A 72,089-nucleotide genomic window follows, 5' to 3' on the forward strand; every position below is an offset into this window, starting at 1 on the left:
ATATTTTATTTTAGTGTTTGGCTTGATAAAATTCCATTCGTCGCGTAATTTGGATGGTTTTTAGCGTCCGTCCGTGTTTCGTCGTAATTAGCCGAACAACGGGACCGTACGACCAAACGAACCGACATCCGGCATATTTTTGAGCATGTTTCATGTTCCCTATGCTTAGGCATCATTGTAGAGCCTTAAAAATGGTTTAACGGGCCTTAAACGTATCAGAAATGACATTTGGGAGTGCAGGGGCCAAAACTGTCAATTAATGAAAGTTCCCATGTGCAGGCCAGGTCCTTACAGACCGTATGCAGGACCTTACAGTCCGTATGCCAATGCCCAGCACCAGAATTTTGAAAACCAGCTTTGGTTTTGCTTCCACACTCTCATATTTGAATCTAGGGGCTGCCCATTGTTTTGTAAACCATGGGTAAGAGGTGTATGGCTCAGATTTGATCACGGTTTACGAGAAACGATCCTAACGGTTCTCAAAATCCTATAAATACCCACCTTAATCTTGCTCACATTTCACACCTTGATCTAATTGTTCTAAGTTGGGGCCTTTGTGCTTCATACCTGAACATCCAAGATCAATTCCCTCTTTGCTTGGACCTTTTGTAAGTGTCCTTTCGTGCTTAGTTTAATTTTAGCGGTTATAACCGAAAAGTCAAGCGTCTTCGATAAACGCTTTGACTTTTAAACGGTTGAGCCATGGTTCGCAACAAACATGGCTACGTGACCGTAATTAGGTAGGTGTTAAACTCTAAAAAGGGCACCTCCTAATTACCACGTTTACATAAGTTAATTGTCGGGTCAAACTAATTAAAATAAAAGTCAAACAGGTTGTTTTTAAATAAAATTAATAACTAATAATGAAGAATCTATAAAATCAGTTTTTTCACTTTAATAACTTGGTAAATATTAGTTGAACATGTTTAAGCATGTTCAACCCGACAATTCTAAGTATAGGCTCGGTTCACAACCGAAAGTCGTAAAGTTTGACCTTTGCTTTGACTTTCAGTTCTGACCCGAATTAGCTTGAGTTTATTTATGCCTTAGGGTCCCTTGTGACCATGTTATATGTTAGTATAACCTCCTAAAGTTATACTACTTGGCTCTTTAGAATTAAAGATCATTGCATGTTTCCATAATGCCTAAATGTGACCATAATGCCCTTTGATGTTAAAACAAGATTTTTGAAGATGTGAAAGGACTAAAACCTTCATTACTGATTTATAAACATGTCCATAAAATTTCACATCAGTTTGAGGTCTAGATTACGAGTTATGCTCATTAGCGTAATTAAGAAGCTTTTTAGTAAATAAACCGCATAATTAGCATATAGCCTATCTAAACCCAATTTTTGATACCAAACTTTTTGCCCACTGATGTAATATAATATTTTGGGATTTTTGGAGATTTTTATTTATTTTTAGGCTGAGCATAACTTAGAGTTCTAAGCTTGACTCGGTAATTGTCGGTTTTGCCCTTTTGGGCTATAAAATGGGTTTTACAAATTCTTTTGACCCCAAACCTTTTTCTACTGGTTTAATATGATAAATAAATTATTTTGAGCCTTCTGGAATTATAAAAATATCAGCTTTTCTTTAAAAACCCGGAATGGCTCCAAATCGTCTTTTTAAGCGTTTTTAACGCATAATATATATTAAAACCATTTTAGATATATAAGACTTGATACCTACTGATGTTTTAAGTAAACTTTCATACTTTAGCAGTAAGCAAAAGTCTTAAACTCAGAATTCCAGTTTTGACTTTTTTAAGCCTATGTGAAATTACCAAAATGCCCTTAAGATGCATAGTTTGGTTATAAGTGATAAATTTCACATATAAGCTATACCCTACTGATGTAACTTAGTAAATTAAGTATTTTTACTGATTTAATCAGACCTATAACTCAGATCACTATTTAACCTCTTTTATAACCTTTAAAATGACCAAAATACCCCTACGGGGCATAAGTTGGTTTTAAACTCATTTTGGGCATAATGGAAGATATCATACTGATATCACAACATATCAAAGGCATATTAACTTATGGAACATGTTCATGACTCTTATGGTTACCCGTTACGCATATTCCGCGTTCGGATCGGTCTATGTAACTAGTTTGCATATAATAGCCGAAACGGGTCAAACCATATCGTTTCTGTCTCAAAATCCAGAATGTGTTTAAGTTACCCATATTAAAAAGCATACAAGCTTGTCGGGTCAAAACCACATTCTAAACCGGTCTTCGCTTTATCATGCGTTTGAACCGTGTCTTCCTTTTGAAAACTAAGCGGTCTAAGTCTAAGCTTAATTAAAGACCCGTTAGGGTTCTAATAGGTTATTAAAAACCTTCGTTCCAGATTAGGAGCCCAGTAAAAGCTACGTGCACTTGATGTATTTGATTTATACTTTGCTCAGGTAAATACTCTTAACTTATTTTCCCTATACGGGCTTGGGATACGGTACTATAAAAGTACCGCTTAGTCGTGTGTATGTAGTCATTTAAATCGTATTGTGATTGATGTATTTACATAACCTGTTTGATATGTATTATTTGGTGTATGGCCCTTGGGGGTTAAATGACCATGTCCCGGATATCCTTGCATCATTCATGAAATGGCCACGACCTAAGCACGGGGTGTAGGCGTACACCTGACAGATGCATTATGTAAAAACTGGTATCCCACGTAAAGGAATCAACCTTGTGGGCATTATACCTGTGGCGTGTCAGTTAACTTAAGTCCGGCCTTGCAACCGGCCCTAATGGACGACAAATGAGTAAAACTGTATACAAGATTATTTTGAATAATTGTCCCAAGTTATAAAAATATTTTTTCCGAAGTGCATTCAAATCAATTTTTAAACTCTTTTCAAAATGAGTCAGTTAAGTTGTATTTACAAGTGTAAACTGACGTATTTTCCAAAAAAGTTAAGTGCAGGTACTATACGAAATAGGCTGGCTACTCCAGGCATCATTACTCAAGTCTCGCAAGCTTTAGATGTCAAAGTCTGTTGAACAGTTTTCCTTTTTATTTGATCCGCCTGTGGATCTATTTCGACTGTTTTGTGATACTTAAACATTACAATTTATTCAGTTGAAATAAATCTATCTTATGCTTCCGCTGTGCATTTAATTGTTGTGTTCTTTGACTATGATGATATCAATTACGTCACGATACTCCCCACCGGGCCCACCGGTGACACGTGGAAAATAGGGGTGTGACATGTTGGTTTGTTAAGATTGACGGTAGTGAGGTAGTGGGCTGTGGTGGTTGAGGTGGTGGGTTGTGGTGGTTGACGGTGGCGGCTGTGGTGGTGTTGTGTTGTAGGTGGTAGCCTGTGGTGTTTGTGGGTGGTGGGATGTGTTGTTAGTTTGTTAAGGTTGACGGTGGTGAGGTGGTGGGTTGTAGTGGTTGAGGTGGTGGGTTGTGGTGGTTGACGGTGGTGAGGTGGTGTGGTGTTGTGGGTGGTAGGTTGTGGTGGTTGTTGAGGTGGTTGAGGGTGGTAGGTTGTGGTGGTGGTGGTGTGTTGTGGTAGTTGGGATGGTGGTTTTGGTGGTGGTTAGGTTGTGGGTGGAAGGTGGTGGGCGGCCGACTGGTGGTGGTGGTCGGCTGTGGTGGTAGTGGGTGGTCGACTATGGTGGTGGTGGGTGGTCGGCTGTGGTGGTGGTGTTTGTGGTGGTGTTGGTGGTGGTATTGTTTATTTATTATATTTTCAATATAATTTCTAATATCGAGTCTAACACTATAATTCTATGTTTTTTTAACAGGATATCGAAAGTCGGTGTTTTGACGGTGGTGGAAACGTAATTCTTATGGAGAAGTGCACTGCGTTCATATTTCAGATTCAAACGAGTACCTGAGCTCATATTTCAGATTCATGTACCGGGACGTCGGTCTAGGGTGAGGTGCTTGGAGGTGGGGGATGCATCATCCAACATCAATAGCCAAGTCACCTGGAACTCCGACATTGTCAAATGTTACCGTGCAAATAGCACGGAACTCTCATATTGTCGATTCTGGTGCACTCTTGATAGCATCTACCGACGCGCGGTAGTTCCGTCACCGGCATCTACCGACGCCCGATAGTTCCGTGACCACCATATACCATCACGCGTCTGAACCGGCTTTTAAACCGGGCGGAATCTACGAAGAAACTGTTCGATTTCACGGTTTGTTTGAGAACCTGATTCAGATACACAACGGTCTCTTTGCTTCGTCCACTAGAACTATTTGTGTATGCATTCTTTTGGTAGTTAACAACGCTTTGAAGTCAAACTGAGAAAAAACAGCTTCGGAGAAACAGGACCGGCTTTGAAACAAGCATGTGAATCTAAGTAATAATATATAATAGTTAGCGATTTAGTTTGTAGGGTTTAGGGTTTAGGGTTTCGGCTATGTATTGTATTACATTTTGTATGAAAGTATTGTGTTTTTTGTTATTTTATCAAACAATGTTCACTTACATTTTGTATTTACGTTTCTTCTTGCGCTATGGATTATAGAGAATTTGACATTTTATAATAACACTTGATAAAAAAATGTAGAAGTTTTATAATACTAATTAAAAAAAATGTTGACGTTTTATACTAACACTTGATAAAAAAATGTAGAAGTTTTATAATACTAATTAAAAAAAATGTTGACGTTTTATAATACTAATTAAAAAAAATGTTGACATTTTATATTAACACGTGATAAAAAATTAGAAGTTTTATAATACTAATTAAAAAAAATGTTGACGTTTTATAATAATAATTAATTAATAAAAATGTTGCCATTTTTCTAAATATATTAAATAAAAAATGACATTTATATACCTTCCTTTTATAACAATAAATAATAATAAATATAAATGTTTATATTTTTTTATTTTAACAACAATTTAAAAAAATATATATATAAAGTTGTTTTTAAATAATATTTCACCCACTTGAAAACCCTCCATACCCTTCAAATTTATTCCACACAAAAGAGCCAATGATTGGGCAATCATTGGGTGACATCCAATCATTAACAATTAATAGGATGTGTGAAAAAGTAACCAAAAAGTAAACGTATAAGGCAATGAGGGGCTTATCAGGTGGGTCCATTTTCAGACGTATAGGGCAATGAGGGATGTATAGGGTTATGGGATGTGTGGATAAATTGAGGGGGATGTGTGGATAACCAAAGCCTTAATTAATCCTGCCTTGGTCTTTTCGCCCTAGGCCGGAGTGTGACATTAGTAGTAGTTATAATTTTTTTGCCTTGCATTTAAAAAAAGATTCACAATGAGGTTGCATGATGTAGGATAAAGCTTCTAGGGGTTTTATCACCCCACATCAATGCCATGTTTTAGCCACGTAAGTAATGCACTTTATTGTTAATTTCTATGTTAATTTTCAAGGTGTGAAATAAAGCTCCTTATATAAAGAAAATAAAAAGGAAATCTTATTGGATACGCAAGTGAGCCCCCCAAATCATCCCTTTATAGCGCTTGCTATGCCTCTGGCGAAACTAACCATAGCGCCGAGGCACCGGTGTGCGGGGACGCTATGGAGGTGATGCGGTATAGGACACGATTCCACATTGTGTGACCTTACAAAATTGTTGTCAGGGCCATTTCCAGAAGATCCAACCATTGGTGATTGGTTTACAATGAATTCAAGAGACTAGTACTGATACTTTTAATGCAAAAGTTTCAACTTATGTTATAAAACATAAAAGTTTATAAAAACAAAAATTAACTGTTAGGGAAATGGAGCAGTATACGAGAGGGAGAGGGAGAGATGCCACCGGTCAAAATCTGGCGATGTACCAAGATATGTAGAGGAGGAAAGAAGAGGAGCAACGTAGACTGGGTCAAGGATACAGACATCAAGGAGACAGATGGATACTATTGTGAACAAAAAGGAGGCCAGAAGAGAGAAGAAGTTCCAAAGCAGAGAAGAGGGATTACATAATGCAACAACTTTTTTCGTATCCAATCTCCCACACGGATGCACTAAGGAAAAACTATGGGCGGCGTTTCAGCACTTCGCTAATCTCAAAGACGCTTTCGTTCCAAGAAGAAAGACGGAGCTGGGAAGCGATTTGGATTCCTCTCCGACATCAGCAGACTGGAGGAGTGGGTCGAGAGGCTAAGCAATGTTAGTATTAAGGGGGTCATAGTATGAGTTAACCTTGCTAAGTTCAATAGAGATTGTAGTAAAGTGGTACAGCGAGCGGCTACAGAGAACAAATCTGTGTTTAATGGATTGTCATGAGCCGGGGTCCAAAACAAGCCTCAGAGGGAAGTCAGTTATACCAAAGGTCATATGCCGACTAGGCCAGCTTCTGGGACGTACTCTGATTTAGTGATTGGAGGCGATCCTCGTTACTTGGATTACAACTCCGTTATACTTCCGCCATTAAGAAATTGGATTTTCAGAACTTTAATTGGGGAGGTTTAGGAGATGGAGTTTATAGAAAGGTTGAATAAATTTGTGGAAGTTGCTGAGTTAGATAGTGTCAAGTTCAGGTTAAGGAGATGTAGTTTATCGAAAGGTTAAATTGGATTTTCATTAACTTTAAGGGGATGGGGGTGGTCACTAGTGATCATTTTTCCATCACTTACAATATCCAATTATGTTTCGTCATGTCAGCAATCATTTTTCCATCACTCACAACCTTTTTTAGTGGGGGTGGTCATCACTCACCACTAGACCTGGCAAACGGGTCGGGTCGGGTCATGGGTCAAAACGGGTCAATTAAAAAAAAGGTTGTTTCGGTTTGGGTTGGAATGGGTTCGGGTCGGAACGGGTTCGGGTCAGAACGGGTTTCGAGTCGGGTCGGGTTGGTTAAAAAATGTATGACAGGGTGAAGAGGTAGATTATAGAGGTGTACTCCACCGTGACGGTTCTGTTCTCATGTCTATTTCCCTTTATCAACTCAAGGTTTATTAAATTTTAAACTCTCAGTTCTGGTTCTGTAATGGATGTTATAACCAGCAAGCTCCTGGTTAAACTTTAATGATGTTATTGTTTACTAAGGTACACTTCATTTGTATGATTATAACCAGTAGTAATCAACTCATGTCTTTAACATCCATTACGTATCTGCTATAAACTTTTGCGTTCTCTTTTTCCAGACACCTGAACTCTTCTATAGCTCACTAGCGGCAAATCTTTTGCTTGGTATGCCATTTAAGGTCAGGGCTCTTATGAAACGGTTCGCGTCGAAACGGTACGCGTCGAAACGGTACGGGTCAAAACGATTCGATTCAAAACGATACCGGTCGAAACGGTACACGTCGAAACAGTACGGGTCGAAACGGTACGAAACTCGTCCCCGACCCGAAACTCGTTTCGTGCGGAAACTCGTGCCGGCCCAAAACCCGTTGCGATCCCACCATATATCTCTAGGTTGCTGATAAAAAGGATGTCCCAGCATATATCTCTAGGTTGCATCATCGTCATATAACAGCCATATTTGAGGCTTCATGAATTGCTTTATGTAAATAACATTTCAAGTCACATCAACAGAAATATTATTATCAATTCCTGTAATGTATGACAAGATATCAGTGTTTAGGTTTGCGTATTACGGTATTACCTTTTTATTTGCGTATTTGGTCAGAATTCATGTTTAGTTTCGCATCGAAACGGTACGGGTCGAAACGGTACTCGTCGAAACGGTTTGGGTCGAAATGGTTTGGTTCGAAACGGTAGTGTTCGAAACGGTACGGGTCAAAACGGTTCAATTCGAAACGGTTCGGGTCGAAATGGTTCGGTTCGAAACGGTACTGGTCGAAACGGTACGGGTCGAAACGGTTCAATTCGAAACGGTACTGGTCGAAACGGTTCGCGTCAAAACGGTTCGATTCGAAACGGTACTGATCGAAACGGTACGGGTCGAAACGGTACGAAACTCGTCTCGACCTGAAACTCCTCTGTGCGGAAACTCAATTTGATCTGAACCCGTTCCGATCCAAAACCCGTTTCGTGCCGTAACCCGTCTCGTGCGGATACTTGTGCCGGCTCGAACCCCATTCCGACCCGAAACCTGCCTTGTTTCTTTAAGACACCAACCCACATCGACCCATTTCTTTAATGTTGTCGACCCGTTTTGACCCGAAAATAACAAGATGGAATTTCAAGTGACCCATTTTGACCCATTTAGTTAAAATATCTTACCCAAACCAACCTATATAATTTTAAAAGCAACCCAAATTGACCCACTTAGAAGGGTTTGGGTCAAGATTGCCCCCTCTACTCACCACCACACCCAACAATTTCCACCCAACCAACAATTACACTCACAAAACAAAACCATCACGCGTTGAAAAATTAACGAAAATTGCTTTCCGTGATAATATAACGCGTTATACTTTGTTGTGGGGGTGGGAAAAATAAAATATCACGCGTTATACTTTGCCATCACTCGTTATATGAAGACCGCCCCGTGTGGCCTAATTGGGAGGTTTTGTGAAGGAACCTTAGACCATTTGTAGTGGTTTACCCAAATAATGCCCCCACCATGGGGCGTTTTGTGACACGTGGCAGTCCAGTCAGCATGGGGGTTTATTGCAAAAGTGTCGTAGTGGGAATAATGTCCAATAACGCCCCTTCATTGATTACCCAATTATTTAAAAAAATAAAAATAAAATAAATAATATTTGTTGGAATGTTTTTATTGGACAAACAAGAATGGAATTGATTTACCCTATGCACAATTCAGCGTTATAATTAAAACGCCAAATCACTTTTTTTTTTCAAAAAAACTGCCAAATAACGTCCTATGTAATGGGGGGGGGGGTTGGGCGTTATTTTTGAATTTTTCAATAAACAAACGCCCCACTACACATGGTCTTATAAACAAATTTATAAACTAGTCTTCTGGTAAGTGTGCATGCTTGTTAAGGGTGATGAGGTCCCGAGTTCGAGTCTGGTTTAACCTTTTTTTCCTTTTTTTTTTGGGTAAATTACTTTTTGAGTCCTTGTGTTTTGAGTGTTTTAGCCACTTGAGTCCAAAATCAAAATATTTAATGCCCTGAGTCCCTATATCCATTTTTCGTAACCATTTGAGTCCAAATTACTAACTCAGTTAGATTTTCTCAGTTAACTTTCTTAAAATGACCAAAACCCCCCTTTTATGTTAAAAAAAAAGGGTAAATTACATTTTTCGTCCTTTATGTTTGTATCAGATTGCAATGGATTTTAACTTTAATAATTACAGTCACAGTCCTTTATTTGAAAAACCCATTACACGATAGGTCCTTTATCACTAACCAAGTTAATTTTTTTGTTAAGTTTGACATGTGCTTGGCATGTAAGGGCAATAAAGTCTTTTACCCCCACCTTCATCTTCATCTAATATAATAATACTGATTATGATCATACTTATTCAAAACCCTCACAAGATTCTATCACAAACACTGTATCATCATCACCCCTCATATTCTCCTCTTTTTTCCACCACAATTTTATATAATTCTTTCTTTTCTCCCACAAGCTTTGCAGAAGCTTTAATCCTAAACACAATATGCTTCAACTCTGTCTTCTCCGGCAACATCACCGGAGCTGGAACTGAAACGGTGACGTTTGCAACTGGGTTGAAAACATCAGATCATGTTGTTCTTGTTCAGTACAGGGGGGATTAGGGGTGTTTAAGAGCTTAAGAGTGTAGATAAAAATGGGAGGTGGGTTTTATCTCATTTGATCCCATATGATTTTATCTGAATCTTTTAGACCCAATTTCATACTGGTTGATCCAGATTCAATCCAGATCTGTTATGCGATGAAAGTATGAAAGTGGAATAAAAAAAGTTGTTGAAGAAAGTGAAACAGAGGGGTTTGAATGGGTTGGAGAGCATGCAATGGTGGTGCCAGCTTGCACACTCCCTTGAGTGGATGGATCTTGGGGAACTCCGGCAGTAACCCAGAGGAGGTTGAATATGATGGGATCGGGGGTTTGATTGAAAATGAAAGAGTGAGAGAGAAGAGTAGAGGGATAGGGGTTTTGTATTTATGTTTTTTTAGTTTTAAAATTTTGTATTAAATGAGTAAAATTACAAAAGTACCCTCATGTGCCTTGCATTGCACATGCCATACTTAACTAAAAATTTTAACTAGGTTATGGTCAAATGACGTAGACTGTAATGAGTTTTACAAATAAAGGAATGTGACTGTAATTATTGAAGTTAAAGGTCATCCATTGCAATCCGATATAAACATAAAGGACGAAAAGTGTAATTTACCCTAAAAAAAACTTATTAACTCTTATTATTATAATTACATTACATATACATATACATACAAACACAGAACAATCTGTATCTCTCTTCCTCAAAAAGTAATTTACTCTGATAGAATCAAAGTGTATATCCAATTCCTGACTCTGAGCGAGTAGAAATTGTGTCTCTCTCCCCTTTTTTCGATCATCAACAAACAAAACAAAATGGATCATACCATAACCTAATTTTAGAAACATTTTTCATAAATCCTCTTCTTTCTATTTTCTTTCCAATTTAACAACCTTAGATCTGTAACCAAATGAAGAAATCTGTTAATCTCAAACCGTAACACATTCCGATTTTCTCTAATTAATCACCTTCATCTTCATCAGATCGATGAAACTGCAAAATCTCACTGTAACAACAACAATGTCATCGAATTCGGACCACCAGACTCATCACCACCGCTCCTTTGCATCTAATCAACAACCAATATCAACGGCCGTCATTCTTCGGCAGCCCTGCATCCACTTGACGAAGTTTAAAGCCGATACAGGTACGACATCGTTCACAAACTTGTTACAACGCGTTCGAGTGAAGCCGTTGTAACTCGCTTCACGCGCCACCCCTGGAGAGTTTAAGGAAACGTTGTTCTTCAGATCAGATCTACGGTCGTCTGTGGCAGAGATATTGATCGGAGGTGAGCAAAAGGATAAGGTTTCTTCTTTCTCTCTCTTCTGATGAGCCATGGCTGATTGGGATGAGAGAGAGAGAGGTTTAGAGAGAGAGTGGGGGGGGGTTAGAGAGGGAAGGAGTTGGGGATGGGATGAGTTTAAAGGTTTGAAGAAAGTGTTTATTGTGATGATATGACGGTATCAAAAGTAAACTGCCATTTTGGTCCCTGACGTTTGGTCAGTTTTGCCACTTTAGTCCAAATTTCAAACCTTTTGCTATTTTGGTCCCTGTGGTTTTGTTTTGTTTTTTTTTTTTTTTGCCATTTTGGTCCAAATTTCAAATTTGGCCAAATTCCCTAACTTAAAACCTTCTAGTTTGTCTTTATCCTCAAGGGCATTTTGATCATTTTAGAATTATTATAACTAATTTTATATATATATATATATATATATATATATATATATATATAATACCCTAAAATACACACACATACAGACACCACACCACACCACCCTATTCTCACTGCCAATTACAGGGGATATCGCTGTCTTGAGGTGTCCACCGGGAAAATTATTTTCTCTCGCCATGTCACGTTTGCTGAGACAGTTTTCCCGTTCACAAACTCCTCGGACCCAAACTATCCCCCACCTTTTGTGACGACACAGCCGCCCCTTTTTCGTTTCCTACATCCTTCGGCCCACATAACACCTTCGGCCCTATACCTAACACCGACCCATCATCATCTTCGCCTGTCCCCACTTTACCGACCCCATTGGCCCAACATCCCTCTCAGCCATCCATCTTAGGCCCTCATCCTTCCACCACTTTGGCCCAAACTCAATCCAGCCCACCTCCTCCTCATTCGGCCCATTCCCTTGGACCATCACACGACCACACACCTATACCACCCACACCACCACCGCCTCCCTCTCCCGGACCACCCGGCCCTTCTCACCCAATGACCACGCGCTCACGCGCCGGTATTGTCAAGCCTCGTGTTCCCTTTAACCTTTCAACTGTCACTCCTTCTGTCTCACCCTTACCCAAATCTCACCTTGCCGCTCTAAAGGATCCAAACTGGTACGATGCTATGACTACTAAATACAAAGCTTTATTGGAGAACCATACGTGGGATCTAGTACCGAGACCCACCTCCGCCCCGATCATTCGGTGCATGTGGCTTTTTAAGCATAAGTATCTTGCATCAGGTCTGTTGGAACGCTACAAAGCTCGGCTCGTGGTGAATGGTAAGAGCAAAACTGTTGGCATTGAATGTGATGAGACCTTCAGCCCCGTGATTAAACCAACCATTATTCGTACGGTCTTAAGTCTTGTTGTTTCTCGCTCATGGCCTATTCATCAACTTGATGTGAAAAACGCCTTTTTACATGGGACTTTGCAAGAAACAGTGTACATGCATCAACCCCCAGGTTTTGTTGATAAGAATAACCCAGGCTTTGTTTGCAGGTTAAATAAATCATTATATAGGTTAAAACAGGCTCCTCGCGCATGGTATCAACGGTTCTCTAACTTTATTCTTCAAAGTGGATTCAAGAGCAGTATTTGTGACACTTCTTTATTTGTCTACAAGCATGGGGACCAAACAGCTTATCTTCTCTTATATGTCGACGACATTATTTTAACTGCATCTAACCCCACTTTGTCACAACACCTAATTGCCATGTTAAAAGCTGAATTTGCTATGACTGATCTTGGGGTTCTACATCATTTTTTGGGGATTAAAGTGGATTACAAGCACGGGGGTCTATTTCTGTCCCAGTCCACATACGCTGGTGACATTCTTCACAGGGCAAACATGACTAATTGCAAGCCTTGTAACACTCCGGTAGACGTTGGTTCGAAACTGAGCGCCAAATCTGGCACTCCAGTTGTGGATGGTACTCTTTATCGCAGCCTTGCTGACGCCCTACAGTACCTTACCATCACCCGTCCCGATATTGCATATGCAGTCCAGCAGGTTTGTTTATTTATGCATGACCCTCGGGAACCTCATCTGTACTTTCTGAAGCGTATTTTGCTTTACATTCAGGGGACACTTGATTTTGGCTTACAGCTCAACCCCTCTCGGTCCGTATCTTTGACTGCTTATTCGGATGCTGATTGGGGTGGGTGTCCTGACTCTCGTCGATCCACCTCTGGGTACTGTATTTACTTGGGCGATAACTTGGTCTCGTGGAGCTCCAAGCGTCAACCAACTATTTCTCGTTCCAGTGCCGAGGCTGAGTATCGTGGCGTTGCTAATGCTGTGGCTGAGGCTAGTTGGATACAAAATCTTCTTTTGGAACTTGGCGTATCAGTCAAGCAAGCTACTATTGTTTACTGTGACAATGTGTTGCAGTTTATCTTACTCAGAATCCGATGCAACATCAGCGAACAAAACATGTTGAACTTGATATTCATTTTGAGGAAGCTTACCACTAGAAGAAATTAATTTATTCTCGCACCTTTAGTCCTTAGGATTTATGGATTTTATTTTTAAAACGTTCGTTGTCTTCAACTTAGCATCACGTTTTTTCTGTTTTCAAGATAATTCCGTTTAAAGAATACGTAGAGTTAGTAAATTGACAAACCCAAAAAATCATAAATTGTATGTGTAGTATATGAATTTGGTGTAATTTAGTTTCTGGTAATCAGTTGTTGATTTTAACATTCAACTTGATGAAGTTTGCAAGTTGTTATCTGACCCGAACCATCGAATCGACCAGAACTATCGAACAGAACTGTATTTTTTATGTCTGGACATACCATATTGGAACATTTTAAAAAGTGAAATCCTTAGAAAAAATTCTTGAATCCGCCACTGAAGACTATCAGCGTGAGAGATAATCCCACAACATGGGGATGAGGTGGCGCGAGGCAATGACATGAAACACCCTAGAGGGGCCGTGGACACGGCATGAACCATGCAGCTGCTTGGATACTTCCATGGGCGGTGGAAAGTGTGCCATTTGATGCCCTTAAAAAAATACAAACTTTGAATTTTCAGAGTTGACATTAAGAAATACTTTTTTACCCATTAACTCAATGACCTCGATATACATATTTTAAAAAGAAAAAAATAATCAACCATCTCAAACCCATTCAAGGCCATTAATAACCGACGTGGTAACACTTTTCGGTTTCGAAACCGCCTCCAGTGGTCGAACCGGCCAACATTCTGGTGGTCGAAGTGGACAACACTCTGGTGGTCGAAGCGGACAAAGCTTTCGTTGTAGAAAATGGTCAAGCCGAAGACGAGGAGGATTGCATAACACATTTTGATTTACTTGATATGACACATTCGGATATACCCAGTATTATAATAAATACGATCATGCGTGATTTCCATATGAAGACAGCTTGTTGCTCGTCTAGCTACCATTAGTTTGTAATCGTATTGATATTCATTTTTTAATAAATAACTTTTATTAACAATCTTAATTGTTGAAACCTAAAAGTAATTAAAAAGTAAAAAAGATGTGGTGGTGCGATTTGCGATTGAGTAACCATAAGCAATATGAGATCTGGTATCCGCAATTTTATGACTTCATTTTGCAATTTGCGATAACCGATTGATAATTTTTTCGGTTCAAGTCTCACAAGCGCCCTAACTTTATAGTTTGTTTAGGGTCTCCAAAAACATTGGACCGGTCCTTTTAGCCTACCACCAACCTTAAAGACAATTATGCTATAAATAAGCCTTATAAGGCCAAATGGTTTAACAACAAAAAATGGAGATAACTAAGGATGTCTCAAAGTTTGTGAAACCATTAACACCAACTTCTTCCACCCTTCGTAAGTATACCATCTCTTTTTTCGATGATATACAACCAAATATGAACGTGCCTTTAATTCTCTACTACTCTACACCATATAAGGAACAAAATGATGTACAAACCAACATCCTTAATCACTTAGAAATCTCATTATCAAAAACCTTAGTTGAGTTTTACCCATTGGCCGGGAGATACATGGGTTCATTTATTGATTGTAGTGATCAAGGTGCTCTATACATCCAAGCCAAAGCAAAATTCCAACTCTCGGAATTTCTAGACCTCGCGTCGGAGTTAAAACTAAGCATGCTACATGATTTTCTCCCGTGTGACCCCGGTAAGCCTGGTGAAGTTGACGACCCCTTGTTATTCGTTAAAGTCACGACTTTCGAATGCGGTGGAGTTGCCATAGGTATGTGCATTTCACATAAATTTGCGGATATGGCCACTTTTTGCACATTCGTCGATAATTGGGCTACCAAAAGCCGAAAAATAGATAAGGATGAGTCAAACTCAAAAAAATATTCTCCTGTTTTTAGCTCAACTCATTACCTCCCAACACTTAATCTACTTAATGATGAAGTTGTTGTTGACTCAAATGAAGTGATGAATAATTGTGTTTTGCGAGTGTTTTCGTTTAAAGGGTCTACGATAACAAAACTAAGAGAAAAAATCATGTCGAAGGATAATATTAATATTGTAACGCATAGGCCTTCGAAAGTACAACTTATTGTGGCATTGTTATGGAAGGCCCTTGTGGACATGGATAAAGCGAATGGAAAATCAAAGGCGTCGTTCGTTATGCAAGCAGTTAACTTGAGGGATAAAATCGTCCCTATGGCGCCTGATAACTTTTGTGGTAATTTTATTACTTATGCTAATGCGCGCATTGAGCTTAGCGAGTCTGACCAAATTGACCTTCAGGTTTTAGTTAAGCTCTTGCATGACTCAACTAACAAAATAAGAAGTAACTATGCTAAAGCATTAACACATATAGTTGAGAAAGATTATGATGTTTTATCAAGGCCCATTTTGGAGATGTGTCAAAGTATAACCGATCCTGATGTAACCTGCTACGCGTTCAGTTCTTGGTGCAAATTCTCATTCTACACTGCTGATTTTGGCTGGGGTATACCGGCGTGGAGAAGCACGACAAGAGTTGGTTTCCCACACCGTGTGGTCATGATGGATGATGAAGAAGGTGATGGCGTGGACGCGTGGGTTCAATTAGACAGAAAACAAATGTGTGAGTTAGAAAAAGATCCCAACATACAAGCCTACAAGGTTTAGGGTCATTTATGGTGTGTGTTAGCTCCCAGTTAGTTTGTCCGGATTAATGCAATGAAAGTATGTCTACCGTTGTCCAATAATTAATGAAATATGTACCAAAAGTGTTTGTAGCTCAATGATATCAAGATGTTGGACTTGATCATTTTGTTTAGCTTTTTCTCTGTTACCGTCACCAACTTCAACTTCCTTTGCAGGAGGGTTCATATTACTTGGTATTAGAATAGTTTGGGGTTGGGTTGGAGAAGACAATCATGATTTCTAATTTAAGGGTTTGGGGTTAAATGTGAAATTAATTGGGTTTAAAATGGGTAGATATTTTGATGTGGGTGAAAAGATATAAATGCCCCTCATGTGAGGATAGGGCTGTTCAAAAAGCTTGTGGCTCGGAGCTCGCTCGAAACTCACTCGGATTTAGCTCGGAAAAAGCTCGCTCAATATGGCTCGGTTAGAAAGTGAGCCTAGCTCGGCTCGGCTCGTGACGAGTCAAATTGGCTCGGTTTGGCTCGCTTGGTAGCTCGGCTCGGCTTAGCTCGAATTATTTTACTTATAATATATTTGATTTTTATATATATAATATATTACAAATATTATTTACATATATTTAGGCTTGTAGTTTGATATCTATAACATATTTAAAGGTTGATTAACATGCTAATAAGCAAATATTGTATTTACTTGAAATATAAAACTTATTTTGCGTTGTGAACAGCCGTATGTGAGGGACACATGACCAACATTTGATCAACTAATTAGATGATGTTAGTGATGAGGGCCAAAATTGTTAGAAAAAAATAATGTTAGGTACACAGATGTTAAAAGATTTTTTTTTAGCTAATAGGGTAAAAGTGATATAACCACAGGGGTCAAAATCATAATTTACTCTAATATAAAAAAGAGTACACTGCTAATAGGTTTGGTTACTTTTGACACTTTAATCCAAAACTCAAACCTTTTGAATCTTTGTCCATGTGGTTTTAATTTTCTTGTTATTTTCATCCAAAATCAAAACCTGGTCAGATTTTTCAGTTAACATCCAACTTTTTGTTCTTTTCTCCTTTTTAATGAAAGGCAAAATGTTTTTTTAACGTTTTACTATAACAATTTAAAAAAAAATGTGACCAGATTTGATTTTAACTGAAAAAGTTGGATGTTAATCGAAACAAAAGAAGATCCAAATAAAGAATTAAGTGTTTGTTAACATAATTATAGAGAATTCAATATAATTAATATTATTTAAATTATTATTTTACCATTTATCAATAATTTATTGGATGTAAGATATAAAATATAAAAATATAGTTTATATTTGATTCTAATCCTTACATACAACTAGGGAGAAAGCCCGTGCGATGCACGGCATGCATAATAGCTATTGTTTGTTCGTGGTAAGACGTCTGACACGGCCGGTGCATAACATGTAAGACAATACGCCTACAAAGGGGCGTGCTTAAACTTTATTAAACCATGGACCATAAGTTGTTTCCTTGGCAAAACTTGCCGGCCAAAAAGATGTCTTCCAAGGAAAAAAAAACATGAAACAGAAAAAGGAAAAACGCATAAACTCTCGCACGCCTTCCTATCTTATTGGATAACACATACCAAACTTTAGCTAACGCATGCCACCGTCATCCCCAATCCCATCACCAGCCAACTGACTGCAGTGAAATAACGAAAAGAAAACTATTAAAAAATAGGCAAATTGGAAAATAATAATCCCACCATTGTGAAATTGGCCAATAATAATCCCAAGTCAGGAATTAGCCAATAATAATCCCACCTCGTCCATTTTTGGAAAATAATACTCCAAATGCTGACGTGGCACTTTTGTCGTTTAGTGACTGTGGATTATTATTTTCCAAAAATGGACGAGGTGGGATTATTATTGGCTAATTCCTGACTTGGGATTATTATTGGCTAGTTTCACAATGGTGGGATTATTATTTTCCAGTTTGCCAAAAATAAGCTTGTGCCTTCATATAACAATCAACTCATACATGCATATGAAAATTGTATGATCATATGTAATAACAATCAACCTGTCACGAAGTCATTTCTTGATTTATAATAATACCATAAAAGGATGAATGTATATATATACTGAACATATGGTTCTTTTTGAGTCTTAACTAATAAAAAACATTCATATTTATTTAGTGGCATTCTTGCTGTCTAACCCAAAATGTATGATAGAAAATCTAGAACCAAGATCCCACTAAATGCGTTTTTGGTTATTGGGTTACCTTTGTAAATAATCCTTCAAGTATCCTTTTAACACAATTAAATTAATTAACTTAAAATCAAAATAAAAAATATATAAACTCATTTGGGTAATCATATTATAATTATCCATAATTAAATATTTAGCATATATAGTTAAGTTAATGTTAAATTTAAAAGTATATATTTCTTTAACATTATAATTTTATAAAAGAGACGATCGAGATAACAAATTACGAAGGTTGGAATCGTGTCATGCGTCCTCGATAATATTATGTGTAGAGATAGAGATATATTGTCCTTTACTCTTCGATTTTGTAGGATCAAAACGAGCTAGAAATCTGATTTTGTACAAGAATCAAAGATGAACACACCAAAAAATATAGCAATAAAACCCTTCAAAAGATTTGCAAAGTATGAATACAATTTAGCCCCTCAAATCTCTCTCTAAGTGTGTTTTCTTTCTTTTTTTTTTTTTTGAACAATAGAGAAAGTTTCATTGATACGAATAAAAACATACAAGATAATATTCCACCCCGGGTGAGCTCCCCCGGGGTGGTGGCTCACAAATGCACACCTCACAAATGAGGTCTATTACTCTATTTATAGCCCCTTGAGCCTTGTCCTCCAAGCAAGCTGCCTCTTGCTTGGAGAACCAATAAAAATGCTAAACATCCGACTAAAATAACTAAAAACGTCAACATTTACAAAACAATAAACACACTAAATAACGTCGGCGTAATTGATAACATCATTCTCCATTTTGACCCAACAGATTTCGATAAAGATACATAATCTAAAATGAATATTCTATATATACAATGTAGTTTGTAGGGGGCATACCATGTGATGCTTGTTTCTTCTACCGTGGGTCAAGATGGCTTCTACTGTGGTCCATTTTTCTGAATACCCAGCAACAGAATCGTTCCTTGCCATGGCCACACATGTAGACAGAGCGGTTATAGGTTGTTGGGGAGAAGGTGGGCATGGGCTGCAATATGGAAAAAGATTTATAAAGCCATTAGATGGTCTTTTGGAATGGACAACATTAATTAACACAAAATTAAATGATGATTGTTATGGGGAAATGATAAGTCACTTACTTTTATTAGAGTGAAACCGAGAAGTTAGGGGTTTGCATACAAAGGGACATAACAATTATAGCCACATTAATATAATAAAGTAGAATTAAAAACATCATTAAATCTGTATTTATGAAGGTAAATATGTAGTTAGGGTCTGGAATCAATGTCCTTTAATTGATGTATGATTAGAATATAATTTAATGTCATGTTAAATTAGAAACCATACATACTGTAAGGAACATGTATAACAATATATCACTAAGTAACATTAACTATTGAGTATTTTTAAAATATGGTTAAGAACACATAGTAAATTAGGTGACATATACAATTATTATGATTGTCTCTTATGTTATAATTATTAACAGTATTATTATTGTTATTATTTTTATTAGATGACATGGATAAGTCAAAAGGCATAATGTAAACCTATGTGCTATTTGAGTAAATGTTTATCAATGATTCATATGATAGTAAGATGGTGTAACCTAAGCGAAGCTCCTCTATCATGATACTTAAGATGCTTAGATGGTTATGAATAATTCATAAGACGATATATATGATAATATAACCTTTATGTAGACGCATTCTCTCATGTTATTCCTTTTTACTTAAAAATTTTGCAATTATTAAACATTATGATGCATTTTTTAAATAAAAAATATTAGAGTATTATAAAGGTTATGTTCATACAAAAATCAGGGGGGATTGCTTCTTGTCATACAATAACAAAAAAATGATTTTGACCATTTTGCCCTTACTACTTTCTCATGTTGACATGATTCTTCAAGATTTGGATTTGAAAATGAAAGTGATAGTGTATTAGGGGGTGTTCGGCCGAGATTGTTTAAGGGAGAGAGAGTGTGATTTTTGAAATGGGTTTTCTTGAAAATGTGAAGTTTATGGAAGCATGCTCAAGGGTTAATCATTGATCTTAAACCTACACTCATTTTATATTCAGCGTCATCATGTTCTCTGAATTTTGAATATGCTCGTTTAAAATCTTACATGGTTACAACCTGAAATTCTTATTACCTAAAATATGATATCAAATTCACATTAAAAAACATATATGTTTGATTTATCATATACTGATCAATTACACTTTGAATAATTCAAAGTTTTTAATGACTTTAAGTTTCTAATAATTTTAAGTTAAATAATATTCACTCTATTTTTATGATCTTATACTGTAATAATATTTTTGGTTTCAAGGTATTAAATCGGTTCCCATTTGTATCCGATTATTGTTTTTGTTTTTGAACGGGAGTATTTATGATGAATTTTCAGTTTTGTGTTTTTTGTCATCTGAAAGTTTATATTTTTTGTTCTTTATTATTTCTCATCTGAAAGTTCATATTTTTTTTGTTCTTTATTATTATTTAGATGATGAATTTTACCTTTAAGATTTTCTTTTTATTTTCTATTTCGAGATTGTCTTTTTTATATATCTCATCATCTATAAAGTAACAGATGAAATGATCTTAATTTAAAATCATATAATGCACTAACTGTATGAAATACTCAAAGTTGGATTCATCTATAAAAGAAAATAAAGGAACTGAAGTTGGTGACTTACCTCTGTCGCGTATGAAAAAGTGACGGCCGTGTTGTTGAATTAGGTTACGGTTGGTGGGTGGTGGTGCACAACTGTATGAAACACTCAAAGTTCGATTCATGATAACAAAAGACGTGTTGCCGCCGTACGATGACAATGGTGTTGTTGAATCCGGGTACGGTATGCGGGAAGAGAGAGTGCGAGAGGGAGAAATGAAGTAGTGATCCAGCATTTGTGGCTCATTTCAGGTCTTTAAGAAATGTTTAGTTGGCTAATCCAATCATGGCCATTGAAGTTTCTTCAATAAATGGTAACGGTTTCATGCGATGATGACTGTTCGGAGTATCTGAATTAATGTGGTTTAAATATTGGTGAGTTGTTCCTTTATCTAATTAAAACATATTGGTTACTTGCAGTAAGAATTCAAATAGAAGGAAGACTTTATATTCATTCACTAATAAAACATATTGGTTAGTTGTAGTAAGAATTCAAATGGACGGATCACTGTATATTGGATATTCACTAATTTAATTAAATGCTTTAATGTAATTTAAAATCATTTATGTTCTTTATTAGTTGGGTTTACGGTCCTTGAATGAGAAACACGATTAATAAATCATTTTCTTTTTTCTTTATTAATTGGAGAAGGACAATTATGCCCCCTTATCAAGGTAATCAAGTGTTGTACTCTAAGCACTATAAATTGTAATTACTTACTTTTTGCAGGTATCCTTATGAAATGCTTTATAAAGACACAAATGTATTTAAGAGACTTATAATGAAGGTTGTAAAAAAGTTGATATAACTAAATTTTTAAGTATATATAGATATCTCAAACATTTAAGAGAAAAATGCCCGGATAGTCCCTGTGGTTTCACCTTTTTTCACCTATAGTCCCTATCTTTCTAAAACTACTTGAATAGTCCCCGAGTTTTGACATTTTGTTCTCGGATAGTCCCTGGGTCTAACTTCAGTTTGTTTTCTCTGTTAAAATGATGTGAAATGACAAAAATACCCTTTCCTTAAAAGGCCAAACCACAGGGACTATCCGGGCATCTTCTTCATCTTCTTCAAAACCCTAGCCCCCATTAGTTTTATCTCACAATATACACACACATAACCTGCATAACCAAGAGAGGGAGTGAGATTCGACCGAGAGAGAGAGAGAGAGAGAGAGAGAGAGAGAACCGAGGGAGAGAGAGAGGAGATCGAGACGGGTGGTCTCCGGCCACCTGGTCACGACGGCAGGGACTGGTTTCTCACCTTGGGGATTCGACATTGACATTACGTAAGTAGAATCTGGAATCTGTTGTTGTTGCATCTGAATTCTAATGTTCTGATCAGAAACATTATTACTCAGATCAGAAGCACGATTGTTGTTCGAAGATTGGATATTTAACAACTGGTCCTGATAAACCATAGCCGGTTTTTGTCTACCATCACTGCAATCCACACATAGTTAAACACTTAATTCACATCAAAATTCAAAATCACACATCATATTCACTTAGGCATTTCTACAAACGCTGAACATGCATCCTAACCAATCGAATTACAATATAAAACGTACCTCGAAACCGAATCCGTGGAAGCCAAATCAAAACCAGCAGATTGCTTCTGCTGCTGGTTCAAATACTCGGCCGCCGCCGGCGCATTACTAGCAGGCACACCGCTAACAACAACCACCGGAGCAGGAACAACAATATAATCCCCAACCTCCTGAACCTTCTAGTGCTGTTGCTGCACACTCATCTGAGCAAATTGCTCCTCAATTCCTCCAACCTTATGACTATCATCAACATGCACTCTAATCGGCGGTAAACTAGCCAGCGACGGAGACGAAGAAGCCGATCCAAACGAAGAAGTTCGTTCCAAATCCGGTACCGAATGAACATCCTGAGCAGAAGTATTACCTTTCGGATTCTTACCTATCACACCTTTATGCTCCACATCTTTCTTCTCTGGCACCGAAAAGTCTTCGTCTAAACCTAACAAACAATTCACCGACGACGTATCGGAAAATCCAGACGTCGTTCCGTTCAACGCGTTGAGAAACCAATCCTCTGATTTCGTACTGTTTTCCAGCAAACATATAAATATAAATGAAGAAGATGCCCGGATAGTCCTTGTGGTTTGGCCTTTTAAGGAAAGGGTATTTTTGTCATTTCACATCATTTTAACAGAGAAAACAAACTGAAGTTAGACCCAGGGACTATCCGAGAACAAAACGTGAAAACTTGGGGACTATTCAAGTAGTTTTAGAAAGATAAGGACTATAGGTGAAAAAAAGTGAAACCATAGGGACTATCCGGGCATTTTACTCAACATTTAATTAGGACATACTTCATGAGTCATCCTCAGCAATAGTAAAACAAATGGCAATATGGCAAATAACACCAAACCAAGGGTCAAACACCTCCACATAAAAAAGGAAATCACTGGACACCAAATATCCCTACACCACCAAAAAACCGCTGGCCATCTCTCTCTTTCTCCACCCTGCAAACAAAACACCATTTCATAACCTTCAAATTTTGTTTCCGAAAAAAAAAAACAAAATTAAATTAAAAAAATTTCCACACAAACATCCAAATTCATACCAAATCAACCATCAAAAAACCCTAACTTCCACATTTAATCCTCCAATCATTCTGCCGTTAGGGTTTACAGATCGAACAACAATGACGTCATCATTCCGACGTTAAAACTTTCATATTTTTCTAGATTCTTCTTCAGCTTAACCAGAGGTATGTTTAATGCTTACTGAATCACTCTTCTCAAGCATTTGAACGTTTATTTTGAACTTTTTGATGATTTAATATTTGTTATGTTATTGTGATTTTGATTTTTGTTGATATGAGCTTCGTGTATGATTTGATACGAGTTTTTGAGTGAAATGTGATGTGAATTTGTGTTTGATTGGTGAAATTAGGTTTTTGTGGTTTGAAGTTTCAGATCTGTAGGTTAGAACACGTTTTCTGTGCTGATTTGTTGTGATATTGTGTTTTAATTGTTTTTATTTTTAGATTTGTGTAATTTTGACGGCTGTGAACTTTTCTTTTGGAGTTTTTTGTGTACAAATTGAGTATTTTTTCTATTTTTTCTGTTAGATTTGTAAAATTTTGACGACTGTAAATTTCTGTTTTGGAGTTTTTTTGTGTACGATTGATTCGATTGTAAAATTTGAGAACTGGCTGCTTTTCTGTAAAATTTTTCTTTTAGATATGTGAAATTTTGGCGACTGCTAGCTTTCGTTTTGTAGTTTTTTGTGTACGAATAATTCGATTGTAGAATTTGAAAACTGATTATTTTTTCGTTAGATTTGTGAAATGTTGGTGTATACGATTAATTCGATTGTAAAATTTGAAAACTGATTATTTTTCTGTTAGATTTGTGAAATTTTGCGACTGAAAGTTTTCGTTTTGTAGTTCATTTCTTTTGTACGATTAGTTCGATTGTAAAATTTGAAAACAGATTATTTTTCTGTTAGATTTGTGTAATTTTGACGGGTGTAAACTTTTCTTTTGGAGTTTTTTGTGTACAAATTGAGTATTTTTTCTGTTAGATTTGTAAATTTTGACGTCTGTAAATTTCTGTTTTGTAGTTTTTTGTGTACGAATTGATTCGATTGTAAAATGTGAGAACTGGCTATTTTTCTGTAAAATTTTTCTTTTAGATATATAAAATTTTGACGGCTGTAAACTTTCGTTTTGTAGCTTTCTTTTGTGTACCATGTATGTGATATTTTTGCGACTGTTAGCTTTCGTTTTGTAGTTTTTTGTGTACGATTAATTCGATTGTAAAATTTGAAAACTGATTATTTTTCTGTTAGATTTGTGAAATTTTGACGACTAAAAATTTTCGTTTTGTAGTTCATTTTTTTTGTACGATTATTTCGATTGTAAAATTTGAAAACTGATTATTGAGTTATGTTTATGGTTCTCGAGTGAAACATGTAAAAGGTGGAAAATGACTCATGCTTTTTGTGTGTGGTGTAGGTTGAATTTGTGTATAAGACATGATTGATAATAACATTATGAAAATTTTTATACTTTGGAAATTGCTTTTGTTATACAGGGATATACGTTGTTCATTCATTAGCTCTGTGTGAGTGTGAGTAATTATTCGACTATCGCGAGCCTGTTTAAAGATTTGAATTTGCGGAAGTTACGTTCAAAACATTAGAATCTCGTCATCATGGTTGCTACTGCCGCCACTGCTTCACTATTTCCAATTTCATCTCCGCAACCCGATTCTGGCGCGAAAAATCCCGGTAAGCACGGAGGCTGTTTGGGTAATGTAGACGTGCGTGGAATCAAGTCAAAGTCAACTTCCTCCAACGGTCTGCAAGTCAAGACCAACGCGCAGGCACCTGCGAAGGTGAACGGTACACGCATAGGTGTTATGGACGGCCTCAAAACCGATGATATTTCAACATCGAGTGCCCCGCGAACTTTTATTAATCAGTTGCCTGATTGGAGCATGCTTCTTGCTGCGATTACTACTATTTTCTTGGCTGCTGAAAAGCAATGGATGATGCTGGATTGGAAAACGAAGCGTCCGGATATGCTTGTTGATCTGGATCCGTTCGGTTTCGGGAGGATTGTTGAAGACGGGTTTGTGTTTCGACAAAATTTTTCGATTAGATCGTATGAAATTGGGGCGGATCGGACTGCGTCGGTGGAAACATTAATGAATCATTTACAGGTATGGTTGGTTTTTAGAGGTGCGAAAATGGGTGGGTGAGATGCCGAACGTTTAGCAAACAGTTCGTGAACTGTTCGGCGGGAAGTTTGTTCGTTTAATAAATGAACGAACGTGAACAAGAAATTTTGTTTGTTTACTTAATTGAACGAACATGAATAGAGGCCGCGTTCTGCGTTCGTTCATCTATGTCCGTGAACGTTCGGTAATGTGTTCGTTTATGTTCGATAGTTCATTAGTGGTTTTTATCTTTATATTTTATTTAAATACTTCAAAATTCTGAAAACTTAAATATATAATAACTAATAAGTATTATATCTTTTGTTCATGAACGCTTGTTTGTGTTCGTTTGTTTTCATTTGTGTTCAAGAATGTTCGTTTGTATTCGTTACCTAAAATTAACAAACGAACATGTTCATTTTCTTAACCAACGAACACGAACAAGAAATTTCGTTTGGTAAGTGTTCATAAACAGTTCATGAACACATATATTTCCTTAACAAACGAACACGGTGTTCGTTCGGTTCGTTTGCAGCCCTAGCCGGGTCAAGCATGCAGTTCTTTGGTACGGGTTGAAACGTGCAGGATGAACAATATAATATATATTACTATAGATACTAATATGCACTAAAAATAGGCTTTGTGATTGTACTTGGTGATGCATATAATTTATTTTGATTTTTTTTTATTTTATTTTAAATCAGAAGTTAAGGGGGTGTTTGGGATTGATTATTAAAACAACTTATCTACTTAATAATAATTTAATTATTATTTAAATAAGCTTGTGATTGTTTGGCAGGAAACAGCCCTTAATCACGTAAAAAACGCTGGACTCCTTGGTGATGGATTCGGTTCAACACCCGAAATGTGCAAACGCAATTTATTTTGGGCGGTCACAAAGATGCAAGTGCTAGTAGACCGTTATCCAACATGGTAATCCAAAATGTTTTATTTTAATTACTATTTTGTTGAGTGTTTACACTTCTTAGAATATATTAGTTGTATGTTGATTGATATATTTAGTATCTAAATATATTTAAAAATTATTTCAGGGGTGACGTGGTACAAGTTGATACTTGGGTAGCCGCTTCTGGGAAAAACTGTATGCGTCGTGATTGGTTGATTCGCGATTGCAAAACGGGCGAGATACTCACACGAGCTTCTAGGTTCAAACTTTTTATCAGAAATATTCATATATTTTGTTGTTCAACATGTTATCTTATTTATTGTGTTTTTTTTTGTTTTTTTTGTTTTTTTTGTTTTTTTTTTTTTTTGCAGTAACTGGGTGATGATGAATAAAGTTACAAGGAGGTTATCGAAAATTCCGGATGAAGTCCGAACTGAAATTGAGCAGTATTTTGTTGACACGCCTCCTGTTATTGACGATGACAGCATAAAATTACCAAAACTTGATGAAAACACTGCTGATCATGTTCGTAGCGGTTTAACTGTGAGTAAATTTCAATCTTTTTCAATAAAAAAAATATCCGCCTTTTTGAAGAATAATAATTAATATGTTTTTTTATTTATTTATTTATTGTTTTGACAAATGTTAAGCCAAAGTGGAGTGATTTGGATGTCAACCAGCATGTCAACAATGTGAAGTATGTTGGCTGGATTCTTGAGGTAACTCTTAATCAGTATAGGATTTAAATTACAGACAACAATCAACCCGACTCGTTTCCGAACTAAATTTACGTTGAAACGTAGAGTAATCTGTATTATACTTGACCTGACTTGTTTCCAAACAAAATTTACGTTCAAGCGTAGACCAACTCAAAACGTACATAAAATAAACACGTGTGTTGGTGTCGTACGCGACGTGATAAAATATAGACTACAATGGACCCGACTTGTTTCCGAACTTAATTTACGTCGAAACGTATAGTAACTCAAATCTATACAGTCGAATGAAAACATATAATATTTCATCCGATTTGTTTCCAAACAAAATTTACGTCAAAACGCAGTTCATCTCAAAACGTACATAAAAATAAAACATTATATAATTCACTTGACTCGTTTCCAAACAAAAGTTACGTTAAAGCGTAGACTAACTCAAATTTATACCGACATGTACAAAAAAATAAAAACGCAAGAAATTAGTTTTAGCGTAAACTCAAAACTTGAAGGGGTCAAAGTGACATTTACAAAGTTAGAGGGGTTAGTTTTGACATTCTCACAAAGTTCAAGGGTAGAAAGGTCGGTGGCAAAAGCAACCAACCTTTCTTTCTAATGTATTATAAATTTTTGATTCGTTTTGTTTGGTAATGAACACGTCAATCTGGGTTATGTTTTATCTCTAACGTGTCAAATGGGTAAAATATAAAGTCAACGTGTGCCAACGCTTTTCTTTATTATCATTTCAGAGTGCACCGCAGCCTGTTGTGGAGAACTATGAGCTTGCAAGCATCACTCTGGAGTACCGTCGGGAGTGTATGAAAGACAGTGTTTTGCAGTCACTCACCGCCTTACTGGGCGGTGAAGGGGCGGTGGATTCTGGCGGCGTTGACTGTCAACACTTGCTTCGCCTAGAAGGCGGTGGTGGTGAGATTGTGAAGGGAAGGACCAAATGGAGGCCCAAATTTGTGAACAGATTTAAAAACATCAATCAGTTCCCTTCTGAAAGTGGCTAATGGTAGTTTTCTTTGTTTTGATACTAGTGGTTCTTGCAATGTTTTGACCTCTCTCTCTCTCTCTCTCTCTCTCTCTCTATATATATATATATAGATATATATCTATATATATTGTATGTTTGTTTTTTTATTTTTTTGTTTTATTCTTATTTTTAGTTTGAGAAAGGAGAGAAGTGTAAGCCTATTGTAAGTAATCCCTTTTGTGAAAAAGAAATCTACTCTATTTCTCTCCTTTTCCCTAACAGAATCTGCTTATATCCAATGTGGCAATTCTTTATTATTTATAATTATAATGATATATTCATTTTTATCTTTTAAATCTAATGTTAAATCCTCTTATGAGTTATGACTGATTGTATTAGAACTTTTCAATTAGGGATAACTGTATGATTCTTTTGACTTAGCTTCCGCTATTCTAATCGCGACAACATAAGGGCTTGCGTAATGTTGGGTCCTATTGCCAAAAAATCGGCTAGCCAACCGACCGAACAATCTAAGCTGAAGCTAGTTGGTTTGTTGGCTAGTTTGGTATCCAAACACTTATGGTTTCACAATATGACGGTTTAATGGAACCAAAATTTTGTTTTGATGTATTCGAATGACTAACATCCTAATACAGTAACCATAAAAAGCATTGGATCAACTCAATGTGATATATATAATACTTCAATTATTTATCAAGTGCATTTATTGCATTGGATCAACTCAATGTGATATATATAATACTTCAATTATTTATCAAGTACATTTATTGTAGCCAAATGATTCCTAAAAAATGATTTTATAGACTAGTAATGTGTAATTTATGTGAGAGTTAATAGCTTTTATTTGAGGTGGTTGAGAACTTGAGATTGGAAACAAAGGGGCAACCTACTCATATCTTTTTTCAACTACAAAAACTATTATGTGATCCATATTGGCCTTTTTTTAAGTTATGTTGATAGCTTACCAACACCACCTATATCCCAACCACAAAAAAGTCAAAATTGGAAAAAGTTAAGTGAATTTCTTATAAATGTTTCACTTTAAGTACTTTTTTGTACAATAAAAAGTGAATTTCTTGTAAATGATTCAGTTTAAGTACTTTTCTTATACAATAAACTTAATATATGTCAACATGGGCGGTCCTAGGGGTGGGCAGGGAGGACCACCGGCTAGGGCCCGATATCTCGGAGGGGACAATATTATATGTAAAAAAATATTTTTAATAGGGTATACCTATACAAACACCAACATAGGCCCACTTACAAAACTATTCTTATGGTTTAGATTAGTTATTAGACCATTGACATTAGGTTTAGACCTTTAGTGAGCCTAATACCCAATTTCGTTAAAGCCTAAGGGCACATTTTTTCGAGCTCGAACATGGTACAAGAATTCTCAGGGCCGACTTGTATGTCGAATGATATAATGACTTAAAAGTAACACAGTGTAATCATGTGCATACAACACTCTAAATTACTTTATTATGGAGTATTAGATTATTATTTTAATTAATAGTATGTTAGCTATTTATTTAATTTAAAAACAGATAAAAAAAAGTGTTTTTAACGATTCAAACTAGGAAATAGGTTTTGATTTGCCTCCTAACTTGTTTGATTTGGATTTACATATTTGCCAACTCTAATTTATATATGTGGTTATCCAATTTCAATGGCAAGAGAATTTGCATAATAGATATACATGCTTCTCAATCTTGTAATTGAAAGAATACAATAGCTTTACAAACACACTACATATTGAGTGCATATTTCAAAGTGTATGGATGTTGATAGTCTTCAATTAAAGAAAATAAAAGAAGACTAACATTTATAGTTTTATTTTGTTATGACAAATATAATGGCGTATTTATAAATGTGTTCCCTTTAAAGATTAAGAGTAGGCATGGTCACGACTACCATCCGTATAAATCTGATCTAACCCTAGAGTCAAGTCACCCAAGCCAGACTCACCGTGCCTTCAAGACCAACAATGGCCTTGACGAAACCCATACAATGGCGACCAACACTCATCTGGTTGACACTTATTCTATCATCCGGACCAAGGATGGTAGAGAAGGAGAACCTATTCTATAATTGGGATCAACACTTACTCAAACAAGGGTTGATCTCGACCATACATGATGCACACCTTAATTAATCTGACATCTCCAACTAAATTATAATGATACCCGTACTTTCTATAATAGTTGTCACCCCACAACTTTCGCAACCAACTTCATAAGAAAAACACATGCCTTTCTAGATCTATCCATACTATCCCAATTTTCACTAGCTACATTTGTAGTAACACATAACCAAGCACATATGTTTATGCAATTTCCACCAACCCATCGGTAACAACAAAATTCGTACAAGTAATAACAAACTTCTAATCCCCATCATAAACTCGAATGCCATAAAATGTCTAAGATGACATATGTGGGTGAGATTAACCGCATTTGTGTCGTACTAGGAACAACAAAGCTAGACAGATGGTTTATGACTGTTTGGTGAATCATTTAAAAACGGTCATGTTCCTCATTGACGTTTCGATCTTGTCGCCAGTTTGCTTCCCGGCTCTAACTCCATCCATATTGTATGTTAACTGAAAGAGTATTTTTGAAATTCCAAGTTAACATACAGATCCGAGTACCCTTATGTTATACTTGAACTTACCAAAATACCCTTCCAGTTAACATACACTATGGATGGAGTTAGAGCCGGAGAGCAAACTGGCAACAAGATCGAAACATCAAGGAGAAAAATGGCTGTTTTTAAATGATTGAGGTAAAACCGTTAAATTGATCAAAACACAGGGAGCAAAACGGAAGTTAACTCCTAATTTTGTTTTATTTTATAATACGATAATTTTACGTATTGTAAAGAGCATACATGAGATTTCTACATAAAACTTTTTTTTTCTTTTATGATGAAGTGATGAACCTTGAATGGTAAATTATAGTAATCAACTAATGGGCCCAAGTTTCTTCATTAGAACACAACAAAAGCCCAATTTAGCCACTAACAGATTCTTTTGAATTTTGAGCCCAAACTCCAAACAAGTATCTTGATTTGGACGGCTCTTGCGTGACGTGAAATAACTTGTCATGTATTACTCATGTCAAGGAGCTTAACAAACACAGGGTGTTAAAAACTAGTCATGTTCATAGTTATTAAAGGCGTTAGGCGCACTCCAAGCGCATAGGCCTCGCTTAGAGTCTAGACGTAAGACGCAAAAAAGACGAGGTCCTAAGAAAAGAAAAAGAGCACAATGAAAAATATTAAAAATATATATTATGTTTTAGAAAAATCATTATATTCTTCAAATAAAATAAACAAAATTTATTATATAACATTTAACATCATTTCTTCAAATAAAATAAACAAAATTTATTATATAACATTTAACATCATCTAATTAGTAAGAAAAATTTTAAAATAAAAAGTAGAAATCTGGCTGAAATCTTGACAGAATTTAAAGAATTTCGCCAGAAACTCTCCGGAATCTAGGAATTTACGCCTGAACCATCACCGGTAGAATTAAAGCGCAATTGACTCGTCTCGCCTGAAAAATGGGCCTAGGCGTAAAAGACGATGACTTTTAACAACTATGGTTATGTTTGGGTTGACTCATTTAATACAAACAAGTTATATTAGTCGACCAAAAACCTAATTTCTTGGGTATCATACTCGTGTCAGAAATTGTTGCCGCTAAGCGAGACATGACGAGTTTCGCAAGCAACTTTTGGAATCTGTAAGTTGTAACAGGCTTCCAATTATACACAACAAATTTCAAAATGTCACACACTTTAAAATTCCTCACCAAGATCCATACAAATGGAACTTAAGAAAACAAAAATACAACATTTGAAGTTAATTCGGTGCTAGGAGCACCAACCTGTTCTTTTTAGATTACTAGAATATTTAGGAGCTCTTTCTTTTACTTTATGACATCAAGCAAGGGTGGATGTACATATAAAGTTACTAGTTCACGCAAACCTACTAAGGGGTTTTTTTTTTTTTTTTTTTTTTTTTTTTTTTTTTTTTTTTGTAGAAGTAGACATAAAAAGTTGGGTTATAAAACGTTGAGCACTTTTAAAGTGAACCTCTTGGAAAAAAAATTTCTGGATTCGCCACTAAATATCAAGTGCAACAACTTTATATGGAATTGGGACGTTATAAAGCATTTGAACACTTTTAAAATTAGTACATCTATGTTTATTGTGTTAGAAAATCCATTGGTTAGTTTGGCTCTTTTTTTCTTGTCTAGAAATATATTAACATAAAAATACATAACCAACAATTAAACATTTATATCTATAAAATAGAAATTTTCAACCTAATATACATAGTATTAGTAACAACTTGAAACTTAAGCTAAAAGAAAGTAACGACATATAATACAAAAATTTTGGTCGGTCAACGTGTGAAGGTACCCACAAAACTTCTAAGAAAATCCATGAAGATCTAGTAATAATGTAATATCAAATGGATATTCATGAAACCATTGGCAGACTTACTTATGGGTTGACAGTGCGGCCCGCCCCTCATAAAAATAGTTTATTTTATAGGTAAAAATTTCTGATCGCTCTTCTTAAATGTTTGGTTAAGCACTTCGTTTGCCCTCAGAAAATAAGTCCTGAGTCCGCAACTGCATAGTCGCTAACCATAAGGTGATACCAAAGTCTCGGTATACACGACCCAAAAATGCCAATCCGTACTACATTTCTTGAATCTTTTATAAGTATTTTCTTTTATATTAAATCTCACCAGGTCCCATGAATCCAAATCAATCACAACATCATCTCCATGTGTAAAACACACCGGCATCATTCCATAATCACATGGAAATCTAATCCAATCTAGTTTAATCACCTTACTCCATGACCTTTTAACACCATATTCTTTCATCACCCACACATCCATATCTACACCATCTCCACCATAAACTACATATAAACAACCTTTCAAATCTCCCACACTCCAAAATCCACTTTGCTCATTTTCGAATTCGCCACTATTTGGTAAGCGAATTTCAAGAAAACGCTCGCCCTTTACGTTGAACGAAAGAATAGTTTCACTATTGTTCAAACCGCCATTATGCCTTACTATCCAATGAATTGCGCCGTTGGAAAACGACCCAATTTCATCAGGATCGTTGATGTTCATGTGGGCGGTTTGGATCGTTCTCCACGATCCGGTTTTAAGACTGAAAACTTGAGAAGTGATAGTATCGCTAGAAATGGAGCGCGACGCTCTAACCATCTTGTAATCGTCGATGGAAAAATCATACCCGAGCCCATAAAAGCGAGTGGCGTTGGAGAATGGTGTTATTGGGTCCGGTATTAAACGAGTCTTTTGAGTAGTTGGGTTCCACAAGAGGATAACATCATTATAACAAACAAAGAAAACCAAACCATAGCAAGAGCCTAATGCCTTTTCACCAACTGATTCTTTTTCTAAAGGATCTTTTAAACTGATCATGGCATTTGAATTATTATTATTATTATCATCGTCGTCGTCAATGCCTTCATAACATGATGGTGATTCATAGTTGACCGAGTGCAACGAATGAGTTGACATGATTAACACTCGCGAATGATTAGTGTTGGTATCCGAGAGGGCACGACGATGATGTAGTTTGATAAAACTCGGAGATGATATTAAAGAGGACCAATGCTTGGATACTGATTTGAACTGGCCTAAAGACTTTGCAGGTAATCTTGAAAGAATGTCGATTAAGATATCATGAGGAAGATTAGACATTGCTTTTAGTTTTCTTAATCAGATGAACCAACATACCTTTTTTGATTCATATAGAACTCACACCCCCCCCCCTTTAAATTGGTCATAGTCAATTGTCTTGGTCAAGATCATTGAATGTTTCAAGTCAAAAGTCTTGCATGCATCCCCCCCCCCCCCCTTTACTAAATAGACTGAATCAAAAAGAGTGACTCACCACATATAATATAGTCTAAAACCGGGTCAAAATGACCTATTTTAACTCTATACGTTATTTTATATGTATATTTAACAACAACAACTATACCTAGTAAATCCCACTAATAGCAAAGCTATTTATAGGGTCTGGAGAGGGTGGGATATAGACAGACCTTGCCTCTATCCCTAGGAATAGAGAAATTGCTTCCAGAAGAGACCCTCAGCTCCAAAACGAGCAGCATGCCAGCACATCAAGTCAAAGAATATAGAAATATAGAATATAGAAAAAAGAAATCACTTATACCAAGAAAGTGATCAGACTGACACAGTATAATATAAATCATGTATAATAGCATACAACATCATTTGAGCATAAACACAAGAAGTCAATCACCGGTAAAGTCATTTAACGAATAAGAAAAACCTATGTCCCTAAAATTCACCTAAGACCTTACTGCAATATCCTCTAGAAGTCCTTTACTCTAATCTTACGTCTCCACGAACTCCTATCTTGGACCACGTCGTCAGAAAGATGCAACTCTAGTAAATCATGCCTATATGTATATTTAACAAAACCCTAAAATCCAGCTATTTTATCGCTATTTATAATTAAAAAAATAACCGAAATCCTGCTATTTATGGCTACATACCCTATAGTGATCTTCAACCTATACGCTATGCAGTGGCGGACCCAGGGGTTTTTTCCTTGGGGTGCAGAATTTTTTTAAAGATTTTAGACCCCTAGCTATATAAAAAAAATTGTTCATAGCGGGTCGGATCGGGTTGGGCCGGGTCGGGTAGGGATGAGATCGGTACGATACCGTAAATACCGTTACCGAAATTGAGAAAATATTGATACCGATTACCTTATCGATTCGGTACCGGTATTGGTACCTGTATTTCGATACTTTACCATATTAGTACCGCTTTGGTGTCATCCATTGTTTTACCTAAAAAAAATTCATATGCAATCCATCCATCCATTATTAATTGAACTAGAGTAATGTATAGAGGAATGTAAACAAAGGGTAAACATATTAAGTATTCAAAAACATAAAAGTTTAAACTTTATAACTTTTTAACACATAAAAGTTTAAACTTTTTAACCTATCCTAAAATCCTATTATCTCGTGACTCTTGAACAAAATCGCATAAACATCAAAATAACAAAAAAAAAAAAAAAAAAAACAAAAACAAAAACAAAACATGTCGCTGGGGCGGCCTGAATTAACCAGTTTGCAGCCGGAATTTTGCAGTCGCCGACCGGAATTATGCTGTCGCTGGGGCTGAAGTGAGGTAGAGGGAGGGCGGGAGTCGTTGGCAAGTGGCAGCGATTTGTGTGTGTGTGTGTGTGTTTTTTTATTATGTGGACTGATTTTTTTTAACAAACCTAGTAGTTGGGTTGAGCTTGAATGGGTATTAAGTTATTGGGCTTGATGGATTGAGTTAAGTTTTATTAAAGGGCTTAGTGGGCTAACTTGTTTACCTTATTTGACCGGGTTTCAATCCGTGTTCACAATTTTTTTTTATATAAATTCATAACATTTTTTTCTAAGGGGTGCGGTCGGAATTTTCCAAGGGGTGCGAACGAAAATTTCCAAGGGGTGCGGTCGGAATTTTTCGCGAAAAATACCACTAAATTTTTGTTTTTCAAAAGGTGCGGCCGCCCACCCACCCTATAATGTGTGTCCGCCCCTGACGCTATGCTGTTCGATATAGCTTCCATAGCGACCGCTATTGATAACTATGTTTCAAGTCAGGCATTATAATTTTAATACAAGTCAAAGAGGTTGGGTTTATACCCTATTGTAAAGGTGAAGAATCATAATTAATGTTGTTCTAACTTTTTTACAAGTCATCAATATTCACTGATTCATGAACCTTTTTACTCTAACTGAGAACGGCTTCAGGAATTTCTCACTAGCAAAAGTTAAAGGAAGCTGTTCATCATCAACCAATTCTTCGTGATCATCGTTTTCTTGATTTGTAGTGTTTTCTGAGTATAATTTGGGCTCGTTTGGTATATCTCAATACAAATTCTTTAATATGAATTGTGTAGTATCAGGGTCTCTCCAGTACTTTCTGCAAAAAAAAATAAATTATTATATATTGACTCATCTATATTTAATATATGTGTGGTTTAACTCATCTATAACACCATATTATTGACTCGACCCGAATTGTACCGTACCGAAAAAATTATTATATATTGATAGTCAGACGACCTTAAAAAATTTCCACCCTTAAAAGAATCTCTGGCTCCGCCAGTGCTTAGAGCATGATGCAACTCCTTCCACAAATTTCTACATTGTCATGTATAAGAATTATTTTAACACACAAGTCAGTAACGGGTCGGGTCGATATGGGAAAACTCTTTTTTTTTTGTCCGTTTTTTTATTTTCTTTTCTTGATAATACGTATGCCAGAGGTCCCATTAATTTAAGCTAAGTTATAGGCCATCCAAGTATGCATTTGGTTTCTTCATTCATGTATACCAGTTTCAGCCACAAATATTTCGAATGATAAAAACGCTCTTGATTCTTTTTGAGAAAAATGCAATTTGCATTCCTGTGGTATGTGTGAAACATCAACCTGAGCCCCTAAATTCTTTTTTTGGTTTTTTGAGCACCTGAGCTTATAAATTCATAACACTTTGAGTCCCTCCGTCAATCTTCCGTCTGTTTGACTGTTTAAAAATTATGAAATATCCTTTATACCCTTAATGATAAACAGATATAATTCCTAATTCCCTAAATTGATCAAACTGTTTCATAACACAACTGATCTCATACAAACCCTGGAACCCTAATTCCCAAATCGATCGATCCAACCTGAGCTATTGTGAAGATGTCTCAAAAATCCGCTGCAAGCTCCAACAAGAAATCATCTCATGGCGGGGAAGCTTCTCAATTCCTCTGTTCATGTGGTGCAGCGACTTGGTACAAGGTTTCAACGACTGAAGCTAATCCAAATCGACGCTTCTTATGCTGTGTAAGTTAAAATTATAGAAGAAAGATTGAAGTTAATTATATGGCTATTTCCTGATTGATGTGTTTTTACAGAAGAAAGATTGTGGTTTTATACGGTGGGCTGATACACCTTCATCTCCAATTTATATTCATGCCCTGGTTGTGAGAAGGTAATACCAGTATTGTTAAGGAGCATGGAAAACAAAGATGATTTGCCAATTAAGAAAGCTAAGGAAGTGATGTTTTTGAAGATGTGTTTATTGTTTACTTGGTTAATGATTGTGGTGGTTTATGTGTATTTTTAGTTTAATGTAATGAATGTTGGTTATGTGTCTTTTTTTTGTTAATGTAATGAATGTTGGTTAATGTCTTTTTTAAGTTTTAGAAGTTCAGTATGAATGAACAAGTTTAGTATCAGTTTAATGCTATGAATGTTGCCGTTGATGTGTAGAATAACGAATTGGTTGAGGAAGTGGCTGACAATGAGTTGGACTTAGTGCCGTCTGTGCTGAAGGAGGAGTGGTTTGATGACTATGATGCTATGAAAGAAGTGTTGAAAGCAGAGTATGAAGCGTCTCTTCCAGATCCAGCAGCGGACTACGACTCAGAAGAGTTGGAATGGGCTAGGTGGGAATGTGCAGTTCAACCACCGGAGGATGATTGGTACCATGATCCGTACCCGGGGGAGCATTCTTCTGACTCTGAATGGTCAAATGATAATGCTCATTGGAAGTAGATTGTTAGGGTTTTAAATGTTTGTATTGACCGATTGGATGAGAGTCGGCATGTGTTTGATACGTTTAATGAAATTTAGTTGTGTTTGAGACTCAATGTGTTTGATACATTAACTGCATAAACAAGTCTTTATAGCAGCCACAAGTCTTTATAGCAGCCACAAGTCTTTATACCATAAACTGAGTTAACTGCATATACATAAACTGCATAACCATATACATATACATAAATTGCAGTTAACTACATAAACATATACATATACATAACTGCAGTTAACTGCATAAACATAAACTGCAGTTGACCATGAGCAGCATAAACTGCAGTTAAACATAACTGTATAACCATAAACTGCATTAACATATACATAAACTGCAGTTAACTGTATAACCATAAACTGCATATACATATACATAACTGCAGTTAAATGCAGTTAACTACATAAACATAAACTGTAGTTGACCATAAACTAACTAAACATAAACTGCAGTTGACCATAAACAACTCTTTATACATAAACTGCAGTTGACAGGTCTTAAACCATACATAAACAAGTCTTATAGCAGCCCCTGCATAAACAGGTCTTAAACCATACATAAACAAGTCTTAAACCATACATAAACAAGTACTTCACAAAACATAAACAAGTCTTAAACCATTGAAATCAACCTAACTAAGCTTCACTCGAACTTGGTGCACCTTGTGTTGCAGTTTGAGATTCTTGAACATTCTCCCCTCCCTCGCCCTTACATGTCCTACTGTTGTGACCCACGGTTCCATACTTGCTACACTTGCCCTTCATGGTTTTGTTTTCTGTAACACCCTTAATAATTTAACATAATTTAACTAAATAATTCATGAAACTTTATAAAATCAGAGTTTACAAAAACCTTTCGAGTTTAATTCCATACATACTTGTGATGATACCAACCACATCCAAGATATTGCATAACTAGATAAAAGTAACCCCTGCTAGTATACTAATCACTAGTTCGAGGGATTTAAAACATAGACAACAAAAGAAAATACGACATGTTTAAAGTTTAGACAAAATTAAGTTTAGTGCGGAAGCTTCGAGCTATGTGTTCGGTTCTTGACATGCACTTGATCGCCATCCGGGAGGACCTCATTCATACCTGAAGTCAAACACTAAAAACATTAGTTTAGACTTTAATAAGTTACATATAAACAATCCCCGACATCAAAAACTAACAAACAAAACATAATTTTTCTGGGTTCCACCGTAACTTACGGTGTCACCGTAAGTTACGGTGAAGCTGGGATGTTTTTGGTTCTGCCGTAACTCAGGAGCATCTCACCGTAACAGTTTGAGCTCCACCGTAAATTACGGTGGGACCGTAATTTACGGTGGGCTCTGCACATTTACCCTTCTACTATTTTTCAACTTTACAAGTTCATAACTTTTTACTCGCTTGTCCGTTTTAGCCGATTCTTTTTACTATGAGTCCGTAATGAAATTACGGACTCAACCATGTAATTTTTATGTCGCGGAAACCAAGATTCCGACAATCGGTTCACAATTTCCTTGTCTCAATTATCCAACCTTTAGTGAAGATGCATAGCACCTCGTCCCCATTCTTAAAACCCTTTTGACGTAATTACCCAAACTCCCGGGCTCATCTATTTGATGTATTTGTGCCATTCCATGGCTTTGCATTCCCGTAGGACTATTTACTTGTTTCTTCGGAATTCAAGCATTCCGTTTCAAACGACACTTCCATCGAGCTTCTATTGTTTGACCCGATATCCCGGGTTCTTAGTCTTAAAATTTATATAACCAATTTAATAACGTGGTACAATCCACCACTTAACGAAATATGAGACTTTCAAGTCCCTATTCTCATAATTCTTTTATAAAAGCATCTTTTGACCCGTTTGGCTAATTAGTGAAAACTATCACTTTGTTGACATGCCAAACTAAATTCTAAGTCTTTATTTTGACCCGTTTGATGGTCGGGTGCACTTCATCACTTAAACAACGCATCAAACGCATCCTTTACACTACAACATAAATTTCATTTCAAACCAAAGCATTTAAGCATAAGTTAACGGGACTAAGTCACGTACCTTCAAAGCACACCTTTTCCGCGGGTATCACCTCCGGCGTGTCCACTTGACGTCCCGGATTCCTTGCCTAAAGAGTCCAATTTCATAAAAGATTAGAACTCTTTTTCATAAGCTTTAACGCATTCATTCATTACATATGTAAATCTGCGTTTTTAGCAATCTTTAAGATTTTAATCCTCATTTAGGCGTTTTATCAAACACCTTGCGGGTCAGATTTTTACATGATCTAAACCAAGTTCATAACTTGTATTTATCACTCAAATCAACTTTAATTAGACATTATACACATATTTTAACATCAACAATTTCAGAGATTATCTCACAATTTCAATTTTCACTAGAACAAGAGTCTTAATCCTAGTGTTTATCAAGTTCTACTAACTTACTAATCACCCACTATAGTGATTTTGATTTCTACAACTAACATGCAAGATTTTAACAAGAAATCATCTAGGGTTTGTCCCTAGACTTCACATTACTTCCAATTTCATGTTTTACAACACATAATCAAGCTCAACCTTCGATTTCAATCTCATGCAAGAATTTGAATTGTATCAAAATAACCTAATTTGACATACCTTATGACCTTCTTGACGAGGAGATCACAATTCTATGTTCAGATTTTGATTACAACATGATTTGAGCCTTCAATTTAGAGTTTTTGTTGATGTTAGGGTTTTGGAGGTGTGGGTGTCGCCCCCTTCTGTTGTTGATCGACCAGAACCTCAGTTTGAGGTGTTTGGTTTGTTTTAATTACACAAATAATAACAATAGTTTCAAAGTTGTCAACATTAGTCCCTCCACTTTGTTTTAATATTTAGTTTTGGTTAATCTAACCTTATTTCTAGTTATTTATAAACTCATAGTTAACTAGGTTATAATTCCCTAGTTGGATAAATCCTTGTTTATTTAAACTTTATAATTTTAAATATAGAGTTTTGTATTTTCGGGATGTTACAAGTCCACCCCCCTTAAAGAGGGTTTCGTCCCCGAAACCAAATTACGTACCGAATAGCGTAGGATAAAGCCGTTGCATTTCTTCTTCGGACTCCCACGTAGTATCCGCACCCTTACGGTGTTCCCATTTAACCTTCACTTGGTTGATCTTTTTGTTTCTCAAACTCTTCACTTTACGATCTAGAATTTCAATTGGCCTTACCGCGTAGTTAAGGCTGTTATCCACCTCGATATCGTCGTAGTGGACACGAGCAGTTTCGTCCGCTAAACATTTACGAAGATGTGACACGTGGAATGTGCTGTGTACTCCACTCAACTCCTCAGGTAGCTCGAGACGGTATGCTACCTTTCCAACCCATTCCACGATTTCGAATGGCCCAATAAATCTTGGGCTCAACTTTCCTCTTTTTCTAAATCGAATTATCCCCTTCCACGGCGATACTTTCAACATTACCTTATCGCCCACTTGAAATTCTATTGGCCTCATTTGTTTATCCGCATACGACTTTTGTCGATCCTGAGCTGCTTTTAAATGAGTACGGATTATGTCGATCTTATAATTTGTAGCTCGGATTATATCAGTCTGAGCTAACCCCCGTGGACCAACTTCTCCCCAACAGACCGGGGTTCGGCACTTTCTACCATATAACATCTCGTATGGAGCCATTTTAATACTCGTGTGATAACTGTTGTGATATGAGAATTCGACTAAGGGTAAATGGACATCCCAACTGCCCCCAAAGTCGATAATGCAAGCACGCAACATATCTTCCAACGTTTGTATTGTTCTCTCACTTTGCCCATCCGTTTGGGGATGGTAAGCAGTGCTAATAAAAAGCTTGGTTCCCATTTGTTCTTGGAAACCACGCCAAAAATCCGAAGTAAACCGGGTATCTCTGTCGGACACTATGGATATCGGTACTCCGTGACGCGCCACAATTTCGTTGGTATACACTTCGGACATCTTTTCTGATGTATAAGTCTCCCGAATCGGAATATAATGTGCACTTTTTGTCAATCGATCCACAACTACCCATATGGCGTCAAAACCACGGCTGGTTTTTGGAAGTTTGGTCAGCAGGTCCATCGTAATTTGTTCCCACTTCCAAACTGGAATGTCTAATGGTTGCAGCTTACCGTATGGTTTTTGATGCTCTGCTTTGACTTGTAAACAAGTCAAACACTTCTCCACGTACTTCACGATATCTCTTTTCATTCCGGGCCACCAATAATTTTGTTTTAAATCGTTATACATTTTGGTCGCCCCCGGATGTATCGAATAACGAGATTTATGGGCCTCGTCAAGTAAAAGCGCTTTGACCCCACATGTATTGGGAACCCAAATTCTCCCAAATCGAGTTTTTAAACCTTGGTTGCCGTCCTCCAAGTCCTTCAACTGCCCTACTATTCTTTCTTTCTTCACATTCTCTTCCTTTATTGCTTCACTTTGTGATTTCCGAATTTGGTCGAGCAATCCCGATGTCACAATTAGTTGCATCGATCGGACTCGAATAGGCGCATAATCTGTTTTTCGGCTTAACGCATCCGCTACCACGTTAGCCTTCCCGGGATGGTAATGTATATCACAATCAAAGTCCTTGACCGTCTCCAACCACCGCCTTTGCCTCATATTTAATTCTTTCTGATCGAAGAAATACTTTAGGCTTTTGTGGTCGGTAAAAATAGTGAACCTTACCCCGTACAGATAATGCCTCCATATTTTCAAGGCGAACACCACCGCCGCTAGCTCGAGGTCATGAGTAGGATATCTCTTTTCGTGAGTTTTCAGCTGCCTTGAGGCATAGGCTATAACCTTGCCTCGTTGCATCAGAACGCAACCAAGCCCCGAATGCGAGGCATCCGAGTAAACTATCATATCATCCGTTCCATCCGGTAATGACAATACCGGTGCTTGTGTCAATTTTTCCTTAAGCGTTTGGAACGCCTTTTCTTGGTCCTCGCCCCACATAAATTTCTCCTCCTTGCGGGTTAGTTTGGTCAGTGGCATGGCAATTTTGGAGAAATCTTGTATGAACCTCCGATAATAACCCGTAAGCCCCAAAAAGCTTCTGATTTCCGAAGGATTCTTCGGTGGATTCCATTTTGCCACGGCTTCTATTTTTGACGGGTCTACTAATACCCCATTTGCATTAATGACGTGCCCGAGAAATTGCACCTCGCGTAACCAGAAGGCACACTTTGAAAATTTTGCATACAACTTTTCCCTTCTGAGCGTCTCCAAGACTTCGTACAAATGTCTTGCATGTTCCGCTTCGTCCTTTGAGTATATTAAAATATCGTCAATAAACACTATTACCGACTTATCTAACATGGACTTGCAGACCCGGTTCATGAGGTCCATGAAGGCCGCGGGCGCATTTGTTAACCCAAAGGACATCACCAGGAATTCGTAATGTCCGTATCGCGTACGGAAAGCCGTCTTCGGTATATCTTCCTCCTTGACTCTCAACTGGTGGTACCCCGATCTAAGGTCGATTTTGGAGAACCATTTAGCACCTTGTAATTGATCGAATAAATCGTCAATTCTTGGAAGTGGATATCGATTTTTCACCGTGAGTTTGTTCAACTCGCGGTAATCGATGCACATACGCATACTCCCATCCTTTTTCTTAACAAACAACACCGGCGCGCCCCACGGTGACACACTCGGGCGAATAAAGCCTTTGTCGAGGAGATCTTGAATTTGAGACATTAACTCTTGCAATTCGGAGGGTGCGAGCCGATACGGTGCCTTGGCTACGGGTTTCGCGCCCGGAATCAATTCGATCCCGAACTCTATCTCCCGTTCCGGCGGTATTCCGGGTAGGTCTTCCGGGAACACATCGGCGTAATCGCGTACTACCGGCACGTCTTCAATCTTTAACGACTCCTTATTTGGTTCATTTGCGTATATCATGAATGCTCTACATCCGTGCTTCATGAGCTTATGAGCTTTTAACATTGAGCACATAACAGGTTTTCCTTCCTTCTCACCACGTATGATAATCGATTTCCCACTTGGAGATTTTAGTTTTATCTCCTTGCGGAAACACATGACTTTCGCATTATGTCGGGATAGCCAATCCATTCCGACCACTACTTGGAACTCTCCCATGGACATAGGAATTAAATCTATCGGGTATTCCTCATCATCTATGCTTATCTTACAATCTCGACATATGTCACACACAAGGAAGCTTTTGTTGTCACCTATTTCTACCTCTAATGGCATAGGTAATTTTTTTAATACAAAGGAAGGATGTCGAATAAGTCCATGTGAAATAAAGGACTTATTCGCACCCGTATCGAATAACACATGAGCAGGAATTGAATTTATGGCAAATATACTTGAGACCACGTCGGGCTCCGTTTTCGCCTCCACTGCCGTTAACTGGAAAGATCTAGCTTTAGCTTTTGGTGCTTCGGTGTGTGCACTCTTATCTTCCCTCTTTCCGGACAATTCCAGGCACTCGGATTTCTTGTGACCCGGCTGATAACATTTATAGCATACCGAAACTTTCCCCGGGCACAATGCAGCCGTGTGCCCTGTCTTCCCGCATATAGGACACTGCTTGTCCTTAAACCGGCACTCTCCCTTGTGCCCTTTCCCACATACTTTACAGCTTGGCGAGTTACTTTTTCCTTCTTGCTTCTTTGATGAGTCATTCACGCGTGCCTTTTTAGTAGGACTTGGATTAACCACTTGCGCCCTTCTTTCACCCCTCTCAACTTGTTTCTTCAACTCTATCTCTCTTTCCCGAGCGGCGTTGATGATTTCGGTGAGGGTTTCATACTTTGAGGGGGTCATGAACTCCCGATACTCTGCGCTTAGCATATTATAATAATAATACACCTTCTGTTCTTCGGTCGTTACCAATTCATCACAAAACCTTAATTTGTCAAGAAAGGTTCCCGTGATTTTATCAATGGATTCGCCCTTCTGCCTAAGCTGGATAAATTCTTCTTTGATTCGATTGATAACCGCCTTGGGACTGTGATGTTTAAGGAAGGGTACCTTAAACTCATCCCATGTCATCGCCTTCGCTTCTTCGCTACCGATTTCCTTTTTCTTATTATCCCACCAGTCTTTTGCTTGACCTTTCAGTTGACCCGTGCCATACGCCACGAAGTCATTCGCGTCACAGTGGGTTCTCTCAAATACCCCTTCTATATCACTTAACCACCTTTGGCACACTATCGGGTCCACTTCTCCGTTGTAAAGTGGTGGTTTGCATGCCATAAATTCTTTGTACGAGCAGCCCTTACGCTCTACCAATTTCTCCTTGGCTAAATTCGCATTATCCTCCAGTTTCTTTATCCTTTCATCCACCACTGATAACACCGTGGTTTGGATTTTGTCGATGAAACCCGACAAACTATTCTCAATTGCTTTTCCTACCTCTTCAGCAATCACTTCTCTCATTTGTTCGGTGACTCTTGGCACCGCTTCGTCATTTCCCTTATCCGTCATCTTTGAAACTGAAATGTTTACATTTAAACGTTAAACATTTCGTTTATAACATAGCTTCTTTTGTTTTGGTTTAGTCACGTTCTCAACTTGCTTTAACCGTTTAAATTTGGGGCACTTCCCGGGTTTGAGTGTGTTAACACGCTCTTCCCATGCCTTTTAATTTCTTTCTTACTCACATATAGAACATAATTTGTTAACATAATAAGTTAACTCTTACCGGACGATCGATCAAGCTTGAACCGAACACTTTTGTTGACAACCTTAAGCTCTGATTACCAACTTGTAACACCCTTAATAATTTAACATAATTTAACTAAATAATTCATGAAACTTTATAAAATCAGAGTTTACAAAAACCTTTCGAGTTTAATTCCATACATACTTGTGATGATACCAACCACATCCAAGATATTGCATAACTAGATAAAAGTAACCCCTGCTAGTATACTAATCACTAGTTCGAGGGATTTAAAACATAGACAACAAAAGAAAATACGACATGTTTAAAGTTTAGACAAAATTAAGTTTAGTGCGGAAGCTTCGAGCTATGTGTTCGGTTCTTGACATGCACTTGATCGCCATCCGGGAGGACCTCATTCATACCTGAAGTCAAACACTAAAAACATTAGTTTAGACTTTAATAAGTTACATATAAACAATCCCCGAAATCAAAAACTAACAAACAAAACATAATTTTTCTGGGTTCCACCGTAACTTACGGTGTCACCGTAAGTTACGGTGAAGCTGGGATGTTTTTGGTTCTGCCGTAACTCAGGAGCATCTCACCGTAACAGTTTGAGCTCCAACGTAAATTACGGTGGGACCGTAATTTACGGTGGGCTCTGCACATTTACCCTTCTACTATTTTTCAACTTTACAAGTTCATAACTTTTTACTCGCTTGTCCGTTTTAGCCGATTCTTTTTACTATGAGTCCGTAATGAAATTACGGACTCAACCATGTAATTTTTATGTCGCGGAAACCAAGATTCTGACAATCGGTTCACAATTTCCTTGTCTCAATTATCCAACCCATTAGTGAAGATGCATAGCACCTCGTCCCCATTCTTAAAACCCTTTTGACGTAATTACCCAAACTCCCGGGCTCATCTATTTGATGTATTTGTGCCATTCCATGGCTTTGCATTCCCGTAGGACTATTTACTTGTTTCTTCGGAATTCAAGCATTCCGTTTCAAACGACACTTCCATCGAGCTTCTATTGTTTGACCCGATATCCCGGGTTCTTAGTCTTAAAATTTATATAACCAATTTAATAACGTGGTACAATCCACCACTTAACGAAATATGAGACTTTCAAGTCCCTATTCTCATAATTCTTTTATAAAAGCATCTTTTGACCCGTTTGGCTAATTAGTGAAAACTATCACTTTGTTGACATGCCAAACTAAATTCTAAGTCTTTATTTTGACCCGTTTGATGGTCGGGTGCACTTCATCACTTAAACAACGCATCAAACGCATCCTTTACACTACAACATAAATTTCATTTCAAACTAATCACCCACTATAGTGATTTTGATTTCTACAACTAACATGCAAGATTTTAACAAGAAATCATCTAGGGTTTGTCCCTAGACTTCACATTACTTCCATTTTCATGTTTTACAACACATAATCAAGCTCAACCTTCGATTTCAATCTCATGCAAGAATTTGAATTGTATCAAAATAACCTAATTTGACATACCTTATGACCTTCTTGACGAGGAGATCACAATTCTATGTTCAGATTTTGATTACAACATGATTTGAGCCTTCAATTTAGAGTTTTTGTTGATGTTAGGGTTTTGGAGGTGTGGGTGTCGCCCCCTTCTGTTGTTGATCGACCAGAACCTCAGTTTGAGGTGTTTGGTTTGTTTTAATTACACAAATAATAACAATAGTTTCAAAGTTGTCAACATTAGTCCCTCCACTTTGTTTTAATATTTAGTTTTGGTTAATCTAACCTTATTTCTAGTTATTTATAAACTCATAATTAACTAGGTTATAATTTCCTAGTTGGATAAATCCTTGTTTATTTAAACTTTATAATTTTAAATATAAAGTTTTGTATTTTCGGGATGTTACATTTTCTCCACCTGCAACTTGATCCTCACTTGGTGCATGTACAACATTCTCCCCACCCTGCCTCTTGCATGTCCTACTGTTGGGTCCCAAATTTCCGCACTTGCTGCACTTGGTTGTATTGACCTTCATGGTCATTTTTCCCTCAATATCAAAATGAGCTTCAACTTCAGCCTCACCAACTGATTTCTTTCTCTTCTTTTGTGGCCTCCCAACCTATTTGTCATTATATTATACTACAATTAAAAATAGAAAAGGTAAACTGTTATAAATGAGATTACCTATTAAAAACCACTAACCTGCTTATGGTGTTTGGGAGGCAGAAGTGTCACACCCCGAAATTATCAGAGCTGGCGTGACTGGACTGGTATCTTCATTGCACAGCGGAAGCAAATAAGCTAAGACTTCTAGAAATTGAGCGCCCACTAAGTACTCGAATCTCCAATGGTTCTCCTATTCCAACCGTTCCATAATTTTAAGAAATGATCCTGAGAAAGAAACATGCGAAAAATCAACATAAAGTTGAGCGAGTTCATAGTTTGTTTGTAAAAGATTTGAATAAATCTTTTGAATAACCGGTTTGTGAAATATTATTGAGAAAACGAATTTAGAAATCATTTTCTTGTCAAGTTATATGGAAACTTTGTGATTGTAACGCATTATGTTCGTAGAACCATGTATTTGTAAACTCTTGTATTCGTAATGTTCGTATAACCATCAATGCCCACCCTGACTTTAACTCCATGCCCGCATAAAATTAATATAATATTTTTATAGATAATTAATATTAATTAAAAAATAATTATAAAATTAAATTTAATCTAAATTTAAACAATTCGTATAGGAGATAATATAATATTTTAAAATATTTATCAGATTTCAAAATTATTTATCCTGAAATTAAATTAATATAACGTAAATGAATTATTTATTTTATTAAGAGTAAATTATGATTGTGGCCCCTGTGGTTATATCACTTTAATCCTTTTAGTCCAAAAAGAATCTTTTAGCATCTGAGCCTCAACGTCTTTTTTCTAACCATTTTGGCCCCTAACACTAACTCTATCCATTTACTTTTAGGGGCTAAAAGGGTTAGAAAAAAAGACGTTAGGGGCCAAAAGGGTTAGAAAAAAAGACGTTGTGGCTCAGATGTTAAAAAATTTCTTTTTGGGCTAAAAGGGTAAAAGTGATATAACTACAGAGGCCAAAATCGTAATTTACTCTTTTATTAAACTAAAGTAGCTAAGCGTAGAACCTATTTCAAATATATTTATAAGGGCTAAACAAAAATATTAATCAATTTTTATTGGTTCTATATTTTTATTTCCGTGTTCACCTCTCAACTCAAATACGGTGATCGCTATGTTTACGTGACATTTATAAGAACCATCACCGCAATCACCTCATCCATCGTTTATCGAGTATATCCGTTAGTTTTTTAAAGATATAAATTTTTATTAGATTCATTCAATCTGTGTAATAAACGAGGTTTTTTTAATATATAACATTTTTACTTTTTACTATACAAAATTACATTTATGCAACTCGTGTACTACACGTGGTTTTTAAAAATATAACTTTTTTTTATTATGTGGTATATAAAATTAGATTTATTCAGTCAATATAATACATAGAGTTTATAAAGATATAACTTTTTATCGTTTGGTATATAAAATTACATGTGCTCAACCCGTATAATACATGAGATTCTTAAAAATGTAACTTTTTTCATTATTTAATATATAAAATTAAAATTACTCTACCCGTACAATACACGGAGTTCTTAAAAATACAACTTTTTTATTATTTAATATATAAAATTACATTTTACAACCCATGTAATAAACGAGATTTTTAAATATATATTGTTTTATTATTTGGTATATAAAATTACATATTTTTAAAGATATATATATATATATATATATAGGGGGAGCCGATAAAATGAAAACCACTCCCAGTTGTAACTACCGCGATAACCACTTTCCACCAATTAGACTTTGCCACATATACAATATTATTTTATAACTCAAAGGGTATTTTGGTCATTCACCCCAAATGTCAAATATCTCCCTCTCTCTTCATTTAAAGCCAACAAACCTTCTCTCTTCATTTAACATCTCTTGTCTTTCTCTCTCTTAAAATATAAAACCCTCATTCTCTCTCAAAAATCATATGTGGATTAGTTTTGCCAGTTCCACCATGGAAACCAGGTGGCCCATCCCCGGAAAAAGCCTACAAAACCACCGCCGTAGATTCCATTTCTTTCTGTGTAGATTAGATCGCTACAAGCTTGTTGATTTGGTGAGGAGATAAGGATTTCATAGTCTGTCATAGTTGTATGTGGACGGCTACAAGCTGTTGTCAGATTACAAGTGATTGGAGCCGGTTACCGGCGCTCCGACGTTGCTTTTTGCCGTCACCCCCCGCCCCGCCTGGAGCTCCTTCTACCTTTCTCACACTCAGACACCGTCACCTACTCTCTCTCCAACACACTCTGTCTCTCTCTCTTGTCCGATTACAGGTGATCGGAGTCGGTCACCGGCGTCGCTTTTTACCCGTCACCCACCCCCATGGTGGCTGCGGCGTGGTTATTTGTGGCGGAGAAAGAAGCTGAAGAGAGAGAGAGAGATCGAGGGAGGAGAGAATGGGAAAGAGGGAGAGAACCGGAGAGGAAGAAGGGGGCCGACGGCAGACCGTCGGCGGCAAATGGAACCCTCGGTAAACCTCCTTTACCAATCTTTCTTCACTTTTCTGTTTTTTTTTTCTTACAACAGTCAGATCCGAGTCACTCCTAAAGAGGGGGTGTTGCTTTTCAGGTTGGTAAAATGATGATGGTAGCGATGTTTGAGGACGAAGATGATAATCTTTTGGGATTTGTCTGTCTTTCTTTGATTTTTTGTCCGATGAATTCTGTGTGACTATGTGGGTTTGATGAACTCTGTGGGTTTGATGGTTTGATTTTTTGGTTGGGTTTCTTTGATTTTTTGCCTGTGTTCTTTGTTTATCTGGTGATTTTGATCAGTGGACTTTTGTGGGTTTGATATGTTTGGATGATGGGCGGCGATGATGAAAAAAAAACGCCGATTTTGATGACGATGGCGCGGCAAGGACGACGGAGGGTAGGTTTTTTAAACCTGCAACCCCTCTTTTGCGGCCTTTTGATTATCGGTTAATCTGAGCCAAACCCCGTTTTTTTTCGAGATAGACTTTGTTTTGATGTTGTTGGTTTTTATTCCCCCCCCCTAGTCGATGATGATAACGATATATCTGAGACATCTCCCGAGTTTGCGATTTCTGGGTGCGTTCGTTTTTGCGTAAGTAAGTTTTTGTAAAAAAAAAGTTAACCCGTAAACTTTTTAACGTAAAACGTAAAAAATAAAACGTCAAACGTAAAACGTAAAACTTTTTAACGTAAACCGTAAACTTTTTATCGTAAAACGTAAAAAACGTAAAGCGTAAAAAGTGTTACGTAATTTTTTTTCGTAAGTTTTACGTAAAACGTAAAAAATTTTACGTAAAACATAAATTTTTTTCGTAAAACGTAAAAAGTTTTTCGTAAAACGTAAAAAGTTTTAGGTAAAACGTAAAACGTAAATTTTTTTAGTAAAACGTAATAAGTTTTACGTAAATGTCATTGAAAAACCGGCGTGTAAAACGTAAAAAACGTTAACGTAGAAAACCGGCGTGTAAAACGTAAAAAAACGTTAATGTAAAAAACCGGCGCGTAAAGCGTAAAAAAACGTTAACGTAAAAAACCGGCGCGTAAAGCGTAAATAACGTTAACGTAAAAAAACGTCGCGTTGAAAAAACGACGCGTGAAAAAGTCGGGCGTAAAAAACAGGGCGTCAAAAAACGAGGCGAGAAAAAGCCGGGTGTAAAAACGACGCGTGAATAAGCCGAGCGTAAAAAAACGGCGCGTAAAAAAAAACGGTGCTTGAAAAAACGGCGCGTTAAAAAACGTCGAAAAAACGACGCGTAAAAAACGTGTAAAAACGGCGCATTAAAAAAACGCCGATTGAGAAAAACGACGCCTTAAAAAACGGCGCGTTAAAAAGCGGCGCATAAAAAAACGGCGCGTAAACAACGACGCTTGAAAAACGGCGCGTAAAAAACGTCGCGTTAAAAAACCGCGTTAAAAACGGCTCGTCAAAAAAACGTAAAACGTAAAAACTTTAACATAAAACTTAAATTGTAAAAAGTATAAAAATATTTTAAAAAAATCTGAATTTAAAAATGTTTTTTAATAAAGAAATTATGTTTAAAAAATAAAAGTAATAAAAAACATTAATGAATAGGACAAAAAGACAATTAAATATAATATATATAAAAAGACAAAAAAAGTAATTTTACTTAAATACCCTTTTCAATTAAAATATTAAAGACATAATAAGACAAAAAATACTTAATATTATTTTTAAATACTTTTAATCTTATCCATCCATCATCTTGATCTAATGGCTAGAAAGTGGTTCGCGCAGTTCTTACAACTGGAGGTGGTTTTCATTTTAGCGGTCCCCTATATATATATATATATATATATATATATATATATATATATATATATATATATATATATATATTATTTGATGTATAAAATTACATTTATTCAACTCGTGTAATACACGAAGTTCTAACCTAGTTAACTATATAGATAAAAGACAAAACTTGTAATTCAGTCGTCACTATATTTATGTTTATGCTGTTAGGAAATCCAGTGGTCATAGTTTGGCTCTTTTTTTATTGCGTATAGAAATATAATAACTTAAAAAGTACATAACCAACTATTAAACATTTATATCTATGAAATCAGAAATTTTCAACATAGTATACAATAGTAGAAATATTTCTCTACATTCACTAGAACTACTTTATTAATGTAACAACTTGAAAGTTAAACTACAACAAATTAACGACATATTTATAATAAAAATTTAGTCGGTCGAAGTGTGAAGGTAACCAAACTCTTCTAATAACATCCATGAAGATCTAGTACTATCAAATGGATATTCATGAAACCATTGGCAGACGTACGTTGAGAGTGCGGCCGCCATTCATAAAAAAATAGTATATTTTATAGGTAAAATTTTCTGATCGCTCTTCTTAAATGTTTGATTAAGCTCTACGTATGCCTCCCAGAAAATAAATCGTGAGTCCACAACTGCATGAAGCCATAGTCGCTAACCATAAGGTGATACCAAAGTCTCGGTATACACCACCCAAAAATGCCAATCCGTACTACATTTCTTGAATCTTTTATAACTATTTTCTTTTACATTGAATCTCACCAGGTCCCATGAATCCAAATCAATCACAACATCATCTCTATGTGTAAAACACACCGGCATCATTCCATAATCACATGAAAATCTAACCCAATCTAGTTTAATCACCTTACTCCATGACCTTTCAACACCATATTCTTTCAAATCTCCCACACTCCAAAATCCACTTTTCTCATTTTCGGATTCACCACTATTTGGTAAGCGAATTTCAAGAAAACGCTCGTCCTTTACGTTGAACGAAAGAATAGTTTCACTATTGTTCAAACCACCATTATGCCTTACTATCCAATGAATTGCGCCGTTGGAAAACGACCCAATTTCATCAGGATCGTTGATGTTCATGTGGGCGGTTTGGATCGTTCTCCACGATCCGGTTTTAAGACTGAAAACATGAGAAGTGATAGTATCGCTAGAAATGGAGCGCGACGCTCTAACCATCTTGTAATCGTCGATGGAATGATCATACCCAAGCCCATAAAAGCGAATGGCGTTGGAGAATGGTGTTATTGGGTCCGGTATTAAACGAGTCTTTTGAGTAGTTGGGTTCCACAAGAGGATAACATCATTATAACATACAAAGAAAACCAAACCATAGCAAGAACCTAATGCCTTTTCACCAACTGATTCTTTTTCTAAAGGATCATTTAAACTAATAATCGCGTTTAAATTATTGTCATCATCAATGCCTTCATAACATGATGGTGATTCATAGTTGACCGAGTGCAACGAATGAGTTGACATGATAAACACTCGCGAATGATTTGTGTTGGTATCCAAGAGGGCGCAACAATGATGTAGTTTGATAAAACGCAGAGATGATATTAAAGAGTACCAATACTTGGATACTGATTTGAACTGGCCTAAAGACTTTGAAGGTAATCTTGAAAGAATGTCGATTAAGATATCATGAGGAAGATTAGACATTGCTTTTAGTTTTCTTAATCAGATAAACCAACATACTTTTTTTGATTCATATAGAACTCATCCCCCCTTAAATTGGTCATAGTCAATTGTCTTGGTCAAGATCAATGAATGTTTCAAGTCAACAGTCTTGCACGCATAACCCCCCCCCCCCCTGTTTACTAAATAGACTGATTCAAAAAGAGTGACTAAGGATGAAGTTTTCCACCTACACCACATATAATATAGTCTAAAACCGGGTCAAAATGACCCATTAGATAGACGTGGGAAATGGGTGGGTCAGGCAAGCTGAGCAACGGATCAAAACCCCTTCAAGTCATAGTTGTTAATAGCGAATAGCGATAAGGTACCTATATCTTACATAGTGAATAGCAATAAATAGTGGGCGCTATATTATAAATAGTGATACATTAGAAAAAATAAGGTTTTTTATATGTATAGTATATCAAAATACTATGATACATACGTTATTTTATATGTATATTTAACAAAAACCAAAAATCTGGCTATAAAATAACTGACATCCTGCTATCTATGGCTACATACCCTATAGTGATATTTGACATATACGCTATGCAATTCGATATAGCTACCATAGCGACCGCTATTGACGATATACTTCAAGTCAAGCCATTATAATTTTAATACAAGTCAAAGATGTTGGGTTTGGTAGTCTGGTTGACCTTTTAAGTATAACTGGTAATAAGACCCGCGCGCGTTGCGGCGTGGGTACTTCGCAAATATCGAACGGATTAGTCCAAGTGTTATGTGATGTGTTAACCATATGAAAACGCACGTTTTGACGTATTCGATTGAAGTCAATGTATCCTATAGTTGCATTGCGATTGGATTAAAGCGTAACGTAAATCGAATTTATATCGTACAATCATAACGTATTATACGCGATCCGACTAACTCGAATTTATATTGTCAAGCCAAAAACTCTAGAGGGGTCAAAGTGGCATTTACAAAGTTCATAAAAAGTTAAGTGGTTAAAAATTGCATTTCCTAAACTTAAGGGCTACGAAAGGGTAAAGATAAAATTTGATAAAGTTTTGGGGTAAGAAGGAAACTATAACAAAGTTGGAGCTGAAAAGGAAACTACCACAAAGTTGGGGTGTCAAAAGCAAACTACTTGTAAAATAGAGTAGGAGTTTAGGGACTAAATTTGCTATTTTATGAAACTTTGAAGTTACCAAAGTAAAGGGGCTAAAATTGCAACATCGTGAAAGTATGGGGGATGGGGAGGCAAAGCCGGTGAGGTTTCCACTGACTTTGTCTTTTGACGGGTGGAAACATATAGAAAGACAAAACACGATTCGTAAAACATAGGGCGTAAAAGAGAATTACAAAAAAGTGTAAAACACAAGGTAGACACAAAATGTAAAATACAATGTCTAAGACATTTTCATAAAACACAATGCATTGGCATTTGCAAAAGTATGAGTTGTAGTCTAGGGGTTACAATTGTAATTTTTTTTTAAAAGTTGGACGGGTGTAACAATGGAGTAATAGTACATGGGCTAAAAAAACAAATTCTAAAATGACAAAGTGTAAAAGTATATGGGTGGTGGTGAAAATGTGTAAAAGATGAGGGGGTGTTGGTGGAAATGTAAAAGAAGAGGGTTGGTATGTAACTATGTAAGAGCTAAAGGGGTGATGGTGGAAAATCAAAGTAAAGGGTTGTGCTGGCAAGTTTGAAAGATGAGGTTGTAGTTTTGAAAATTCAAAGTAGAAGTTTTAGGGAGTAAATTTGCTATTTTATGAAACTTTAAAAATTACAAAGTCAAGAGGCTAAAATACAATATTAAAAAGAATAGGGGACAAGGAGGAAAGCCGGTGGGAAACCCACCGACTTTCTCCTTTAAGATTGTACTAGTAATAAGACATGCGCGCGTTGCGGCGCGGGTACTTCGTAAATATCGAACGGATTAATCCAAGCGTTATGTGATGTCTTAACCATATGAAAACGCGCGTTCTGACGTATCCGATTGAACTCAATGTATCCTATAGTTGCATTGCGATTGGATCAAAACGTAACGTAAATCGAATTTATATCGTACAATCACAAATTTTATTTGTTTATGTTGTACAGCGATCGAAAGTGAAAAAAATGAATATCAATACCGGTTCTAAGAACATTGATATTGTCCGGTGAGTATTGATTCGGTTTGTAACAGTACTAATCAAGGATGATAAAACGTACAAAATAAAATGGTGTCGCGTGTTCGTATAAGCCAAAGAGAAAACATGCAGATTATTATTATTATTATTATTATTATTAGAGAAATATATAAGACTATATTTTTTTAAAGAAAAGCTGTATTTGTTATCTATGCAAAGTGTGTGAGTGTGATATTAAATAGTCACGTTTCATCCTGTTGCCCCTCTCTTTATTGCTCTAAATTGTGTATTGTGAATAAGAAAAAGCTGGTGCCAATTTTTTTCATTATTAGCCTTGTTTAAAAATCTTTATTGACGTTTCAAAACTGCTACAAAAACTGTCTAAAAGTAGTTTTTATTCTATTTTGTTAGCATGTTGGACCTACGTTGGGTCCAGGTCAAATAATTCCATCATCGCCAACTCGTATACAGCCGCAACGCAGACAAATCGAACCGGTTATTAACCGGTTACAATTTTTGTTAATAACCAGTTACGGTTTACTTTTTTGTGCACCTCTAGAATGTGTTATACATCTTCTTTTATCTGATAGCAGCACAGCTAGTAACCTGGCCAACCACCAACGCTTTCCCCGATCTCTCGGCTCTGACGCCCTAACGGTTAGGTAAACGGCTATTTTGTGCACCTCTATAATGTGTTATACATTTAGCGGCATAGCTAGTACCTTGGCCCAATTGCCTAAGAGCAGATTTATCCAACGTGATATTGCTTAATGTGGCACAACGAATGCGCATATTATCATTTCCTTGCATAACACGCATGTAAACGCTTCTTATTCTGTATACGGTAAAAGAAATTCAGTATCACAGTCGGATGCAGCCTCTGTCAGCAAGAGAATGCTACTGGAAACGCAATCTCACAACATGAGGCTAGAGGGGAAGAGAGGCTAGACGAAGGACGGACGAACGGACCCTTCCTTCGCCGGAATCGGTTACGGAAATAAGAAGGATGAGAGGGATTGGGGAAGAGTTGCTCTCACTGTCTCACACACACTAACACACATTAGTATCTTTACCTTGGTACATGGTTTCAAATGAAGATGTGATTTTGGGTAAAACAAAAAGGGCTGAGGCATTTGAGATTTTTTTTTTTTTAAGTTTTTGGTGTTATTATATTGATATTGATTTTTTATGTAATACCAGCACCAAGGTCACATTAATCGAATGTTAAAACTTGCTAAAATCTTCAATTCCAAAGACCTCTTTATCATCTTTGTGAACACCGAGTTCAACCACCAACGCCTTCTCCGATCTCTCAGCTCTGGCGCACTAACAGTTAGGTAAATGGCTATTTTGTGCACCTCTAGAATGTGGTATACGTTTTGTTTTATCTGATAGCGGCACATCTAGTACCTTGGCCCAGTTGCTTTAAAGCAATTTTATCCAATCTGATATTGCCTAATGTGGCCCAACGAATGTGCATATTATCATTTCCTTGCAGAACACGTATGTACACGCTTCCTATTCTGTATACATTCAAAGAATTTCCGTAACTCAGTCGGATGCAGCCCCTTTCGTCAACACGATGCTGCTGGAAACACAGTCTCACAACATGAAGCTAGAGAGGAGGACAGGCTAGCCGAAAGACCAGGCCTTCGCCGGCGTCGGTTACGGAAATGAGAAGGATGAGAGGGATTGGGGTGGAGTTGCTCTCACTGTCTCACACTCACTAACACACATTCAGACACATTAGTCTCTTTAGCCTGGTACATGGTTTCAAATGAAGATGTGATTTTGGTTTAAGGAAAAAAGGCTGAGGCATTTGAGATTTTTTTAACTTTTTGGTGTTACTATATTGATATCGTTTTTTTATGTAAATCCAGAACTAACGCAAGGTCACGTTAACCGAACGTTAAAACTTCCTAAAAACCTCAATTCCAAAGGCCTCTTTATGACCTTTGTCAACACCAAGTTCAACCACCAACGCCTTCTCCGATCTCTCGGGTATGACGCCATACACGATCTACCGCCCTTTCACTTTGACACCATGTTTGACGTGTATAGAAGTGTTCAAAGGCATATTCGAAAAGTATTAAAACTGGGTAGGGATTATTTTCAAATTAAATGCATATTTACTTTCATGACACCATTTGATTTTCGCTATCCAAAGTATTAATTTTACGGCACAAACTCATTGAATTTACATGGGATATCACTATTCAACTATACAAATTTCCGATAAAACGTCTTTTATTTTATTTATCATACACATGGTAAAGTTTACTTTCATTTACTCTGGTCCTGTTTTGAAAACTAACCAAAACACATTATTCTACATTTCTTATTCGATTCGATTAGTGGGTAAAAACGCGACACAACACTTTAAACAACAACACTTAATTGAGTAAAGAAGCAAGTGGTTAACTAAGGGATATATTCGTCCGGAAGTCTAGCAGGGATACACACTTAGATAGTTAGATAATGTCCCTTTCATTCACCAAAATTTGCAAAAAAGCAAATTTAGTTTACAGACATTTATAAATGTCGAGACATCCCAACAAAATTTCATAAAGCCGTTGTCTTCGGCAAATAACAAAACCAACCATACATGAATCAAGTTAATTCAGTTTGACATAAGAGCAGCACACATGAAACCTAAACTCAGTTAAGAAACCCTAGACTGTGAATTAAAAGGAATGTGCTAAGGGAAACTCACCTGAACAGCAAAATAAAGGTCCTGGTAGCCTGCAACTTCAAAGCCCTCTAAACGATTTGAAATCGTAGAGCTAAAATCGTGAAACCCATTGCTGCAATTCGTTATAGCATTACCGGAATTTGATGATTTCTTGATTTCTTATGTGTTCTGATCTTCTGAATTTTGCACTGAGGACTTCCGATTGCTCTCATCTGAGAAAAAAGGTGAAAGTAGCACTTGGAGATAATAGCAGAAGGGGACACACCGTTGCAGGATACGTGAAAGCTGAGAAGGAAAAGGGCGAGGTGTTTTGGTCGGTGGCAAAGGCCACCGACTTTGTACTTTAAGATATACTAGTAACTAGTAATAGTAATAAGCCCGCGCGCGTTGCGTCGCGGGCACATCGCAAATATCGAATGAATTAGTCCGAACGTTATGTGATACGTTAACCATACGAAAATGTTTGTGTTCGACGTATTCCAAAATGCCAAAGCAGAGGGTAGTAGAAACATAGAAGGGACTAAAATGGGTAATTCATCAATAAATATTGTTTGGAAGTCTCAATTCGGTGTCGGAACAAAAGTAAGTTTGTGCTTTTGATTGGTAACAACAATCTCATTGAAGTCATATGTAAGTCTTGAGCATGCCCAAATCATATAAACGAACATACAACCAACACTCAAAGAAGATTTTAAGCTGATATAACAGTGAGAAAAATATAAATGGATGGCAAGCCCCTCGTTTGTCCAACAAATTCATTCAACTCATGACCAATTCCTTATCCATGACTCGTTAACCATTTTAACCAGCTGTTGCTAACCTGAATCCAGTTCCTGGCTCACTAACCTGCTAACCCATGACCCACGTGACCCGCGAACAAAATGATTAACCCAACAACTTGAAAATACATCAAAAGCACTTGAAGCATACAAAGTAACTAAACAAATAAACTAAATTACCTATAATTTAATAAATATGACAGTGATAAGTATTTGTGTTTATTTTAGTTACTATGAAAAGGGCAACAAACTGACTAATTTTACACTTAATATTGAACAAATTAAAACTAATAAAACCATCAAGTGATAGTTTTACCTCAAGGATGTTGATTTTAAGGTGAAATGTGAGGTTTTCGTAATCGTGAAAAATTGGCCTGAGTCTTTTAACTGCTCGGCTAGTTACCTAGTTATAATTTGCACCTAAGCAGGGAACCGTGATTCACTTGGGTTCTTTTTGTCTTCCCATGCAGACGGGTCGACCTTTGTTCCAGCAAGAAATATTTGTTTCCTGTCGTGTTTGATATTCTTTATTTGTAAATAAACGACCCCGACATAATCAAATTTATTGAAATCGATCATAATTAATTTCAAAATAGAAACCAATTTCAAGATTTTCTTGAAAAGAAATAACATACTCTTTAGATCACAGCCTTCTAATGCATAGCAGGTCAAAGAATAAATTTGGTTTGACTATCAAACATAAAAGAAGGTGCATTAGAAAATGTAAAGCACATTATTAATATATCATCTTTGGCACTATATTCAGCAACATGCTCAAGCAATGTTTCCACACTTGAGTTTTTTTTAGCTCGAGAGTGCCAAATAGAAAAGTGCAATGGAGTCACTCCATTATGCATATAAAACACTAAAGATTAAATCTTTGTAATGTTCACAGTGTAATAACTAATTATTAAAAAAAAAGGAAAAAAGATGGAAGACATACATTTGCTTTGGCTTCGGTGGAAACCCCATGAGAGAGAAGAAGCCCTGCAGCTTCATTACCACCGTTTTAGCAGCCATATGCAATGGGGTTCCTCCATACTACACCATTGACCATTATGTCACCGTCTGTTCTCCGGTTCCACCCTGACCAATTACCCTAATCCGTTTCCACACGCACATAATGCATAATTTCCAACTCGGCATAAAAGTACACCATAATCCCCATCTACAATCGCCATAACATGGCCAACGCTCGCAGCTATGTATCATTGATTCGTTCATTTAGCCCTATAAGGTACTGTAAAACGAAAGCAAATACCTCGCTAGACTTATCTGTGTTTTCATGAAGCTTAGTCTAATTCCTAACCGCCGCTAGATCTTGTTGTATTAGCCGCCGCACGCATAGTCTGCCGTCTTCGGGAAGTCAGTTCTGGTAATCGTCGGTAGCTCACCTTAAAATAAGCACTTGTAACCCTTTGATCCATCGGATATTTGACATGCAGAAGGAGATAGGTCTGCCGGACCGTCGTTGGAAATTGTCTTGGGTCTCCGGAGTAAACAATTGCGGCCGCAGATGCGGCCCTCGCGAGTGATCGACACCAGAGATTAACAATCGTGGCCGGATTACACAAACGCAACAAACTTAAATTGCAATATGTAAAAGCTTAGGGGTGCTTATACAAAAAAACCATTGCAATATAGTAAAATCTTAGGGGTGTCATTTGAAAAAAAGCCATCAAAATTATGTCAAAATTTGCGGAAAAGTTCGGGAAAATTCTTGTTCTACTAAAATTTTCAAATGTTGGTGTAATTTAAAACAAATCATCATCTGATCTATATAAATTATTAGAAAATTAGGTCAAAATAAACATCAAAATTAAGATCGGGTTATCAAAATTTTGGGAAAAAAGAGGGTTTCTACTGAAGTTTACAAACAAATCATCATCTGAACTCTAGAAATTATCATAAATTAAGTCAAAACTGAATAAGCATCAAAATCGAGATCAGAACTGAAATTTACAAACAAATCATCACCTGAACTACAGAAATCTCCGGCGAATCCTCCGGCGGCCGGAAACGGCATACGACGGATCTGCAGCATCATCCGGATCTCTCATCCTCACACCTAAGCCTCTTCTTATTCCCCCATTTTAGAAACAAATATGTTGTTGTTTCCGGTTGTTTAAACCCTACAACTCCATTCTTCTTAATCTATCCATAAATTCTCAAGATACAAGCCCTAGGCTAACAGGTTCATCACTGTGAGAGCTTCATTGGAGTGTTCTTGATCTGGTAGCGGAGAGAATGAGGTTGTTTATGTTTTTTTTAGTTTTGTTCGAAGGTGGATTGTGGAGTTTGGTTTTGTTTTTGTAGAGATTGTTGTGGAATTGTAAGCATATTTGAAGATGGTGAGGGTTTGGTTTGTTACATTCGTGCAGGAGGAAGAAGAGGAGGAGACAAAGCCGATGGGAAACCACCGACTTTGTCTTTTAAGATAGTAATTTAAGATAGTAATATAACAACAACAACAACCATACCCAGTAAATCCCACAAATAGCAAAGCTACTTATAGGGTCTGGGGAGAGTGGGATGTAGACAGACCTTGCCTCTAGGGATAGAGAGGCTGCTTCCAGAGAGATCCTCAGCTCCAAAATTTTTTAAGATAGTAATATATATAATGATAATAGAATTTGGTTCGTTTGGTATACCTCGATACAAATGCATTTATATATGATAAAATTTAAACTGAATGAACAGTAGTTTTAGTTTATTATTAAATTAAAATTAAAATTAGAATTAGAATTAGAATTAGAATTAGAATTATTTAAAATTAGAATGGAATGAATAGTAACATAATTAAGAGATGAGCAAATGGTATCGGGTATAGATACCGGTCTCAAATTTACTAAACCGCTGTATTTTCGGTACCGGTTCTGCACAGGTATTCACCGGTTTTTACCCTCAAATACCGGTGCCGTACTAGTACCGACCGGTACCGTACCGAACCGTACCATACTAGGTATATTCGGTACCGGTACCCACTTTCGGGGATTTCGGTAACGGTATTTTCGGTACCGGTTGGTACGGAGCTCATCAAATCCTGTAGCAACGCATCAATGCAAGTAATTGCACCGTTTAGATTACTTTTCATACACACAGTAAGTAAACTGTATTTCGTTTGAATGAGGTTTTATATACACAACAACTTATTTTGTTTTATTTTTTGTCTTTTTCTGTAATAAATGAATTGTAGCATGTAAAATTAACTTGGATATTTAGAATATTGATGAGCAAATCGTATCAAATCATGTAAACGAACTGGTATCGTATCGGTACCAAATTTACTATACCAAATCATTTTCGGTACCAATTTGGTACCCACCTTTTGGTGTTTTCAGAATCGTTACTTTCGGTTCGACACCGGTCTAGCACCATACCTGTATTTATTAATTTTTACCTTCAAATACCATACCGTATTGTACCGAGCATTTTCGTTGCCGGTACCTAATTTCGATGATTTTCTGAATCGGTACTTTCGCTGCCGTTACCGGTACCGAGCTCATCCATATATTAATGTGTTAGCACCGTAATAACTGAACTGAAAACAACCGAATTTCCAACGTGTAGGACGTGTGGGTCCTATTACTATATATTAGGTTATTTAAAATCGTTTTTTTATGACGGAGTGACTATCCTTACCACATCATTTTATTTATGTTTTGATATTCAGTATCTGTTTGTCGTTGCTGACACGCCTTTTATAGTCATTGAGTCCCGCCGCAACACGCGAGCGGAAAATAACTAGTTAATATGAATTGTGGAGCATCGGGGTCTCTCCAGTACTTTCTGAAAGAAAAAAGAAAAAAAAAAAAGAAAACAATGCTCAAAACAGTTAAAACTTAAAAAGAAGATGCAACAATACGAGACGGCTAATATATATACTTACAAATGTGCTTTAACAGCTGATATGTATTGATGTTCAAATGTTTTATCCTGCATCATCAAAATTTCAAGAGATGGGAATTTACAAATGAAATTGACCTACGTTGACCATTATATGCATGTGGATTGCAAATCAAACTTCGATTGTGAGTTGGTAATAAAAATCACTTACTTGTAAAAGGTAACATGTGAAAGTCCATGGACACCCATTAGAGGTGACAGAATGTACAGGTTAGACGTGTTGAGTGACAGGAAATTTTTGTTGTTTATGTTAAAGTGCATTCATATGATCCAAAATCGTCTCAAAAGAAACAAACAGGTAGTAGACGAGTTCTCTTCTCTAATACACGTGATGCAGAATCTAATTTAATGGCAATTGACAAAGGTTGTACCAAGTGCATGAAAAGTTGTACCTTGTGAACCTCACAAATATAATTGCATCCATCAACCCATGGCTTTGTAGCTAGTGATATCTTAGTGGTGAGATAAGATTTTGGACCAATAGGTTTCGGGTTCGATTCTCATAAGTGGGTTTTTCCCATATTTATTATGTTTCCTCTTGAATTTGTGTATAGGCATTATGCCTATTGGAGATAGATATGATCGGATAGTTCCGTTGATGGCACGATTATACTTCAGTGGTCCGTCATGATCCAAATTTACTGTTCAAAAAAATATGATTGCATCCATGAGTTTCATCTTAAAAGAAGTGATACCGCGAGACAATTACTAAACATCAATAAAATGAATAGAATATAGGCCGAATTGCACTTTTCGTCCTTTATGTTTCAATGTTTCGACAGACGTTTTCCTTTAACTTTAAAAATTACACTTTATGTGCAATACTCAAATTCTGTAAACTCTTTGACGAAGTTAGTTCCGATAAACGGAAGGCGAAGGAGAAGGACAACGAGGTGAGATTCCGGCAACCACCGGGTTCGGTTTTCGTTTTCTCCGGTAAAGATATACGATAACAAGAGCAACAAGAATGATGATGATAATTGATGGAACTATAATCAATATCAGCTCAAAAGAATTTGGACCCTTCTTTCCTCCACTAGAATCTGAAGAATGAGTATCGTTTAACGAGTCGAAACCGACGGGCCATGGTTCTTCTGGTGGCGATGATGATAAACTAACATATTGGCAACCAAGAAGTAAAGGGTTACCAACAATCCGTTTGCAGTTTATTGCATCATGATCTATCCTTATCGATCCAGGCAAGTTATTGAATGAAAAGCTAAACTTCACATGATACTTTGAAGTCAAAAAAACAGAAGGAATTTCACCCGATAATTTGTTGTTGTTGAGAACAAGAACTGTTAGATTTCTAAGATTCACGAGATCTTTGGAATCTGACCCGAAATCTGGTTCTCTGATGCATCTAGGAACTTCAAACATTTGCAATCAACACCAACATTTGGTGAAATTTCACCGGATATGATGTTGTTGCTTACGTTCAAGAAAAAACCATTCAAATCATTGTAGTTTCCTGACGAATTATCATTAAATAGAGTACCAGAAAGCCTGTTTCTAACGCGCGAGATTGAACTGATCGAACGGACAAGATCCTCCGCCATGCCTCAGACCTTCTTCAAGAAGAAGTTATTCGGCGGACTTGTGACATTAAACTCATTGAGGAATTGTGGATTGTTAGAGGAGAGGATGAAGGATTTGCCCAGCCGGAAGTGTTCTGATAATGCTCCGGCGACTCCGGTGTACGGATTTGATGATATAGAGGAGGAGAAGATGGATGAGATGGTGGCGGCGGTTAGGGTTTTACAGCAGCGGTTGCCGGTTCAGGACAGGTTGATGAAGATGAAAATTGTGAAGATGAAGATTGTGAAGAATTGTTTCGCTGCGGCGGAGATGGTGGAGGTTTTGATTCATCAGTTTGACAGTGGGAGGAAGAAGGGTTTTAACATAAAAAATTAACATATATGGTCCCTGTTGTTAAGGAGTATTACAAAGAGGGGCTTTAACATAAAAAGTTAACTGGGTTTAGCTGAAAGGACACCGCCCGTTAATGATTACAAATGTAAGTCTCATTTAACCGGATCTTTCAATGATATCAAACAATCACCAAGTTTGTGCGGAATCCAAACTTGGTGAGATTCAAGAAAACTCAAAATACGAAAAACCAAGAACACACCGAAATCACCTTTCAACACTTGCACATGATTCTATTACTTGAACAAGCAAAACCGTCTAGTACAAGTGTTCACAACTACACGCCTCTCTCTCTCTTTCTCTCCCAAGGAATTCTGAAACTATGAGGCTCTAAGAAGTTCAAACCTCAAAACAAGTTAGAAACTTGTTTTTATACTAACTCAAGCCCACTTCCCTACATGGGCTCCCCTTGGGCTTGCTTAGCCCACATGGCCTAAAGCTTAGCCCAAGTGACCTATAAAGGTCCAAAACCTAATACTAACTAACCCGGTAAAACCCAGTTCGTAACCATAGCCCGCTATGTTAATTTGATGCGTCAGTCTCACACTTTAGGGCCTAACAATCTCCCCCTAGACTGATGCCATCAAATTGTCTTCATAACATGAATTCAGCAACGTCATCAACAAAGTCTATGGTTATCGCTATGATGCAGATGTTGTGGAAGTTCTTGAGTTCTGAACTCTCAGCACTAGGTCTCTTTCTTCAGCTCTTGTGGTTAGTTTCATATCAGGATCTCGATCAGCTTAGCTTGAAACATCTTTGTCAAAAAGAATATGAGGAGGATTCTCAGCAGCTCTTTTCTTCTTCAGTCTTTCTCTTTCAAGCAGGTTCACAGGTACTTCTTCAAATGTACTTTCATTGTCAGACGACGTTTCGTATCCAGTTCTTCTGACTCAGGTACATCTTGTTGTTGTGCTGCTTCAGGCTTCGTCAACAGCAAACAACATATCAATCTTCATCAACCCCTGTTCTTGATTGAAATCAAGTTTTGCACATGCTCACAAACTCATAAGCAAACATTTCTTATGCAACAGGGAGAATACCATATGAACAATAGGTACATCAAATTTAACAATCTAAATTCTTTCAACTTTTGATGATCAGTCAAATCTTCAAGAACGGTTATATTTTTTAATTTTAAGAAAAACAAATAAGCACTCTATTTTTGGATTTTTTGATTTTATAGAAAAACAAGACACTATTTTTGTATTTTTGTATTTTTGTATTTTTTTTTAATTTTTAATTTTAAGAGCAAGAAACAATTAAGAACTCAAAATATAAACAACTACCATAAAATACAATTACAATTACAATTGCAATGGGATCAAAATTCGTTCTCAGGCAGACTAAGGAACACTTTTTAGTACGAGCCTAATCAAACTGGTCTATGCGATTGCCAATATATTTGTCCACTTAAACTTTAATGCTCGACTTTCAATTTTTCAACTTCGTGATATACTTAAGGTAATATTATACTATTATACCCGTGTGTCCCATCCCAAGGCATACCCCCGCGATCAAGGTAAGCACAACGATTCATCGTAGCAGGTGAGTATATTGATGTCATCCTTTTTGATTTACAACGTTAGACCATTGGTGACAGGTCAGTACTTTCGTACAGCAGAGCGACCAATGATTTTGTCCAACGAGGGCGAGGTGACATGATGTCGTGGTCACAATCAAATTTAATCCAAATACAACTAAATAGTTAGCGGTAAGTGGGTATCGAACACAGGGAGTTTGTGGAATATGTATTATTTAGAAGATTATCTAACTAGACTAAAATAATCTAATTGCAAGTAAAGTAAGATTCAAGAGTTTATGTGAGTGAATTGGTTTTAGAACTAAATTTAACTAATTAAATTGTAAGAGAAAAATTTCGGTTGTAAACAATTTAGAGATAAGTAACCATCTTTAGTTTCCGGTTTGCTATGACACTTATGCTAACATTCCACTAGAAAGAACTACATAGACATAGTTCATATATGATCGATTGCAGTGATGAAAGGGAACTAAGTACTCAGATTCCTAGAACGTGAAGTTGTTACCCGATGATCAATTAACCCTTACCCAAGCCTAACTATACCCATGATATCTCGATTGCCAACGACACCAAGAACGTATGGTTTCTAATTAGTTCAACATAAGGATTAACAATTTACTAACAAACAATCATATACCATAACAAGCAATTCAATAAAGAGAAGATTGTTATTCTAGAAATAAGGAAATACACATAAATGTCTTGCAAACCTTCCTCCAAAGATAGTCACAAAATACTTAGCCACTCATGGCTTGAACAAACATTGTTAAACAAGTTTTAATCTTCAAGAACAATTCCAACATCAAGAACCCATGATCCCCCCGATTGTTTCAAGCTCCAAGTAGTCTCTAAGATACTCCAGAATTCGTTCACAAGCAAGTGGTAACCGAAAACATATGATGAGCCACCATAAAAACCCATGAAATGACAATTTAATGCATAAGTTACAAAATTGGATCAGTCGGTGGCGTAACCTACGGCAGAGGGCCGTAGGTTACGGCGGGCAGCTTTCCCTTACGGCGGGTGGCTTCTGTCTTACGGCGAAGGCTTTTTGCAAAGGTTGGGGCCGTAACCTATGGCCAAGTGCCGTAGATTACGGCACTGAGTGTTAGTTTTTCCTTGTTTCCTTCATTTAATTCACCATTTCTTCAATCCCAACACCGCCAACTTCTAGCATCCATCCAAGCTCCATAAAACCCGCATTTTAAGCTCTTTAACACATGTAACATCAAACATCTTGTGATTACCAAATTCAAGCTATTAACCAAATAAAGTATGGTATTTTAGTCTATTTAAAGGCCTTAAGGGTTGTCCTACGGATCACCCGTCACATTCCCACACTTACCCGTTGCTTGTCCCAAGCAACTCATTCACTAACCAATTCAAAACCACAAGCGATCAACATGCAAACCAAGCTAAAATGTACCGTCCTTTTACTAACTTTTTATCATACCACAAGACACACCCCTCACAACAAATCTCGGTGACAAGTAATATTAGCAACATTATGCTAACACGCTCAATGAAAGTGTGTGATTGTGCGACAATAAGCTTGTATACAAATCAAGTTTCCTCCTATCAAATACCTAGCATGCTTATGGATCAAAAGGACATTCGGGTTGTAACGGGGCTATGTGTAAAGGTAGGAAAATGGTGGAATATATATGCAAGTAGCTAATTGATTTGACCCGGTTTTTATTTCTACCACTAAACAACGCAAACATCAACTATATACAAAACATCATCAACTTCTCAACTTCTATTGCAACTAAATACTTCTTTTTGTATTTTTCTCATATTTTTTTCTCTTTCTTTTTCTTTCTTCTTTTTTTTTTGTTTTTTGTTTTTTTAAGCATAGAACTCAACAATATATACAAGAACATCAACAATCACAAACTAAATTCCTAAACCGGGTCGTCTCAGTAGGTAAAGTTTTTGTAAGAAGTAGGTTTGGGTCACAACCGAATGGTATAAGGCTCAAACATGGCTTTCTAAAGACCAAACCCCCACCCCTCACAATACCAAGCTCATATATGTAATGTATGAGGTCCAACCCCCAATTCCCACACTCTCACACATCTAGACGAAGCTACCGAAAAGTCCCCTATCATTTTCACAAGCATGCTAACTCTAGGATTTAACAAGATTTCGTACACAAGTTCTATTAACACAATAAACACACCGCCACTCAAAACGAAGAAAGCATCATTAATAATCATATGTGGCTCAAACTCTCACCAATAAAGGACTAGAAATGGGTGTCGGTGTGTCAAGTGGAACAATATCAAGTTTTCAAATTTTGACAATTTTCGCTTGGCTTCACAAAAATTTTTAAAATTCTCAAAAATTCCCCCCATCATCCCCACACTTGGGATGCATTGTCCCAATGTATGGTTTTAAGGAAAAGATCGCTTTTAACCAACAACATTAGCTTTCGCTAATACTCTCAAATCCCAAATTTCTTTTTATTTCTTTTTTATTCTAATTATTAGGAACACCACCAATCCTTCACAACCCATAAACTAAACACATCAAAACACCACCCATCCGCCCAACCATGAACAAAAACATGAATATATACAAAGGTGCAGACAATGAGAAAAAGACACGACCTGATCTGTAAATCAGTAGTGTTGGTAATGATGCAGCTGTAGTAATCGGACAGGAACATAAACATCTCTTGGATTCGCTGATATCTCAACGGGGATGTTGCCAAACATCCCCACACTTGAATCATTGCATCCGCGAGGATTGAAACATAGTAACCTGCAAAAACACAAACACAACACCAAAACAAAGCAAAACAAAACAAAACAAAATACAAAACACGAATACAATACTCTACATCCTCGGGTTGCCTCCCGAGAGCGCTAAGTTAAAAGGTCTTCAGCCAGACCATACCAGATATGTGTTATGGTGGTCTCAATGCACACTTACCCAAAACATTTCCAACGAATGCCCGGAAATTTACATGCCATCTCCATAGATTTGTCAGTATAATTGGCATGTTAAGACTACACCTGCAAGTTTCACTAATCCACTTCATGATGTATACCCTAATGTCTTGTGGTTTCACCCTTCTCATCTTCTTCCTCGAACCCTCTTCCCCACACTTGTTATTTTGAATGATTGATATGGGAAAAGGTTCGGTACACATATTCATCTCCTCAGACTGTTCTGCCTCATCATCTGCACACACCATCTGATCCACCAGTGACTCTTCATCAGATAAAGGACTCATTGGTGTGGTGTTATCCTCCACAACCTCCTCCTTCATGTGAGAATAATCTCTAATATCATCAGGTAATGGTGAGAGGCATTGTTCTATCTCTATCTTCATTTTTAAATTATGACACTTAGAAACTAAACAGCTGATTCAATCTTCATCGGACAGGTTGGGTGCTGCTAAATATTGCTCGAGTTTAGACAAAGTCACTTCCAATATAGCAAGCTCTTTCTCCTCCTCGGTCTGATAAGTATAAACACCTTCGGGCTCAGAATACTCTTCGGGATGATATTGTCGATATCCCTGATACGATCTTAAGATGCGCGCATCCATCATTTTTTTATTCCAATGGGTTTTCTGAATACACCGTGCACACATCATAATCATAAGTGTGATCGCGACCGCAACAAAAACATAGACTATCCGTCCTTGTCTCTTAGTAAACATCCTCATCCCGATCATATCCATCCGAGTAATAATCATCCTCCATTTCTGATTCATAATCATCAACGTATGATGGAGGTGGAAGCTGTGAAACATAAGACACCGGTTTTCCATACGCCCTCCTGTAGTGGGCCTCATGGCAACCGATACACGGATGACATGGACCCCCGCACAGTCTACACGTAGAGAAGCTGAAATCTGTGTAATGCACTGTCATCCTGCACAACACCACTCAACTACCAAGTGTAAATCACGAACATCAAAGAAAATCTTTTTGGGTTTTTTTTTTAATTTTTTTTTATTTTATTTTTTTAACTAATGCACAAGATAACACACATTGCGCACTACTCCCTAGCAACGGCGCCAAAATTTGACATGATGTCGTGGTCACAATCAAATTTAATCCAAATACAACTAAATAGTTAGCGGTAAGTGGGTATCGAACACAGGGAGTTTGTGGAATATGTGTTATTTAGAAGATTATCTAACTAGACTAAAATAATCTAATTGTAAGTAAAGTAAGATTCAAGAGTTTATGTGAGTGAATTGGTTTTAGAACTAAATTTAACTAATTAAATTGTAAGAGAAAAATTTCGGTTGTAAACAATTTAGAGACAAGTAACCATCTTTAGTTTCCGGTTTGCTATGACACTTATGCTAACATTCCACTAGAAAGAACTACATAGACATAGTTCATATATGATCGATTGCAGTGATGAAAGGGAACTAAGTACTCAGATTCCTAGAACGTGAGGTTGTTACCCGATGATCAATTAACCCTTACCCAAGCCTAACTATACCCATGATATCTCGATTGCCAACGGCACCAAGAACGTATGATTTCTAATTAGTTCAACATAAGGATTAACAATTTACTAACAAACAATCATATACCATAACAAGCAATTCAATAAAGAAGATTGTTTTTCTAGAAATAAGGAAATACACATAAATGTCTTGCAAACCTTCCACCAAAGATAGTCACAAAATACTTAGCCACTCATGGCTTGAACAAACATTGTCAAACAAGTTTTAATCTTCAAGAACAATTCCAACATCAAGAACCAATGATCCCCCCGATTGTTTCAAGCTCCAAGTAGTCTCTAAGATACTCCAAAATTCGTTCACAAGCAAGTGGTAACCGAAAACATATGATGAGCCACCATAAAAACCCATGAAATGACAATTTAATGCATAAGTTACAAAATTGGATCAGTCGGTGGCGTAACCTATGGCAGAGGGCCATAGGTTACGGCGGGCAACTTTCCCTTACGACGGGTGGCTTCTGTCTTACGGTGAAGGCTTTTTGCAAAGGTTGGGGCTGTAACCTACGGCCAAGTGCCGTAGGTTACGACGCTGAGTGTTAGTTTTTCCTTATTTCCTTCATTTAATTCACCATTTCTTCAATCCCAACACCGCCAACTTCTAGCATCCATCCAAGCTCCATAAAACCCGCATTTTAATCTCTTTAACACCTGTAACATCAAACATCTTGTGATTACCAAATTCAAGCTATTAACCAGATAAAGTATGGTATTTTAGTCTATTTAAAGGCCTTAAGGGTTGTCGTACGGATCACCCGTCACAAGGCAAATACCATTTTGGTACGAATTTAGCTCTTTGAGCATTTGGAATTTTCTCATTTTGAGATTTTATTCCTTAGGGTTTTTGTCCTCTTTGGGATCTTTTAAGATATCTTGACTGTGTCTAGGTCTGCATATAATCTGGATGCAACAGAAGGACAGCCAAGATATCCCCGGATGATTCAACAATATAAAGACCCGAAACCTCAGATATTGGCTATCTATCAACGCAAGATTTAAGACCATAAAATCATACGCCGTTGGTATGTTACCCACATGGTACATAGTTCGTTATGTTTATAT

At 36.9% G+C, this 72,089-nt stretch overlaps 4 protein-coding genes across 4 annotated transcripts; 2 read left to right on the forward strand and 2 right to left on the reverse strand.

Annotated features, from left to right (window-relative positions):
• The first annotated feature begins 14,623 nt into the window (after nt 1–14,623).
• On the forward strand, nt 14,624–16,083 carry LOC110877219 (stemmadenine O-acetyltransferase). Its single transcript, XM_022125383.2, has one exon. The coding sequence runs from the start codon at nt 14,706–14,708 to the stop codon at nt 15,930–15,932; it is 1,227 nt and encodes a 408-aa protein (XP_021981075.1). The 5' UTR covers nt 14,624–14,705; the 3' UTR covers nt 15,933–16,083.
• A 7,165-nt stretch (nt 16,084–23,248) lies between these two features.
• LOC110877217 (palmitoyl-acyl carrier protein thioesterase, chloroplastic) lies at nt 23,249–28,442 on the forward strand. Its single transcript, XM_022125381.2, has 7 exons — nt 23,249–23,539; nt 24,870–25,499; nt 26,296–26,429; nt 26,549–26,662; nt 26,775–26,946; nt 27,054–27,122; nt 27,866–28,442. Exons 2-7 carry the CDS (start codon nt 24,990–24,992, stop codon nt 28,130–28,132), a joined length of 1,266 nt encoding a protein of 421 aa, XP_021981073.1. The 5' UTR covers nt 23,249–23,539; nt 24,870–24,989; the 3' UTR covers nt 28,133–28,442.
• Nucleotides 28,443–32,518: 4,076 nt separating this feature from the next.
• On the reverse strand, nt 32,519–33,891 carry LOC110877218 (F-box/kelch-repeat protein At3g06240). Its single transcript, XM_022125382.2, has one exon. The coding sequence runs from the start codon at nt 33,877–33,879 to the stop codon at nt 32,776–32,778; it is 1,104 nt and encodes a 367-aa protein (XP_021981074.1). The 5' UTR covers nt 33,880–33,891; the 3' UTR covers nt 32,519–32,775.
• Nucleotides 33,892–52,273: 18,382 nt separating this feature from the next.
• Nucleotides 52,274–58,821, reverse strand: LOC110874128 (F-box/kelch-repeat protein At3g06240-like). The gene has a single exon (XM_035977345.1). The coding sequence runs from the start codon at nt 53,561–53,563 to the stop codon at nt 52,535–52,537; it is 1,029 nt and encodes a 342-aa protein (XP_035833238.1). The 5' UTR covers nt 53,564–58,821; the 3' UTR covers nt 52,274–52,534.
• Between the last annotated feature and the right edge of the window lie 13,268 nt (nt 58,822–72,089).

The sequence above is a fragment of the Helianthus annuus genome, chromosome 9 (assembly GCF_002127325.2).
Source record: "Helianthus annuus cultivar XRQ/B chromosome 9, HanXRQr2.0-SUNRISE, whole genome shotgun sequence".
In the NCBI taxonomy this organism is placed as follows: domain Eukaryota; kingdom Viridiplantae; phylum Streptophyta; class Magnoliopsida; order Asterales; family Asteraceae; genus Helianthus; species Helianthus annuus.

Excerpts from the sequence above, each read along its gene's own strand:
- LOC110877219 (XM_022125383.2), top strand. The coding sequence starts at position 14,706 with ATGAACGTGCCTTTAATTCTCTACTACTCTACACCATATAAGGAACAA.
- LOC110877217 (XM_022125381.2), top strand. The coding sequence starts at position 24,990 with ATGGTTGCTACTGCCGCCACTGCTTCACTATTTCCAATTTCATCTCCG. Across the intron at positions 26,947-27,053 it reads ATGTTCGTAGCGGTTTAACT|CCAAAGTGGAGTGATTTGGA; the intron begins GTGAGTAAATTT and ends ACAAATGTTAAG. Across the intron at positions 27,123-27,865 it reads ATGTTGGCTGGATTCTTGAG|AGTGCACCGCAGCCTGTTGT; the intron begins GTAACTCTTAAT and ends TTATCATTTCAG.
- LOC110877218 (XM_022125382.2), bottom strand. The coding sequence starts at position 33,879 with ATGTCTAATCTTCCTCATGATATCTTAATCGACATTCTTTCAAGATTA.
- LOC110874128 (XM_035977345.1), bottom strand. The coding sequence starts at position 53,563 with ATGTCTAATCTTCCTCATGATATCTTAATCGACATTCTTTCAAGATTA.